We start from the raw sequence: 71,183 nt of genomic DNA on the forward strand, positions 1-71,183 counted from the left end.
TGCATCTGTGTTCTTCGCAGAGCAATCGGTAGTGCTTAGAGAAGGGGAAAAGCACCGTTTGGGAGTGTGAGGGGCTGTGGCAGTGATTGACGTGAGCAGAAGAGAGTCCTGGGTGTGAGTGCCGATTTTCAGGCGGCCACTCTTGGCAACAGACTTCCCTCCTTCCACACAAGGTCTTTTGTATCATTTGCAGCACTGAGTCCAGAAGGGGAAGAGAGAGTTCAGAGCTGGATCTTGCAGCTTTCTCTCTTTTTGATACCTCTAGGTTCTCATCTGCACCCACCCAACTCAGGCTGGCTCTCCATCACCCACTCCTCCCAGCCTTTCATCATTGGAGTTTTGATTTCCGTGTAGGTCTCAGTGCCTCTCACCCAACTTTCCCATCTGGTAGGTAAGAAATCAGACCCAGGGGCTTCCCTGGCCGTCTAGTGGTTAAGACTCCGTGCTCCCAATGCCGAGGGCATTCCCCCTGGTGGGGGAACTAAGATCCTGCAGGCTGCCTGGCGAGCCCCCTCAAAAAAGAAAAGAAATCAGACCCAAAGGGATGGCTCCAGAAATTCTGATAAGGAATGCATGCCCAAGAAGCAGGGCAAGTGGCCAGCCCTCCTCAAAAGTGACTTCCTGAAAACAGCCTTCACTGCCAGTCTAGCCCCTCAGGAATCACACCTTGAGAACACAGTTGTTCATCCTAAATACTCCTAACAAATGAGACACTTATTAATACACAAAGCTTTTAAAATTTTCTACACCCAGTTTCATGACTATTTATAAGTGCTGGGTTTAACATCATCTAAGAAGCTAAATTCATTAGCTTGGGACCTGACTTGTGCCACTTCCAGTGTGGAAGGCATTGTTGCCCGCTGCTGAGTGTGTGTCTGGCCTTTGGGGCCTCTTAGAGGGGACAGATGCAATACTCAGCCCTGATGCACCTATACTGAACTTTGGCAAAAGGGGGAGATGAGGTGGTGACTTACTGTTGTGTGCTTGCAGAAGCCACACACAGGTAGCTGGGCTCTCTCTCCCTGGTTCTGCCCTAGGCTCAACCTGTCCTCTATCTTGAGCCAGTGTCAATACCACCTGGCTCAGGTGAAGTTTTCTTTCTACCTGTCAAAGGTGAAATACCTCATGGTGATAGGGGTGGGAGTGGAGGACCCCTAAAGAGGGCAGAAGCTTCAGAATGGGGCAAAAGCGCTAGAACCTTCTGGAGAAGTGGATCTGAGGTCCTTTTCATACTTCCTGGAGACCTTCCAAAGCACCTGGGACTTAAAGGGTCCTCTTCCTCAAATGCCTGCTTTCTTGCTGCTTATTCCCCACTGGAGGAGTCTGGAAACTTGAGCTGATTCTCCATTCTGCTACCATGGCACAGTGTGACCTTAAGCAAGACCATTATCTTCTCTGGAGCACAGTTACCCCATGGGGGTCTCTCTAATGATGACCCCCTTTCTCTCATGCTGCAGATCTTACTGTGTGTATACCAGGGCCATTCGCAGCTACAAGAACAGCCCCTGTGAACTGAGCAGCATAATCAGATGTCATCATCACAACAAACATTCAAAGTCGGCTCAGTCATCGTTCCCACTTCATGGATGAGCAAATAGGCAGGAATAGGGTAAGTCAGTTGCTCAAGTGCACATAGCAAGTAACTAACAGAGCCTGGATTTGACTCCAAAGTATGTGCTATTAATGGTTCTTCTGACTCTCGAGGTTCACAAACTCTCCTCACACAGGGCCTGGAAAGCATTCATTCCACACATACAAATTGAGGGCTGGTCATGGGTTGGCCCCGTGCCACTGCAGCCCCTCTACCCCAAACCTCAAAGGTATGTCCTGTTGTTATTCCATTTTATTATTTTTTAAAATAAATAAATTTATTTATTTATTTTTGGCTGCATTGGGTCTTCGTTGCTGCGTGCGGGCTTTCTCTAGTTGCGGCGAGCGGGGGCTACTCTTTGCAGTGCGCGGGCTTCTCATCGCGGTGGCTGCTCTTGCTGCAGAGCACGGGCTCTAGGCGCGCAGGCTCACTAGCTGTGGCACAGAGGCTCAGTAGTTGTGGCTCACGGGCTCTAGAGCACAGGCTCAGTAGTTGTGGTGCACTGGCTTGCTCTGCGGCATGTGGGATCTTCCTGGACCAGGGCTCAAAACTGTGTCCCCTGCTTTGGCAGGCGGATTCTTAACCACTGCACCACCAGGGAAGTCCCGTTACTCCATTTTAGAGGAGAGGGAACTGAGGCTTATAATGAAGGAGCTGCCTGAGATCTCCCAGTGAGCAAGTGGCAAGCTGGGCTTCACATCCAGCTCTTTCTGGTCTGGGAGCCCTGGTCTTAAGCTCTGTGCAAGAACCGAATCTTGAAAATAGCAAGCACCATGGAAGGTTTTCGTGAGGAGGTGCAACATGTTTGCACTAGGAAGGCCCTCCGGCTTCCTACTCACCTGAATCCTCCCCACCCTGTCTTTCAGGGCTCTGTCCTGCCCTCTGACCCCCAGCACTGGGAGCTGCTGGTGGCTTCCTGTCCTCAGTGACTCAACAATTCAATCAAAATCTATTTATCAGTATTGGGAATAAGGGCGGCAACAGTCTTGCTTCAGTTGGTCACTGCGCAGTGGGAGAAGAGGGTGAAAAGAGAGGAATCAGGGAGGCGGGACAGCAGAATAGAGGGGCCCGTGGTCGTCCAGCGTCAAGGGCACAGGTCAAAGGCACATGGTGGGGTGAGGGACAGGAAGAGCTTGGCCAGCGGTGCACAAGGCAGGCGCGGGGGTCTGCCGAGGGAGGCGGCCCACTCTTCATCCCAGGCCGGTGGTCCTCCCCTCACCCCACCACCCCATCTCACACCCCTGCCCCCCCCCCCCGCCCCGGCAGCAGGCAGGAAGCGAGGACAGGGCGGGGGGCTTCTAACTACAGCTTCCGGTCCCCAGGGGCTAAGTGGTTGTCAGGATGTGGTCAGAGGGTGGGCGATCCTGTGGGGTGCCCATCAGCCCCAGATCTCCCCCCAATGAAACCCAGTCCAAGGAAAAGCCATGCGACGGCCAAGTGAATGGAGCCTCAAGGCCAGCCCCACCGCCTCGCTGACACGATGTTCCCGGAACGCCCGCCCCCCAGAAGTCCTGGAACCCGCACTTCTGGCCCAAGTACCCAGAAATATCTTGTCCCCTTCCACACATTTCTGGGCCCCTCGTTTAGGATCTAGGTGAGCTAAAGAAACTGAAAGCCCCCTTCTCACGAGACAGGTCTGAGGCCCATCCCTCCCTTCCCTCCGCTTAGCCTCTGAGAGGACCTGGGGCCCTCCCTCTGCTCAGGTGAGCCGTCTCCTTTAAGAGTGCACTGGGGAGAGGGAGCCGCAGGAATCTTAAGGAATCTGACCAGTTCCTTCGGCCCAAGAGTATTGTTGCCCTGGGCGGGGCTGCTGGGCTTAAAAAGCTGGAACCCACCTGGGCTGGACGCAGCTCCAGGAGCCTCCTCAGACCAGCTCTCTGCACTCAGCTCTCAGGTGAGCAAGTTTCCACCAGGACTTCGGGGCTCCTAGGAAAAGGGGTGGGGGCAGAGGGGGTATCAGTCTGAGGAAGGGGTGGTAGCTGCCTGAGTATTCTCAGTAACGTGTGTGTGTTTGGGGGATTGGAGGACTGGAGGCTGCCTGCTCTGTGCCCACTGTCATATGGAAGGAAGGTGGGGTGGAGGCTAGAGGAAACAGGAGCCAGTCTTTGGCCAAAGAATATGTAAAGTGGAGTTGTGACCCTCACGATCCAGGAATTCCAGGGTGGTGGAAGGGGCAGGGAGAGACAGATTGGCCAAAGGAGGGCCAGGTTTGGAAATTGCTCAGAGCCAACAGACCCCCATGTTCCCAAGGAGCGTGTTAATAGTTCCTCCTTCCTATGGCAAAAGGACCCGTGTACTTGTACATTTACTTATCGTAACACGTTTCAGTACTTAACTATGTGCTACGCGCTATTCTTAGGCTTAACATATAGTAACTCATGTAATTCAGTTACAACCTTATGAGGTTGCTATTATAATTATCCTCATTTTTACAGGGCACTGAAGCACAGAGAGGTTAAGTAACCCAGCTGACTCACACAGCTGTTAAGTGGCTGAGAGAGGAATTCTCTGGCACGTAATAACTGGGGTTGCAGTCTGGAACACTGACGACCCCTATGCCTGCCTGAGGCTAACAATAGGCAGAAAGCTGGTAGCGGTCTTATCTCAAGGACACAGCCACCCTAGGGACTAGTAAATGAAGATATGGATAGTTCCCACCCTAAGGAGAAAGAAGGAGCCATGTCCCACCCAACAGGCAGTTTCCTGCCAACAGCAGTTTGTACTCTGAGAGTGGAATTTGGGGCTACCTGGAGCAGGGCTTGGCCAGGGCTGAGGTGGGAGGCTCTTGCCTGTCCCTGGCACCTGTCCCTGGCACCTGCCCCCAATGCCTCTGCTTCCCCTGCCCAGCTGTTCACTCAGAGGAGTCCTGGGCATGTCCTAGGTGGAGGCTATCTTGGAATTCAGCCTGGTAGTGCCCCAGGCCCAGACCTTTGGATAGCCCGAGGCCTGACAACCTTAGCCCTTTGAGCCAGGGGTCAGGAAGGCAGGCACCAAAGCCTGAGTTAGAACAGCAGCCCTGCTCTCCTGATGGTGTGTCAGGCATCTGATTACCAGATTTTAACAAAACCTCATATGGCACTTACTATGCACAGGCACTGCTCTAAGCACTTAACTCCACAAGGCATTACTATTATCATCTCTAGACAAGGAAACAAATTAGTAACTTTTCCAAGTCGACCCCATAAGCAAGGACAGCCTTGAGATTTGTGCCACCAAGTGCCGTGAGCCTGGGGCCGGTCGGGGCTGTCTGACCCCAGCCTGCCCCCTTCCCCTGCAGCCTAGTCCTGCCGCTGTGTCATGGAGGGAGTGGTCCGGGGCCTTCTCCTCCTGCTGGCAGGTGAGTCCTCCCAGAGGTGACCCTGCTGTCACTCACCCACCCACCCACCAAGGCTGTGAAAACCAGGACAGCATCTCACAAAGGGGGCCTGATGTTGAATGAATGTGTTTTCATTTCAAATGTCAACTTAAAGAGAAACATAAAGGAAGTAACGGTACAGGTAGGAAGTAGCTATTGCAAAAGTTACCCGGGTTAATGGAACTTTGGGAGCTAACCATCTGTTGGCGTGAAGAGAACAGCATTCCCTACTTCTTTAGGAGGCAGAGCATTAGCCAGGACCTGTGTAGGAAGCTTTTCAGGAGAGGGTAAAAAGATACCAACACACCATCCCATTTTGAGTGTAAGAAAGAATAGCAGGAAGCCTGAGAAATTGCTGGAAGGGCTGGGGGAGGTGGGGACGGAGGGCGGGGGTGGGGGGCGGACACAAAGACCAGGAAGTAGGAGACAAAATCCCAGGTCTGTTTGGGGGTGCTGAAGGTGTGAGGAAAGGAACCGGTGACCTCAGGGCCCCTCCATCCCACCTCCCCAGAGTCCCAACGAAGCTGGCTGTCTTTGCGCCTCTAGGCTGGGGTCCTGGCTGCTGATTCATTTTGAGACCAGTGCCATGAATTAACAGCCAGTCCCTCTGCTTCTCTCACCCAGGCCTGCCCGTCCTGGAAGCCAATGACCTGGTTGGTGAGTAAGGCCCCAAACTGCCCTGCTGGCCCTGCCTTAGCTGGCCCTAAGACCCCACATCCTGCCTCCTGGCTCTGGTCCTTATTTTTTTTTTTTATATTTTCTTTCCTGCAGATAAAGACAGTCCCTTCTACTATGGTAAGAGCTGATATCCCTTGCCCCCCACCCCTACCCTTGCCTATCCTGGACCTCTTTGCTAGGGGTTGGTGAGGGGTGATGTGGAGCCCAGTGTAGACAGAGAGGGGCTTGAGGGAACAGGGAAGGAGGGGCAGAATGGGGCTGAGACTGGGGATTAAAGAACCAGAGTCGTCGTCATCATCGTCGTCGACTAAAAGAGTGACAGGCCGACTCATAACATGGTCTTTGGGAGAACTTCATTCCAGCAAGGAGGTAAGGTGCCCACAGGATGTTTAGGAAGACTTCCGGGGAAAGGGGCTAGAGGCACCTGGCTAATCTCCTTTCTTCAACTCACTCTCTCTTGCCTTCCCCAGGACCAGCTCCTTGCTGCCTGACAACGCCCCAAGCAGGTTTCCGCTCCCTCTGCCTGGCACTGTCCCCCAACACAGTCCTCATGTGCTCCAGGTCTCAGCTCAAATGCCACCTTTCAGAAAAGCCTTCCTGGATCATTCTTCAAAGCCCATTCTTTTTCTGTGCTCTTCTGCTTGTTTTTTCTTCCTGTCACTTGTTCCCGCCAGATATTAGATGATGTACTTACTGGCTTGTCTTTCTTGTTGCCTGGAATGTAAGTGCATCTGTACAAGCAGGTGGTCATAACTATCTGTTGAACGACTGGGCTGGAGCCAGGCTGGTGCCAGCTCACTCTCTATGCTCCTCTAGACTGGGAAGGCCTGCAGCTGGGCGGGGTGATCTGTGCGGCGCTCCTGTGCATCGCTGGAATCTTGTTCGCCCTGAGTGAGCAGTGGGACTGGTGGGGCCGGGGTGGGGGTGGGGAGCAGGTGGGAAGGGGGTGGCTCAGGCTCCCCAGGCTCTTTGAACTGGCTGTCTCTTCCTTCACAGGTGGCAAATGCAAATGCAAGCAAGATCATAAGCACAGGTGAGACAGGGCCCTGTTGTGTGCACCTTGAGCAGAGCAGAGCTATCTGGCGGTAAAGCCCTACAATTTGGAGAAAGAGGACAGCCCCCGGGCTGTCCCTGGGCTTGCAGTGGGATTTGTCATTCACAGATCATCAACCCTGAAGGACCCCAAATCAGGGAAAGCTCTGACCCTTCGTATTGTGTAAAGTGGCACCAGGAATCTTGGTGGGGGAAAAGGACAGAAGGCTTGAGGATGCTAATCTGACGTGTTCCTTTCTCAGCTCCTTACCCGAGAAAGCTGTTCCACTCATCACTCCAGGTGAGACAGGCTTCGAGAGGCTTCCAGGCACTCAGGCAGGATAGCCATATAATTTGAGAATTAATAAATTTTATGCTGTAAGGCAGACTGTCCTGAGCCAGCCTGCCTTGGGGTCACCTGAGGCTGAGGGGGGTGTCCGTGGAGTGACCCAGTTTGTGAAGACCTGACCTCCATTCTCTCCACAGGCTCTGCCAGTACCTGCTGAGCACAGGACCGGCTTCACGGCACTTCCTGCACCAGCTCCCATACTGTCCCCTCCCCCTTGGGGGGCTTTACCCTTCATGATGGCCTTTCTCTCTGAGGGTGGGCCCTTAGGCTCCCTTATGCTCAGGAGGCTGTCCAGAGCTTATTTCTAAATTAAACTTTTCTCCTCCCTCCTGTGGTCTTACGACCTTCTGTGGGTATGGTTAGGGACAGGCAGGCTGGAAAGGGACAAGGAAATCTTGCTCAGGAAAGTCCAGGCCCCTCAGCGGGAGGGGGGGGTGTCCCATAGATTGCTTATGCATCCTGTGGCCACATATCTGTCCTGAAGCCATTCCCAGCATGCCCCCCACTTTGAGGACCTCCTGATAATTGATCTCCTGCCTCACGCATGCATGATGCAAGACATCTCAATGTTCTATAAAAGAACCTTACAATTTCCACACCTTGCCTGGAGACCTTATAAGTCCCGATGACCCAGATACCCATGACATCCTGTAACCTAGAATGATCCCCAGTCGTTTGCCCTCTGCTAAGACCCCACCTCACTCAGTGAGTGCTCACACAGCCCAGGAAATGGAGCAATTTCTTCACTAACTCACCCCAGTAAAACCCTATGAAATTCTCAGACCAACCCATGGACCCTTCCCCCACTCTAGGTGATGTCCCGTGAGACCCCCACTATAAGCAACATCCCAGCAAGCCCTGCATAGTGCATTTTAGAAACAAAACCCATCCATGCCAATCTGGGTCTCAGTATGTCCAAAGTCCATTTCTAGAATACCTCACTTGAAAGGCCCCAGCATGCACGGGGTGGGGCTGGGGAAACAGCTCTCCCACCTGGGCAGCCTGTTCATCCTGCAGCCTCACCCCGTTTGCCAACCTCCATATCCTAAGGTGGGAGGAGCTGAGGCATACTGGCAGAGACCCTGGGGTGGAGACAGGCTGGGGCCGCAGACGTCTGCCCTGTCCCTGCCAGGCAGTGGCTCACAGTCTGGGTCTGGGCTGATGGGGCAGCCACCTGTCTTGGTGTTGCTTCAAGCCAGCTCTCTAATGGTACCCTGCTCCAAGCCTTCCACCCATTTCCCAGCGTGGTACTAGGTCCTCTGCAAAGTATAGTGGATCCAAGACTTGTTGGCTGTAGTCAGGAGGCCAGCACAAGGGATTCTAGAGGCTGAAGACCCCACTTCCTGGTCTGCAGCCCTCCCAGGCCCTGAGATCTAAAAACGAGGGTCACAGGAACTTCCCTGGTGGTCCAGTGGGTAAGACTCCGCACTCCCAATGCAGGGGGCCTGGGTTCAATCCCTGGTCGGGGAACTATATCCCACACGCATGCCGCAACAAAGATCTCGTGTGCTGCAACTAAGACCCAGTGTGGCCTAAATAAATAAATAAAAATGAGGATCACAGACCTGTTTAGGGCCCTTGAATAGGACACATAAGCAGGATGAGGGGACAGTTCCAAGGCTGGCCCAGAGCTAGAGCAGGAACTCCAAGAACCTGAGTGGGACTCAGGATACCTGGCTGAAATTGCAGCCACTCACGGTCCAAGGTAGGTGAGGGAAGTGTGGCAGGGAGCTACGGGGGGCCTCTTAGGCCTTTAAGATCCCAGCATTCTGAACCAGATACATGCTATGAAGAAAGTAAAACAAGCGTGCTGCAGCGGCTGGGTGCATGGGCAGCAGTGGGTGATGTGGTCAGGTCAAGAAGTGACATCTGAGCTGAATCCTCAAAGGTGAATGGTGGGAGGGGCCAGCTGCGCAAACTTCTTTCCTGGTAGAGGGAACAATGGTTTCTTGCCTTTTGAGGACCAGAGGAACGTCGGTGCGACTGGCACGTAGGTGATGAGATCAACGAGGAAGCAGGTGCGGCCACTGCAGGGAGAATTTTGCCCCATCCCGAGCTGGGAATCAATCGAGGGACCCGGATCTGCGCATGCGGCGGCAAGAAGAAGGCAGGAGCGCAGGCGCGCGGAGCCCAAGGAACGGCGTAGCCCGGACGCGCCGCAGCGTCATCCGCCCAAAGGCGGCCTCCGACCCCGCCTTTTCGTCCTGGGGAGTGGGGTGCATGTCCCTCTCCTCCTTGGACACAGGAGGATGCTGGTGTGAATGGGTTGCATTGGAGAATGTAAAAATGAGCTCCGCCTAAGAAAGCAAAGTCTGTGGCCTTACGTGGGGCTAGAGTGGCAGACGCGGAAGCGATATTGGCAGAACGCCCCCTTCTGAGTGACCGACAACTGCTTTCTTTTAGAAACTCGGGTTCCTACCATCACAAACGGTGAGATGCTCTGCTGTTTGAAATCCAATCAGTAAGAAGAAAACCCCATGCTGCCAGGGTAACCTAAATCACTTTGACGCGAGATTCAGCTTCAATTCCTACCCGGGCGTCCCGCCCCGTAAGAGGGGTTTCTGGCGCAATATTCCACATCCATCTTAACGTTTTGGTTTCCCAGCTCCGCTTTGCGGTGGAGACCAGCTACACACAGTCATGATCTGCTTTCAGCCTGCCAAACAGCCTGTCCAATTTCGCCTGAACAAACGCCAGTTTCCTTATGTCCCATAAGCAACCGAAGGCCCCACGACCCCCATACCCCCAACGTGTGCAGCTCCGTCATTGTCAAGTCAGTGAGCCTGGCTTTCTACAGTACAGGCTCCTGCCTGGTGGTTTAGGCTGATTCTACCTGTCCAACCAAGGCTGGGGCAAGGGGCTCATGGAGGGCATCTGGGAGCCTGGGTTAATCATGGTTGGGAAAAGTCACGGACTGTGATGGGAAGGTGGCAGGAGAGAGCCATGCAGGATGGAGTCGGTGTTAGCCTGTGAGGCTGGCGCATGGGCCCTGGAGTTGGGCTGCTGATTCCCAAGGGACATAAGCTCTCCTCTCTTCCTTCCCAGGAGTAGGAAGTGGGAAAGGTAGTCAGTCATAGGACGGGAGGAGCCTCTGCCCAGGCTTCACCGTGTGGAATTACTTGCTGTGCCTCAGAGACCCCTTCCTTGGGCCTGTTTTCCCTGGGGAACAGGGGGTTGGGGGTGTAGGGAGGCTGGCTTTGTCTCAATTCCCACCTCTTGTCATCTCCTAGATGAGGGGCTGACCAGGAAAGAACCAGAGAAAGCAAAGGGTAATTGAACACTTAGTACTTTATGGGCACTGTTACAAACACTTCACACATGTTGATTTTCCCAGCAGCCTATGTGACGTGGATTCATATTATGCCCACTGTGCATAAGAGACCTAGGTTCTCACAGGTCATCTTACTTCTGAGCCATTTCTGAACGACTAGGCTACACTGCCTTTTCTGGTATTTATCACTATCTGAGAGAGACCCGAAGGACTGTACCTTCTTGGGGACTATGTATCCCTCCCCACTTTTTATTTAAACAATCTTATGTTTTTCCGAATGCAAGCCTCTTTCATGCTTATTACAGAAAACTGGAACATTACAGAGATAGCTCACTTAGAAGATAAACCAAATTCTAACCCAGCACTCAGAAATAATCAAGGATAAAAGTCTGTTATACAATCAGAGTATTCTATAATTCTCTGGAGCTCCAGATTGTTACATGAACCAATAGTTCATTACTTTGTTTTGCTGAGTAGTAGTCCCAGGCAGTGTTGTATTAATGAACACAGCTTGGGCTGCAGCCTTACCTCAGGGCACTGCGCTTCCCTCCCTCTGCTGGACATTGTCCCAATTCCCCAGCATCCCTGCATCACCAATTCCCTTCCTCCTTTAGGCCCTGCCCTTTCAGGAGGCCTCCGGGCCGGGCCACTCTACAGCTGTACCACCAACATGCGACCTCTCATCACTGTTCACTGCTTCTTCTCTTTGTACTCGGCCCTAATTCACATACTACTTATATTTTACTGATTTATTTGATATGGTCTCCTACCTCTACAATAATGTAAATTCAAACTGGCACCTCAAGAATTTTCTGAGTTTGGGCTCACAGGTTTACTTGTTTTCAGATTGTTGTTTTATGATTCCCACCGAATGCATATTGGTCATTTTAGGCTTCTCATGTTCTCAGGGTAATTTTAAGAAATCTGGTTGCATTCCTTCCACCAATCCCCTCACAGATAATAACAACACATAGGTCTTATAGTCATCCTATGCCTACAACTTAAGTACACAATATCCGGTACCCTACCAAAAATATCCATGCATAAAAGACAAACTTAAGCCAGACAGACAACATAAACACAGAAATGTAGATGTTGGAACGATCAGACTTTACAAACTGTGAGTAATGTGTTCAAGGAATGAGCTATATGGAGATTTTCAGAAGAAAATTAAACCTGTGTTTTTGGTTAAATTGTGTCCTCCAAAAAGGTATGTTCAATTCCTAATCCCCAGTACTTGAGACTGTGACCTTATTTGGAAATAGAATCTTTGCAGATATAATCATTTTAAAAAGAGGTCATACTGGATTAGGATGGACCCTAATCCAATGACTGGTGTCCCCCTAAAAGGAGGACAATTTGGACACAGGGAGAAGGCCGTGTGCCACCCCAGGCAGAGAGGGAAGGATGCAACTGCAAGCTAAAGAACACCAAGACTGCCGGCAGGCACCGAGGCTAGAAGAGGCAAGGATTCTTCCTCAGGGACTTCAGAGGGAGAATGGCCTTGCCTGCACCTTAATTTTGGCTTCTTGCCACCAGAATTGTGAAAAAATTAATTTTTCTACATTATGTAAAAAAAAAAAAATTAAGAAAATTTTACAACTAAAAGTTCATCAGTTCTTAAACATAACGGATGTTTAACAACCAATTAGACTTAGCTGAAGAGAATGAGTGATTGGAAGATAGATAAAAGGAATAAAGACACACAAGAAGGAAAAAGTATTAAATAAAATCCAACATTTACTAGCGATTAAAAAATAAATTTATACTAAACCTTAAGTAAATGGAAATCTCCTAAATAAAGGGTATGCAACCAAAAACCAGTATTTTAATGGAGGAATGTTATTGAAAGCTTTCAATAAGATGCCCTCTGACCCCAAATGTGCAGCATCACATTTCCTAATGATAAAAAATAAACTTACCTTTCTTTGCAACAAGGCAAAGAAAAAAGTACATAAGGATTAGAAAGAAATTAATCAAAATGTCATTATTTGCAAATGGCACGACTTTGTAGAAAATCCAAAGAATCTACATTTAAATCAGCATAGGTAAAAGATTTTAGCAAGACCACAAAGGTCAATATAAAAATCCAGTTTTGTTTTGTTTTTTTAATCCTTGTATTTCTAGTCCCAGGAACAAACTCTCAGCAAGAGAAATTTAAAAGACACCATTTAAAATATAATAAAATACCTAGAAACAAGTCTAACAGAATGTACAAGAATTTTTACACAAAAACTAAAACCAAAACTGAGATACCATAGAAGAGCTTCAGGACTTGATGCAACTGCTAACACTCAGTGCAGGGTGAGCACAGTAGCTCCAGGAGCTGCTTTGAATAGTAAACGGCTCCCTGCTGCAGAGAACGTCGTGTTGATTCCTACCACTCAAGGGCTGAGCTGCCACTGTGTAGTGAGACATCAGAGACACCACACAAAACCATTTAGAACACAGATACCTGGATGATGGAGCCTACTCTGTCCTTTGTAGCAGATGGCAGGGCAGCTTGCAGAATCCAGGCAGCCTTCTAGTCACCTGGTAATTGGGTATGAGCACTATTTTCAAGTGTAAAATAAGGTTTCTCCAAATCCAAAAGGTCCTACCAACAGTTATGCCTCTTTCTTGGTGATGCAGTATCTTGACCTTTCCATTGGAGGAAATGTTCCAGTTCTGCCCAGGTCCAGAGGTCAGCAAACATTTCCTATAAAGGCTCAGAGAGTAAGTGTCTGCTAGGCTTTGTGGGCCACATGGTCTCTGATGAAACTACTCATCTATCTGCCGGTGTAGCTCAAGAGCAGGCTAGACAAAATAAATGAATGCACATGGCTGTGTACCAATAAAACATTATTTACAAAAACAGGCAGCAGGCCAGATTTGGCCCATGGACCCTAGTTAGCCAATCCGTGCCCAAGACCATTAGACCCTGAAAATGTCCCTGATATGGCAGAGCCCTGAATTCTTCCACCCCCTAGCACACAGGTAGGTGTCTTCCTAAGGCATCCCAACTACTCACTGCTTCCTCCTCACCAAGACCAATGAGCATGTCATCAATATAGTGGATCATGGCAAGGTGATCAATGTCTCTCCAGACTGTATTGTAACAGAGAACAGGAGTTACTATACACTTGGAAAAAGACAGGGAATGTGTTCTGATGTCCATGTTATAAGGTCATTTTAAAAAAATCTTTTGCTTGACTCTGTTTGAAAAGAACATATTCGCTAGGTCAGGGGCTTCCCAAGTCCCAGAGGCTTGTTGATCTATCCGGGCAAACACGCCACATTGAGCACTGAGCTGTGACTGGGGCAACTACACGGTTAAGTTCCTGGTCTTTCGCTATCATCTGCTGGAATCCATCTGCTCTTTCTGCGGAACAGGCAGGCAAATAAAAAGGGCTAGGCTTGCCTTTTTATTACGTGTTTCAGCATGGCCCTAACCCCAGACGTTGCACACACATCACAGAATCTTTGTTCACTGTCTTGGATGGGGAATGCCTTCTGAGAGGTTCCTCTTGGCCTTTCCTACCATGACGACTCTTCACAAGCCAGGGACCCAGTGTGGGGTATCTGTCAACTGCCTAGGGTACCCCTTCCCACTCACTCAGGGAGATAACCTAAGGGGTCTGCAAACCTGTTTAACCCACAATGAAATGAACATGTCACCTGGACTTCCTATGCTCCCAATCTTAACAGAAGGACCATGATCGCACTTTGGATCCCCTGGTATCAGTATCAACTCAGACCCCCTATCCAACAGCATATAAGAGACTCGGGTCATTTCCTACCCCTGGCCGCAGAGGGGAAGATGTATAGAATCTTTATTACATAGTTGTTGCAATGCTGTCAGGCCCTTCCTCCACTCCAGTTGATGGTCTCTGGGACTGAGACCTGGCTCTGTTCTGGAAATAAATATAACAGACCTCAGAGCTGTGCCTGTATGACCCCTGGACACACAGAGGTCTGACAGCCTTCACCACAGATCTGGCCGGGTCAAGGCTCCTCCTGCCTCTCGGGTTTTGGTACCCATCATGACAATTATGCTTACCTCACCATCTGATGATTGCCACCACCTGATCTCTGCTCTTCTGGAATCCTTTTACCCCTATTTTCTCCTACTGCCAACCCTGGCCAAGAGCTTCCATTAATGTCTCAAAATGCTGGTGCACCTCACCAGCACGTTATCGAATTTAGTGGAATGTCCTTGGATCCTTCCAGGAGAACATCTTTTAGCTGGGGTTTTTTCTGGCCTTAAATACTAATCTTCTCTAGCATGCCCACCTGAGTCCCCCAACCCCCTTTCTCAACACCCAGCATCTCTTCCTCCTATAGGCCATCATCTACAAGCTTCAAGGGTCAACTCTAGATTAGGATGGGCTCCAAGAATGCTTAGAATTTACATCCTGAGTCACAAGAGATGCCCCACATCAATCGTTTTATACTCAACCCTCTGGCCCAGCATCCTCAAGATCCCCTTGTGTGCTACGGCTCCTGTTCATACATACTAATCAGGCCCTGCAGTTTCCTTCTGTGCCACACTCAGTCCTGATACTAGTTTTCTGAAACAGGAGTCAGTCATTTCCTTTAAGGGGCTAGAAATAGTAAAAATTCTGCAGGCCAAGGGAAATTTGAAGTTTTCACAAAATTTTTTTGGATAAAACTAACACTAAGAGCAGTATTTTGAACTACAGGTCTGCTAATAAGAATGGTATTCTTTTGGGAGAGATTCTAATTAATCGGGGTTTCCTGCCACCAAATTGACTCAACTGGAAACCATTCTTAGCTCACGAGTTATACTATATACTAAACCATATGGCAGGCTGGATTTGGCTTACCAGCAGTTTGCCAGCTCATTCTTCCAGCAGACTTGGAGAGCAGATATTATCTGATCAACCACATACCTCAGGTGATGCCTCTGTATAAGTCTTTCTTCCAATTAAGAGGCACCAAAGCAACTGCTGCTGGCCCAGAAATTTGAGTCACTGTGGGATTTAAGGGTATCTAGCACATCCCCAATTTCCCACCCCAGGTTCTTGGAGCCCACTCCTTCTATATCTGAACCTCAAAATTAGCAAAGATCTACGGGGAATAAAACGTACTCCTTGAACCTTCACTGCCCTATTAAGCCTTGGTCTTTTTTTTTTTTTTTTTGCGGTACGCGGGCCTCTCACTGCTGTGGCCTCCCCCGTTGCGGAGCACACGCTCCGGACGCGCAGGTCCAGCGGCCACGGCCCACGGGCCCGTGGGATCTTCCCGGACCGAGGCACGAACCCGCAACCCCTGCTTCGGCAGGCGGACTCCCAACCACTGCACCACCAGGGAAGCCCAAGCCTTGGTCTTTTAATCACATCCTAGCCCTTGCCATCACAGGTTTCATGAACTCCCAGGTTTTCTGCCTGGGTTTCTCTGGGTCTTTCTCACAACCCAGATGGCCTTTGCCTCCCTACAGTGGACTGCCACTCATGAGATGAGCAGACTGTGAACACAGCCCAGAACAGATGCGTGGTCTCTGCACAACTCACCTGCTCCCCAATTATGCTATCCAGTCTTCTCAGTTGACCTTCCCAGTTCTGCCTCTGGCATTACTGGGTTATGCTGCTGCCCTATCTCCAGCCACCTGAGTCTGTAGAACACTAGTGGGAAGAATGGCAGGGTGGGGTTGTGAAGCCCAAAAAAGCCAAGAAAGGCCTAAGACTCTCCAATCTACCTATAAAACCATCAGAGGCTTGGCTAACACAGCAGCTTCTCTGTAAATGAGGCCAGTGCCTTAAAATGAAAATACCATACAAAGATCCTATTAATGCTGGTGAAACTTGGATAACTGGGCTACATTGTATAGTTATTAAAGTGGAAAAATAAAGCTGGGAAAGTTAATAGCTATCAAGCAAAGTTCTTTTTAATAAACTTCATTCACACTTTAAAGTCTTGATGGTTTTAGTGTGTTAAGTTTAAAATGATGGATCGCTGTGTGCAGAGCTACCTGAAATTTGGAACTTGTTTCCAACTGCCAGATAGACAATTTTTTTTTTTTTTTTTGCGGTACGCAGGCCTCTCACTCTTGTGGCCTCTCCCATTATGGAGCACAGGCTCTGGACGCGCAGGCTCAGAGGCCATGGCTCACGGGCCCAGCTGCTCTGCGGCATGTGGAATCTTCCTGGACCGGGGCACGAACCCACGTCCCCTGCATCGGCAGGCGGACTCTCAACCACTGTGCCACCAGGGAAGCCCTAGACAATTTTTTAATAACAATTTGGAAATAGGTTTCAAACTTGAGAGTATGTGTATCCTGCAATAACCAGTAACTGTAACCCAGCAGCGTGTGCTACAGAAATAATCCTAAGTATGGAACAAAGACTGTTTAAATCAGCACATCTTATATAAAAAAACAAACATAAAAATTGTGGCTAATGACTCAGTGTATGTAGCACACAAAACTAAAAATCTCTAGCTATGAACAGGTGCCACCCGGCATAAAGGAAGGGAACAGCAGGACATTACAAATGGCTGATGAACAGAACACAAGTCACAGGAAGATGGGACTGTAGGCTTCTACTCTCATACTTTGTAGTCACCATTTCCACTCATATATTTAATGTTTTTAAATCTGAATGTTTAATTTAGCCTCGTTTTAAGAATACAAGGGAAATCATAGTGCTAAATTTTAAAATTCACACTGAAATATAGTAAAATGAAAATTTCAACCACCCAGTCATTTTGCTATTTTTTGGTGAGTATATAGTCTGTGCCAGTCATTGTGAAAAAGTCTTTTTATTTTAAGAAAAAAATTTAGTCAACAAAAAAAATTTAACAAGTTTCACTTAGCAAAATACACCCAAAAGGAAATCACAGTACAAAGAAAGTTTTAAGTCAAGGCCTCACCAATTCCTACAGTATTAGTAATGTGTCTCAATTTTCAAAACTAACTTTTAAAAAGCTTAAACTTAACCTAAAAGATTTTAAATGAAAATAAACTAGAATGAACAAACATGAGAAATGTTCCTCTTTGAATTAGGGATCTAGCACCTTGAGTTTTCCAAAAAAGCACACCTCCCCAATGTGTTCACGATGATGTGGTGTAAAAGATCCACATTTAATGTACTTAAAACTACTTTAACTCAGATAACATCACTCCAGAAAGTACACTACCAAAATGTTGAGAAAAGCTGAAAATGGTTTTAGTTTACTCAATATAACATGCTAGAAGAAAGTTTGCATGAGAAAACACTGAAGAGGTAATTTTTTAATCCAGATTTTACAAACTCATGGTGCAAAATGGGTCCCACAGCTTCCTCTAGAGTAATAACTGCTTTTCACTGCTTGTTGGCTGCCTGTGAAAATCTGATGAAATAACTCAAAAGCTACTACAAAACTAGTCATATCCACTCATGCTATTCTGGCCACCATAGCTAGCCGCCGCCCCATAACAGCCACTCACGGATTGGCTCTCAAGGCCACTGTAAGTGGACGGGGTTGACACCCCTATGCCTTGCATCATCTGGCTGCTATATGCCCCGTTGCTGGACCCTGTCGTGGAATTCAAGAAAAGTTCTATGTATCTGTGCTGCATGTTAGCCCTGTCTTTGGACATGGCCGCCACAGCTTCTTCGTGAGTGGCAAATTCGACATCAGCTTCACCGGTCACTCTTCCATCAGGGCCAATCTCAATATGGACTCTCACTGGGTTGAGTGGAGAGAAGAAGTTGTAAATGTCGTTCTCCGTGGCTTTGTAGGGCAGCCCTCTCATGTGGACACAGTGTCCAGTGGTGCTCTGGACAGTGAACTCGCCATCTCCATACCTTTGGTCATACATCCCAGAGAGACAGTAACTGAGGTCTCTTCCAAACAGGTCGGTGGTGAAGCCGTAGCCATCGCTGAGGCCACTGTACTCCTCATAGCCCCCATAGCCTGCACTGTAGGCACCAGACCTCATCCTCTCCAGGCCTGCTTGCTTGACAATGCCGATATACCTCCTGGCTGTGCCAGGCCGGTCATAGGGCCCCGGCCGCTGCACTGACATGAACTTCAGAGGGGGATCCGAGTATGACCTAACTTCTTCCTGACTGCTCTTGAACACCTCAATATACCTGTGCCCTATTCTCTCCTTGTGCTTCCCTAGAGCCTTCTCAGCTAACTCCTGTGAGGCAAACTGCACAAAGGCTTCCCCTGTAATCTTGCCCTCGGGGTCCACAGGCAATGTGATCCCGTTTGGCACGATTTCCAACCCTGAGAAGAACTGAATGATTTCTTCCTTGGTGCATCCAAACGGGAGTCCTCGAAGTCGCACGAAACCATCATTGGCAGTGTCAGCACTGTTTGGACCACTGTGCTTCAACACCCAATCCATCTCGGTTCTGTGGGACTTGAACACCTCAATGTACCGATGTCCCATGCTTTCCCTGTCTTTTTTAAGGGCCATTTTTACATCATCTTCTGATTCAAGTTCAACAAAAGCCTCACCACTCTGCCTGCCTTCTCTAGTGTAGATAAAGTGAACGCCTGCGACCCCATCATGAATTGTGCAGTCGGAGAGGAAATTCTGCACATCCTCAACAGAGCAGGACCAGGGCAGGCCACGGAGCTTGACTACAAAGCCTTCACCTCCCTCGGGGCCCAACATCATGGACACTTGACAGAGCAGACGTCAAACAAACTTGGATGCGGCTTTTTGTGGCTGAAAAGAAAGCAAAAACTACTTTACATAAATTTTCATTTAATATGTATAACAAGAATATACAGTAAATAGTTTCCATTTTACAGATGAGGAAGGATGAGTGAAATTAAAGATGTTAAGATATATGAGCAGAGATTCAATCCTACGTCTCTCCAAAAATAGTTACATTACTCACAGATAGATTGAAAATAACAAATTAGGGGGTCTTAAAAAAAAGAAAAAAGTGAAACAATAGAGAGTAAAATTTGAAGAGCAAAATAGTGATCTGGAAGCTTCAATCAATAAGACAAAATCTACAAATTCTTATGATCAATTACTATGAGTTCTAGAAGGAAAGACAAGAGAATGAATTGAGGCAACATTCAGAAATACTAAGAACTTGTCAGAACTACAGGAAAACAGATGAGCTGTATTGTTGCATCGCTAAAGTAAAAGGCAAGGGAGGGTAGGTGTGACCTGGTACTTCGAACACAGAAGAATCTAAATATTGGGCAGGGCATTTTCTTGTTTTATTTAGTCCACGTTATCTGTTGTGATGAAATTTGGTGGTTCATTTAAAAACAGCTCCTGTGTGATTCTTCAACTACAAGCCCTACATTTAACCAATTTGCTTGTTTGTGGCAAGACACTACAGAAGCAAAAAGATGTGACAAACACAGGCTATTTTAAATCACAATACAGAATAACATTTCCTGTGACACTGGGGTGAACCAGAACCAGTGTTCTTATCAGCAACAATGATGCAAGGATACAAGACAGCAATGGCTTCCAGAGCCTAAGGAAGTATCATTATTCCTATTGTCAAACCTAAGTGTGAAGTCAAATTAAGACATATCCAAACAAGCAGATTAGTGCATCAGCAATATCAGTTAAGTGTGACGCAAATGTAAAAATCAAATTATATGCTTCTCAGTTTCATATATTAAAAAAGGATCAACTGGGAATTCTCTGGTGGTCCAGTGCTCAAGACTCGGCACTTTCACTGCCATGGCCTGGGTTCAATCCCTTGTTGGGGAACCAAGATCCCGTAAGCAGCACAGTGCGGCCAAAAAAGAAAAGAAAAGAAAAGAAAAGCGGGGTTGGGGGGAAGATCATAAAACACATTATGGGGACTTCCCTGGCTGTCCAGTGGTTAAGACTGCACCTCCCAGTGCAGGGGGTGAGGGTTCGATCCCTGGTCGGGGTACAAAGATCCCACATGCCTCGAGGCCCAAAAAACGTAAAACAGAAGCAATATTGTAACAAATTCAATAAAGGCTTTAAAAATGGTCCACATCAAAAAAAAAGGAAAAAATCTTAAAAAGAACACATCATGTTGATCAACATAACACACATACTTTGCTGTGTTTCACTGAGGGACTACAAAGGGAATGAACTCCTCAGTGTACAAGAGGCGTGACAGGTGCCCTTCCTGACAGGGAAGTGCAAGTGGCATCTGACACCCAAGAGTCCAAACTGAAAAAGAGTAAAGGTCAAATCCATGTAAAGGGCTGTATTGTGAAGAGTAGGAGTTGAGTCATCAGATAGCAATATACACATAACAGAGAGACAATAAAAATACAGATAGGACCCAAACTACATTCTTAGTGATCAATGCTCAAAACGGGCGCTACTACAAGGAAATTGTTTCATGAAATTGTCATTTCACATCAAGTGTAACAGATATAGCTGTTAAAGGTAAAAGCCACCTTTTGAAGAAATCTGGGCACGTTGGTCATTATGTAGAAAAATATAAAGCAGAATCCTACCTCAGATGAATCCCAAAACTATCCCAGATGGAATGGGGTATTTACACTATAAGAGCAAAACAGATTTCTAAAAACCCCACAATTTAAACAAATTAGAAAGCATGAATGGTTAAGAAAAAGAAAAGCAAACTGCTAATAGAGACACAGTGAAGCAAATTAGAACAAGATTTAGAAATTTATAAACAAGGAGTTGCTTCTCATAGCTGAGCTTGTTATCTGTGGCTCTGCTCCGTCAACTCCACCTGTCCCAAGAAATCCCCATCTTCACAAATGCTTCACAGAACACTATTTTCCTTATCAATTAAGGAGATTATCTCATTTCTAACCAACCCTGTAATATACCCCTTCCTTGATACCAAGTTTGTCTCCAGCTACTTGCTGATTTGCTTTCCCTTTCAGTAAAATCTCATCCTCAAAAGGCCTCTACCCACCCCCACCATAAAAAGAAGGGCATGATCTCACTCTGCCAAGGACCTCCACGGCAAGAAAGGAACATTTTTTTACCTCCATCTTTTCAGTTCCCACAGCAGGATTTAACCATTCTCTCTGGAAATCCTTTCTCCCCATGGCTCTTTGTTTTCCTGTTAATTCCTTAGGCACTCTGCCCCTCTGAGCTCTTCCTCAAGGCTCAACTGTATGCAATCACTGGCCCTTCTTTCTTTTATGCCCCCCACCCCCGCTTTGTAGGCAGCCTCACCTGATCCTTATATATGTCCAGTGCCAATTCTGGGCTCCAGAGCCCAAGTTCCCAGCTTCAGGCTCCCTGAGGCCAAGATTGGTATACACAAACTCTACTCCATAGTACCACCTATGTACCACAAATGAACACAGCCTTTTTTCTGTAACTCTTCTATAGCAGCACCCTGGTCAGCCTTACCTGTCATCCAGAAGCTCTAGAATGAAACTAAAGTAATCCTTGAACAACTCCCAAGCCCTTAAATCCAATGAGCTCATCATTTCTTTGGGGGTCATCCCATTCTCCACCCTAATCCTATTGCTAACCCATACCTAAATTCTATTCAGTAACTCTTGACTCCAACAAGCAATAAAGGTTTCTCACATCTCTTCTCAGTCCCTAGCACACTGTTTGGCATTATGATTTGAATTATCAAATCATCATCATCTTTGTGCACTTCCCTCATATCCCTTTCCACTTCCTCTTTCTTTCTAATCGCAGTACCAATAGCCCTTCCCAGGACACATTCACATCTGATCCTTAAAACTTTTCCTACCCTTACTGCAACCTAATCTGTAGCTCTTTTAAAGTGACTTTATGTCACTCTCCTGTTCTAAGACCTCAGTGGCTTCCCACTGCCTGGAACACAAACCACGGGGCTAAGGGGGCGCTCAGGCCTTGCAGCTCTGACCTGCAACACACGCTCACATCACTTGCATTAAAAAAATATACATCCTCTTATTCCTATATTTCTCTGTGCCTGGAGTGTGCCAGGCTCTCTGCTGCCTTGGGTGTGACACATGTGGTAATTATCTCTCCAAATATACTCCACCCAACCTTCTGTCTAGCTAAATCCCACTAATCCTTAAGGTCTCAGCTCAAATATACCACCTTTCCCATAAAATCTTCCCCTTCCACAAATTAAGTCTTACAGTTCTATGATCCCACAGCATTCTAGGGAAACAAATTCATGATTTGTTTAAAACCCTTCAAAAATGCAAGAGAGCCTAGCAAGGACAGGCTGATCTGTTCCGGAGGTCACTGTGGTCTCACCCCCAGCACAGCAGGCCCAAGATTAGCAAGAGATTAACTGATGGTCAGGTGGGGTGAACACCACTCTCTAGAATATGGCAGCCTGGTTAGGTTAAAAAAGACAAGCAGGGGGAAAAAATAAAAAAAGACAAGCAGGAAACATAAAAGAACACAGACATTTCATGTAAGGACTACTTAAAACGCCCAATATAAAACAATTATAAACGTTTTTTGTTTCAGAAAATAGTGTTTCAAAAATAAAGTGACTTCTCCTCTGAAGGCAATGTGAGGAGAGCACTCTTCCAAAACACTTATCTATACTTCTAATGTACGTAATGCAATATCCTCATCTTTGCCCTCAGAATCCTCTACATTTGGACTCTTTGCAGACTTACAGTACTTAGAACATTAACTAACACTTGAGAAAGTTAAGAAAGCTGGAGTTCTGCTCAACATTAGATTTACAGCTAGTGAAAAAAAAATTTACTTCACACTCAAGAAAGTGTTCTGTGTCAATAAAGTAAATCAATCATAAACTGAGAAATTACTTTTCTTAAAATAGCTCACCTTAAAGAACAGCGGGGGATGCCCACAGTCGAAGACACTCCAGGCAGGTAACGAACTGTCCTAAAAAAGAGCGATAAGGCCGTCTTGCCGCAGTGCCCCAGCACTCCCAGAGTGAGCAGAGCCAGCGGTTCCCCGGCTGGGCTGGGATGGGCTCCGGGCTCCCTTCCTCCGGAAAAGCCAAAGCCCGGGCTGTGGGAGGCCGTTTACAAAACCGCGGGGCTGCCTTCAAGAAAGTGCATGCCCGCCAGCCCCCACAGCTTTGAAACGCTTTACCTCTTTCCTAAGGCAACGCCGAGAGTACCAGCCTGAAACCCTCCCACTTGCCCTGAGAAATGTACTCAAAACGCGAGTTCTATACGCGAATACCTGAGCGCGCTAAGGCAATTTAAATATCGAGGGCAGGAGGGGCACTACCGGGATGGAGAGGGGGCAATGTCAGCGCGGTTCCGGGAAGCCGCGGGCGGGCGGGGGGCGAGGAGCTGCGGCGCCGACTCGCACGGGAGGCCAGAGGCGTGGCCAGATTTTCACAGGGATGGGCTCCAGAGAAAGGTGGTTTGCTAGAGACTGTTCCAACAGTATTTACAATTTACAAGCATCCCTGGAGGACTGGCTGGAGATACTCAAGACTTTCTTTCCCAGTTTTATGTGATAGCTTCACTTCTTGAGACCTAATGTATTTGATCTAACATTAATCTTTTAAATGAGGAAGAGGGGAGGAAATGTTGAAATATGCTTTTCAATAGGAAAAACATCAGTACCATCAACCACAGCCACAGGACAAAGCTGTCCCCAAAATACTTACGGTCCAGCGAATTAGTTTGAGAATTAAAGCACATTCTTAGTTTTAGAAACGTAAAACTGAGAAAGTCAAGTTAATTTCTGAGCCTGCTGTCTTAGAGGTAATATCTGCCTTGCCTTATTAACGTCCTGTAATTATTACACGAGATACTATTTTTGGGGAAAGACCTATATAAATGTGAAGTATTACAATTTAAGAAGTAACAGTTTCAAATTCTCTATAAGAGGGTTTTCAAGAGGCTTCATCAACCGTCCCTCTCCTCTGCCCCCAGAAAAGAGTGAAATCTAAAGGGTAGAACCCAGTCATCCTAACGGGCAGAACCCCTTCTGCCTAGGTTTATCCCTGCTCCTGGCTCATTCCAGTGTGGTCCGCACACCAACGGTTGAGGCGCCTCCTCGGGCTCGCACACTCGGGGGCGGCCAGAAGCAAGGAAGCCGATTCTCACGAGACAGAACCGCGTCGCACACAGAGTTGAAGCGCTGCGGGGGAACACTGGTCGCCCGCCCTCCTCCCCGGCAGCACCCTGCAATCGCTGCTGGCGGCGGCTAACAAAATACTGCTCTCGGGTGCTGCAACTGGAGACCGACTGAACTGAACGTACCGAACGGGGGGGACAACCAAGGATCTTACGCGCGCGCCACACACCCGCACACACACACACACCCGCAACTGGACTATGACGTAAGTGCGCACACGGACCACCCGAGGATCTTGTTAAAATTCAGATCCTAAAACAATAGATCTGGGCCGGGGTCGAGACTAAGCATTTCTAACAGGCTCCCAGGACTCCTGGGACGGTCTCCAGAACGTGCTCTTCCTCACTCTAATATACAGGTTAGGCAGGATTTAGTTCGGATCCAGGTGGACCAATCAAGATAAACAGGGTGCGCCTGAACGCACGGCTGATTAGGTTTCTCTAGGGAGCATACAGGGCGCTTTAAACTGCACCCGCACCGTCTCTCTTCGGCGGGTTCCCAGCTTCACCCCCTTTATTTGTGTCCCAGTGAGGCGTGAAGAGCATTTCGTCCTCATTTGTAAATGAATTTTAACCTACAGCTGGCAGCACTCAAGACTGTTCTGGCTGTCTTAATCACTCAGAAAGTTCTACCTCTTAAACCACAGTCCGCGTGAGACCCGGCCTCAGGATTACGCGGTTGACTCTTTGGCCCTAAGACTTACCGCTGAAAGGAGCAGGACCGATTTCTATCTTCATGAAGCAAGCGCGGTTCACAGCCAAAGGACCCCCAATTCCACCCGACGCTTAAAAACGCAGAGGATTCCGGGGAAAGGCCAGGTGCATCTCCTTTTGTTATTAACCTGAAACTGAAACTCAACTGGCTGTGGGGAAACGCTTCAAACGAGGCTTGAAAGTGCGCTCTCAAAATCGCGGGCCGGCAGGGGCGCGTCTGAGCGATTTCGGCGGGAAGCGCGGTATGGGTCCCAGACACCAGGTTCCTGGCGGAGGCACCGGTACAAGGTGAAGGGGTTCGCTCGGCCTCCACCGGGCGATCCGACAGTCTCCGGTCGGCCAAGCCCTACAGGAACGCGCGACAACAGGGCGCCCCATCCCCGGGCCTGGGCGGGGTCAGCGGGAGCTTCCGGGGCGGGGCGAGCTACGGGTGGGGGTAGGGAGGAGAGGCTTCCCGGGCTGCGCGAGTTGGGGGGAGGGGAAGGAGGTCACGAGCCTAAGGCTCCCCGAGCCCGGAGATGGAGGGGAGCTCCCGGGGCAGAGGGACTCACTGGAGCAGGAAGAGGTTTTAGACCGGAGAGGGAGGCGGGAAGTATTGGCGCCGAGGTGGGGAAGAGTTCTCCGGCCGGGCTTCCTGGAACCGCGGGGGGGGGGGGGGGAGGGGGGGGGGGGGGCCCCCGAGTCAGGGGGGCTTCTAGGGGCGGCGAGGAAGAGTTCGCGGGACCCGAGGTCGGCGGACGCCTCCCCGGGCTGGGGGCGGAGCTCCCGGGTCGGGTCGGGGGGACTTCCTGAGGCCGTGGGGTTGGGGGGGGAGGGGAATTCCCGGGGCAGCGAGGGGGAAGAGTTCCGGGGGGAGAGGGGGCGGCTGTGCGGAAAGAGGTGGGGAAGAGTTCCCGAGACCCATGGGGGTTGGGGGGAGTGTGGGCGGGGGTCGTCCGCTCGCGGCGGCTCACCACGACGGGTCCGGGGCCTGGAGTCCGGAAGGCCGGCGCGCGGGGCTGCGTCCCGGAGGCAGAGGCCGCGTGACTGGGAGGGCGGCGAGCCGGACGTGGGTCACGGGGTGTAAAGGAGGAAGTGCCACCGACGGGCCCGCCAAGATGTCACCAATGGAAACGCGTCCTGCAGGTGCGGCCCGCGCGGTCGGCCAAGGCAGGAAGTGGGAGGAGGGAAGGAAAGCAACGAGGAAGACCGTTCTGAGTGAGCTCTCAGGAGAGGTGCCAGGGTGGAGCAAAGTCCAGAGTACGGGCTGAGGGGAGGGGTGACCGGCACCAAGCATGTGGAAGGAGAAACCATACAATTTAAATTTAAATTTTAAAAAAGAATCATCTCTGAAGGCAGGAAAGGATTCAGAATGGAAACTAATGAACAAAAGGTAGAACGTCTTTGTGTATACAGTACCATGTTTTGTAGATTTGAGCCTAGTCATGTAAATTTTTTTGCACAATTTTAAAAAGATTAATTTTAAACACGCAATTTTTAAACTTCATAACCTAACAAGCAGTTACATTTTATTAACTTTTGACTCAATTCAAATGAACTGGAAAACAATTATAAGGCAATTGCAGTAATCTTAGCAGTGACTGCTTTACAACATTAAGAAATGATAAAATTTTAGTTGTAGCTATGCTGCTGTGATTTTTTTTTTAAAGTCATTAGATATACATCTGATGCCTAGAATCTGTTTCTAAATAATCTGCAGCGAGTCGGAGTATGGATGAAACATGGGCCATGATTTAGTAATTATTGAAGCTGGGGGAGATAGGTACATGGAGTTTCATACTTTTGTCTCTACTTTTGTGTATGTTTAATACTTTTAGTAATAAAATTAAGAGGAAAAAGTCTTAATCTATTTACTAGAAATAACGAACAAACTACAGAATTTACAGGGAAAAGGAATGGTTCTAGGTGAGAATATGATAAATGCAGCCTACAAAGCCAGACTGTGGGTACTCAACAAGGACAACAGCCAGCCATTCAACAAAATATCTCCAAGGGAGCACTTACTGAATAAAAGAAATTTAAGAGAATTATCAAGGATTCACAATGCATGGGACATATTTGGATCCTGATTCAAACAAGTTGGTCAACATTTATAAGACAATTTAGGAGATACCTGAACACTGATTTTACTTATGTCAGATATGATAGAATTGCAGTTATGTTAAAAATAAAGAAATTTTTAGAGTTATTTTAAATACTTGTTTGTAGGTGAAATGGTGTGATGGCTGGGATCTGCTTCAAAATTATCTAATTCAAAATCCAGCCATCCCACAGAAAGTGAGAAAGACACTAAAAACTCATACATTCAAAAGAAATAAAACAATATTCTGAAGAAAAATTAAGCCACAAAATTGGCTTGTTTTTGGAAAGAGTATCTCTATGGAAATGAGTATCTTGACTGCTTCACGAGCACTTATTTCACTTTTAGAATCCTCTTCAAAATACATTCTTGGTAATTTAAACGACTGGCATCCATTTTCTCACTTATTTTATTTGCATGTATTCAGTTAAGTAGCGTTACATGTTCTTCCTTGGCTTAACTGGTTGGTGACACTGGCTAACTGGCTAGTCGAGTGTTAATAATTGATCAGTCATGATACGGTTCCTGCCGGGTGAAGGAACAACATGTACAGAAGACACAGGGGAAAGTTAATGCTGAGACAGAAAGCACCTCAAAACACCTGCAGCCAGCGGGGAGATCCACGAAAGGGGGAAGCAGAGTAAGATCCTCCAAAGCCCTGAAGGCCTGATTCGGTATTTTGGACTTTATTTATTACTCTAAGGGAAGATACTTAACTATTTCAAAATGGAATGTAGTATAGAGTTTTGTTTTTCAACAGTCTAGCTGCTCTCTGGAAAATGAATGATGGGAACAGATGCATGGAGACGAGATGGGAAGAAGTGAGACAAGTTTAGGAAGAACTGATGGTACGTACCCTGCAACAAAAACATTGTGGTGGAAACTGAAGCATGTGAAAGGATTTGAGTGATGTGCAGTAGATAAAATTTACCCAATTTCAAGTCATTCATTAACCCAGAAATATTGTGCACTTACAAGATGCAGGTACTGTGCTAAGTCCACAGAACAGTGGACTAGGAAATCAATAAAGAAACAAACAAATGTATGACAAATTCTGAAAACTCAAATTAAGAAAACAGGGATTAACTCACATTGGAGTTCTGAGGAAGTGACATTTAAACAGATCAGAAGCATGAAGAGGGGTGGAAATGTTAAACTTTCTCCCCCTGGTAAAAAGCTAAGGTTTAAAAAGTAGAAATTAGAAGACCATATTATTCTATTTTTCCTTTGTACATTACCTACTTATTTCCCCCAGATACTTGTTCAAATTATTTACGTTTTTAAAATGCAGCCGCTTATCGGGATATGTTTTGGTGTTGGTTGCTTTGTAAAAATATTTTTATTTTGTGGTGAATCCTTTTAATCTTTGTATTCAGTTCTTACTAAATTCAAAAAAGAGAATTTTAGATATCGTTTCTGCTACTGTCTTTTTTCCACTTGAGAAGCACACATGGGGTCTGGGGAAGAAGCAATTCCCAGTCATGGGACAGTATATGAGCAGAGCCCAGATTCCTACTTGTTATGGATGTTTTCCTGTTCTATTGGAAACTGCATTAGAAACCTCAAGACTCTTCCAACCCGGCAATTTTATAAAGTCCCAATTCAGTGGTTCTTAAACATTTTTTGTTGTCAGGGACTCCACCTGAGAATATGATGTAGGTCTGGATCAACTTTTTTTAAAAGTATACCCACACACACACACACACACAACTGTACCTAAATTTTCAAGCAGCTCATGCCTCTCAAGTGTGAGAACTCTGACCTAATTTGTACAACATACCAAGTTCAACACATGAAACTACCTAAAGGCTATTAAAGAGAAGCTTTAAGATACAAAGTACTATATATAAAATAAACAAACAAGGTCCTACTGTATAGCACAGGGAACTATATTCAATATCCTGTAATAAACCATAAATGGAAAGGAATATGAAAAAAAAATATATGCATAAATGAATCACTTTGCTGTACACCAGAAACTAACACAACATTGTAAATCAACTTCAATTAAAAAAAAAGAGAAGCTATAGGTGGGGTGATTAAAATAAATGACATTTTAAATGTTCGTTGCTATTACTACATTTTTATCCATCAAAGAAAATATAATTTGTAAGCAACAGGAAAGCTGTTTTCCATTATCTTTTAGCTATTAGGCTCTTTAGCTTACTGTAGCTAAGTCTGGGGTAATATTACACTATTTTCCTCAGTGTTCATTTCTCAAAAGGTGTGTTAACTAAAAAGCAAAAATAGTGTAATGTTAGGTAAATTATGTCTATAATGCTTGTACTGAAATTAACACAAGGGACAAATTATTAGCCACCATAGAACAAGCAATCATTGCTCTGTATTATTGATTGCATTAGTGACTCAAGAATCAAGATCTAAAGTTACAACAGAAAAAAAAGTATCAGGTGGGGTGTTCATAAAAAGCAACCTCCAGGGACTTCCCTGGTGGTTCAGTGGGTAGGACTCTGCACATCCAAGTGCAGGGGGCCGGGGTTCGATCCCTGGTCGGAGAACTAGATCCCACATGCATGCCGCAACTAAGTCTGCATGCCGCAACTAAAAATCCTGCATGCTGCAACTAAGGCCTGGTGCAGCCAAAATAAATGAATAAAATAATTAATTTTTAAGAAAAAAGAAAGAAAAAGAAACCTCCAGTGTTAAAGATAAAAATCTGTTCTCCCCAGCTGAGGGAAATATTTCGTCATCTGTATTAATGAATGCCCACAGCCCCTTCAGGAGGCCTAGAGCTTCCACTTGGGTCTTAGTGGAGAGCTGACATCTTGTCAGGTCCCCTGCAGCTGCCATAGGAGTGGAGGCAGCTGTAGCTCCTTGTGCTCCATATTTGCTGCTCAGGGGACCGTAGCACACTGCCCCGGGGAGGTTGGGGGGGGGGCGGGGCGGGTAGAGAACAGAGCCAAGAGGAGGAAAGGAACATGACAATGTACTTGAGAGGGGTTCCAGCACCAGAATACCACAAATCGGACAACGGCTTAGAACAGCAGACAGTTTTCTGGGAACAAGAAGTACTGTACAAAACTGTAAATATTTTAACGGAAAAAATAACAAGCACTCTCAGATACTTGATTACAGAATAAAAAACTTTCCAGTGCTAAAAATTCAGTTTTGAATTTATAAAGTTAGTAATGAATTGAAAGAAAGGGTAGAATGAATTGAAAGAAAGGGTAGTGGCTTGGAAAACCAAGTGGAAGAAATAGCTCAAAACAAAGAAAAAAACCCAGAAACAACGAGGGGAAAAAGATGAAATTCAAAGGAGTAAGAGATAACATGAGACAGGAGAAACAACATGTGAATGATAGGAATTCCAGAAGGAGAAAAAGACAAAATGGAGGCGAGAACAGATAAAGAATGGAAGGAAACTTTCCTGGCTTAAGATAAACTCAGTGGTGTAGTTCCCAACAGATACTTTAAAAACACACAACCCAGGCATACGATGGTAAAAAAAAATTTAAAGTACAGAGAAAAACTGCTTTGGAAAAAGAACAAGTTAGGTACAAAGGATAAAAATGTGGTACCAATAGCCACACACTGCTACTGAGCACTTAAAATGTGCCAAGTACAAACTGAGATGTGCCCTAAGTGATAAAGTTTAGTACATATAAAGTGAATTGCAGGGGATTCCCTGGCAGTCCAGTGGTTAGAACTCTGCGCTCTCACTGCCAAGGGCATGGGTTCGATCCCTGGTGGGGGAACTAACATCCCACAAGCCTCTTGGAGCAGCCAAAAAAATATTAATAATAATAATTAAATTTAATTTAAATTTTAAAAATTAAAATGAATTGCGAACATCAAAAACAAGAACCTAAAACCTCAACTTCAAAATACTGATTACATATTGAAGTGATACTTTGGATGTGTTGAACCAATCAAAATATATATTAAAATATACTTTATTAAAATATTTTCCAACGCATTCTATATACAAGGCCAGTATTAATTACCCCCTGTTATGGGCTGAATATTGTGTCCCCAAAATTCACATGTTAAAGTCCTAATCCCCAGTACCTCAGAATGTGACCAGGTTTGGATATAGTCTTTACAGAGGTAATTAAGTTAAAAATGACATAATTAAGATGGGCTGTATTCCAACACAAAGAAGGGGAAATTTGGACACAGATAAGCAGAGGGAAGACAGCCATCTATAAACCAGAGAGAGAGGTCTGGAACATATCCTCTTCCTCAAGCTTCTTAGAGGGAACCAAACCTGCTGACACCTTGATGTAGGACTTCTGGCCTCCAGAACTATGAAACAATAAATGGTTTAAGTAATCAAGTCTGTAGGACTTTGTTATGGTATCCCTAGCAAACTAATACACTTGTAGATATCAAAACCAGACAGACATTGCAAGATAACCCCTTATGAGTACAGACACAAAATCCCAACAAAATACTAACAAACTGAATCCAGCAACCTGTAAAAAGGATTATACACCGTGACCAAGTGGGATTTATCCTAGGAATGCTTAAGGGTGTTACAACATAAGAAAAGGTACTGGGCCATCTGCAGCCACATGGATAGACCTAGATATTATCTCACTAAGTGAAGTAAGCCAGACAAGAAAGACAAATATGATATCCCTTATATGTGGAATCTAAAAACAAAACAAAAACAAATAACTTATTTACAAAGCAGAAAGAGACTCACAGACATAGAAAACAAACTTATGGTTACCAAAGGGGGGGGTGTAAATTAGCAAGTTGGAATTAACATATACACACTCCTATATATAAAATAGATAACCAACAGGGACCTACTGTATAGCACAGGGAACTATACTCAATATTTTGTAATATCCTCTAAGGGAAAAGAATCTGAGAAAGAATACGCATACGTATAACCGAGTCACTGTGCTGTACACCTGAAACTAATACATATTGTAAATCAACTATACTTCAATTTAACTAATTAAAGAAAATATACTGAAATTAAATAGTGGGGATGGTTTTTACAACTTTTTTACAAAAAAAAAAAAAAAAAAAAGCACCTCTGAACTGTACCCTTTAAAAAGGTGAACTGTATGGTATGTGAATTACATCATTTAAAAATTTTAAAAATCATTCACATCATAATTCTGTTGGACAGCACTATTTTTTTTAAACTGGGTGATCAAATGTTTATTTTAATTCTTACAAAATACTATAGAAATGAACCCAAACTAAACAGGTATGTACATGTACATATGTACAAAATTTTAAACTTCTGAAAAAGAATCTATAAAAGTAGATGGTTAAAATGGAAAACAAACAAACTTAAAAAAGATTTAAAACCAGTACTATGAAGCTGATTTTCTCAAAGCAAAGTAATTATAATTTTAAATTGCGGGCTGTGGCCGGTCTTCTAGGCTTATTGTGGACAGCACTATTCTAACCAAATATTCATGTAAAGCAGAAGAGACCTCAATTAGGGGAAGATGAAGAATGGAGATGTCAATGATGGACCATCTTTGCATGTAGATAAACTTAAAAGGAGAGAGTGTGGTAGGAATTTGTAAAATATTTATACTATATGAGGATTTTTGTAAAAGGCATACTGTAAGGGAAACATAATAGTTTAGAATTTTCTTCATTCTTGTCATTTTTTCCCCTTAAATGATTATCGCTTTTTGTGTCCTGTTTAAGAGACCTTTTTCCTAGCCCAAGGCCATATCGATATTTTTTTTAAACTTAAAGCTCTGTTGTTTCCATCGATGTTTTTTTTAACATTTTGATCTACAATAAACTTGGAATTGATTTTCCAAGAGTTTTAGAATTAGTTTATCAAGTTTCACAGGCTAATTTCATTCATGAACTCACATGAAAAATTCCTAAATAAACATTAGCCAACCAAATCCAGCAATACACAAAGCTATTTAATACAACATGACCAAGTTGGATTTATTCCAGGAATGCAACTTTAATTCATCATTTCAAAGTCAATCACTGATACTGTCACATTAACGTATTGATGAAGGTAAAATATGGGTTAACTAAGAATTTTTCATGTTTCTAAGAAATACCCTAAATAACAAGAAAAATAGACGTGGATAAATTGTCTTTACACTGGCAGTAGGGAAAACTTTCCTGACCATGACTCAAACCCCATAATATAGAAAAATACACAAATACACACACATAAACAAAACAACCTAAACTTCTTATGCATGGCTAAAAATACCATAAGCTAAGCAAAATACCAATGATAAAATGGGAAAGACATTTGCAATTTATTTCCCAAAAGTGTTAATACCCTTAAGGTACAGAGAGAGCTTCTAAAGAGAGAAGCAAAAAGTCCAACAATCCAAAAAAGAAAATGGGCTAGAGGTATGGACACTTGACGGAAAAAGAAATGCCTTTAAACACGAAAAGATGCTCAACATCACCATGTAAGATAAATTAGAATTTTAAGTGAAACAACATTTGAAATACCTATCACACTGGCAAAAATACAAAAGTTTGACAAACCTGCTTGGAGAGGCTGTAGATCAGCAGACACTCTCAGATACTGTTTGTGGAAATATTAAATGGTTCAACCCCTATGACCAAGAAAGTGAAAAGACGCCTGCAGAGGCTACCATTGCAGCACAACCCAATTGCCCATCACTAGAGATCCAGTTGAATAAACTTTGACAGATCCACCTAATGAAGTATTACGCCTTAAACCAAGGAAGCCAAAGACCACTGAAATTGTGTCAAGAAAGGAACCAATCTGAAAGGCTCCCATTGGCCAAAAATTGAATAATTGGAGCATCAAAGAGAATAAAAGCTACAGTGGATTAAAGCACATCCTATATGTTAAAATCCATGACTTCATAATGATACCAGAAAAATTAGTGTCTAAGGATTCAATTCATTATGCTGGATATGGATACTAAATATAAAAAAGGAATCAAAAACTTAACCTGCCTTTTATAAGGTACATCTTAGAGTAATCAAATGATTAACAAAGAAAATTTCCTCTCTACAGAAGTACACCTGCTAATAACTGAGAAGGAATATTGAATTAAAATATCACTGATCTGGAAACAATCAACAAAACAATGCATTCAGAGAACGAACATCAACAGCTGCTAACATCACAAAGAAGGAACACCAACCAATACGTGCCTCTGGCAGGAGTACACAGCACCTCCCATGCAGTATTTCAAAATAAAATCTCAACGGAATCAGGATAGCCTGTAGAGGATAACTACCATTTTACAGGAAATGCAGAGGACAGAGATTCAAACACCACCATGGGAATGCAGTCAGAAAAACCCAGAGTGTGGGGAAGGAAACCTACGTGACACACAACCTGGTTTGTTCAAAGAAAAAACTTTTAAGAATAAAGAACCTTTAGATCGTCACTGTCTAATAAGGTAGCCTCTTGTCATACTTGACATGTGGCTGGTACAAGTTGAGATGTGCTATAAAATAAGCATACACTGGATTTTGAAAGCTTTGTTCAAAAAAAAGCATGAAAAATATAAAAATTTACGGGAGAAAAAAAAATTTATTGGGGGACTGCCCTGGTGGCGGGCACAGTGGTTAAGAATCTGCCTGCCAATGCAGGGGACACGGGTTCGAGCCCTGGTCCGGGAAGATCCCACATGCCACAGAGCAACTAAGCCTGTGCGCCGCAACTACTGAGCCCGCGCTCCTCAACAAGAGAAGCCACCAAGATGAGAAGCCCGAGCACCACAACAAAGAGTAGCCCCCACTCACCACAACTAGAGAAAGCCTGCACACAGCAACGAAGACCCAACACAGCCAAAAATTTAAAAAAATAATAAATTACAAAAACTTATTACATGATGAAGTGATTATTTTGGGTCTATTTTAGATATATAACATGTTAAACTAAATTACTAAAGTGAACTTTGTTTCTTTTTATCAGAAAATGTAAAATTATGTGGCTTGCATTATATTTCTTTTGGACAGTGCTGCTCTGTCTTAAAACATAACTTAAGAGATATATATCTACTAAACATATAATGACCTTGTTCGGATCCCAAATCAAACCAACCAGCTATATAAAAATATTTACTACACAATCGGGTACATTTGAACACTGGGTATTTGATGATATCAAGGAATTATTATTTCTTTAGTTGTGATAATGGTATTGTGGTTATATTTTAAAAGTCCTTAGAAATACAAACAAATAGTGAAAATAAGCCAGGCTGGTCTTAGATGAACCTGGTTCTCCCTTTGCCCAGTCTTTTGTCTTCCACAAGAATCTTTGCTCAGGGCAACTAATTGGGGCAGCGGCCCGGCAGAGAGGACTGTCCCTGTCAGATAGATCTGAGTTCCAGTCCCAACTGTGTTCCGAGGACACATCTGCATGATGAGAATACAGTAATACCTCCTTGTACACTGGTCTCGAGCACGTGATTAGAAAATGTGGTCAAGCACCTAGCTCTGTGTGTGGATCCAGTACGGGTCAATTAATGTGTTTCTACAAAGAGCCTGAGAGCCAGAGCTCAGACTGGAGAGGGCAGGTTGGTGGGAAAGTCACCTCTGTGGAAGGAGGCCCCCTCCCACTTCTGTACCCCCTTCAGGCACCTACTCCAAAGGACACGCACCACGTGTCTCCACTCTCCCTCAGTTTGGGCCATATTCAAGAACTAACTCTCCTCCTAATCAATTCTTTCCCTTAAATCAATTCACATTTTTATTCGAGTTATTTTATGTTTAAAGGAGCCTTGTAGCAATACTCAAGTGAAAACCAGCCACCTGCCAGTTAAAACAAAAACAAAAAGCAAATACTACAAAAAGAATGTTACTAAAAGACAAAACTAAAAATAAAAAGGAGACCATAATATGGAAATCATAAACCTAATTAATTTACAGAAATGCATATAAGAAGATGAGATCCCCAAGGGAAAGGCTGGACCTGCTTAACACCAGTTATAAAGCAGTCTCTCTCAATGTTCATTAAGAGCAGAAATAAAAAAAAAAAAAGCAGAAATTTACTCACTTGAAAATGACGAAATCCTGTCTAAAAATTAGCACTGAAAACATTACTTTTCACTGATAGACCCTGACATTTTTGTCTAACCAGAGAACTCGAGATATTTTCATTCTTACTAGAAATTCAGGAACAAATAGTTAACTTTTAAAAACGTGACTAAAAGTAAGAGTGAGAATTACATTAAGATCGATAGTTTCGATTATGTCCTTCACTAAAAAATTATTTGCAGCCTTCCACTCTCCGGGTTCCACGAGGGTCAGACCAGCCGAGGCCCGCCCCTAACGTCTGCCGCCCGGGGCCCCTCCCCCACCTCCACCGCCGCCCGACCCAGGCGGTTCCGGGAAGCGGCCGCTCGTGGGCCCCCCGGAACCTCGAGAACACTTGTGAAGCATGCTGGCTCGTCAAGGCCTCGGGGAAAAAAACTGCCGGAAGGGCGTCCCGCGGAACGCGCGGGGCTCGCCGGTGGCCGGGGAAGGGGTCGGGGGGGGGGGGCTCGCCTGGGGTTGTCTGGCGGGAACCTGTGGGGGTCCTCCGAGAGACCCTTTAAGGTACAGATTAACGGGGAGGGGCTGCAACCCCCAAGCGATTCCGTAAAAGACCGGGGCCCAGGGCCGGTCGGGTCCCCGAGACTCGCGCAGCCTCCCGTAGGCCGCCCGGCACCGCCTTCCGTGAGCCACGCGGGGACAGGGCGGCGGAGGCGCGGCGCGAGCGCCGGCAGCGTCCAGAAGTTTCTTGGGCGCAGTCAAGAATCAGCAAAAGTACATTCAAAGATAAAAGCAGCACAGGACAAGGAAAAAGAAACGGCCGAATTAAGTTCGCTTAGCAGAAGTGTGGTCATCAGGCAAAGACAACGAGAACCAAAGAGTTTCAGCCAAAATACAGACACGATACCTCTGAGAGCAGGAGACAAATGCAGACAAGGACTCAGGGCACACACGCCGCACGGAGAGAAAGAAAAGGCCGCAAAGCTCCAAAGTGGAGGCTCGGCGAGCGGGAACGTGGGAGGGGGGAGGAGTCAGGTACCCAACCAGTCTTGTGCAACTCGCGGACGCGTTCAGCCACGTGCAAGTACCGCTTTCATTTTAAAATGAACCCCCTCGCACGGTCGCCTGGTTTTCTCACCCTACTCCTGGCAGGGGCGCTCGGCTCTGCTCCCTCAGGAGTCCGCACGAGGCTCTTCTTCCCTTCGTCGCTTCGGACTCTGCCTCCCCGACCCCAAATCTCAGCCCCGCGGTCCAGTCCCCGAACGTAAGGCCCTCGACCTCAGACCCACCTCCCCTAAGCCCAAAGCTTAGCCCCGCGGTCCCCCCCCTCAGTGGGCCGGGTCCCCGCGTTCAGTACTCAGTCGGTCCCCGGGTGTATGGCCCCTGACCTCAGATCCCACCTCCTCCGACCCCAAATCTCAGCCCCGCAGTCCCCAACCCCCAGTAGGCCCAGTCCCTAATCGGTCCCGGGTGTGCGGGCCTTCACCTCCGATCCCGCCTCCCCTGACACCCAAATCTCAACCCCTCGGTCCTCCATGGTAGGGGCCCCATTCCCCGGCCGCTCCCCGGTATGCGGGCCTCGGACACGCCGCCCGTCCCACCCCTCACCTCGGGCTCCAAGTCTCCACGCCCCCGCTTTTCTTCACATCCGGCACCTCGGTCGTCCCTCTGAGCACCTATAGGAGGGTGGAACGCGGGGGACTTGGCAGTTGTAGCTGAGGCAGTTGAAGCTTGTTTACCATCACTATGGAAACCCCTGGCAGCGCGCCCCGGGAGAGGGCCCCCCGGAGAGGTTGGGTCAGGCGCGCGGCTGGCCCGAGGCCACAACTCCCGTCCGTCGTGCGCACGCGGCGCTTCCGGAAGACCTTCGGCTCTCGGAGTGCCCTGCCCTCCCTCGGCCCTGCGCCCAAGCACCCGGGAATAGCAGCCCCAGGAACCCGCGCCCTCGGCCCGCTCCCGGCTGCCAGCGTAACCGCGTGCCGGTTTCCCTGCAGAACCCTACCTTTTTCTTCAGGAAGACGCGGCGTAGTCGCACTTCCAAGACGGAGCCGGAAAGACGCAAAGACCACGGCGGGGCGGGGGCTCTGAGGCGGTCGTCTGTGGGCGGGGCCGAGAGGGCGCATTGTGACGCTCCCGGAGCGGAGCCAGGGATTGGCCGGCCAGGAGTAGGGCGGGGCCAGGGCCTGAGGACCGGAAGCGCTGCGGGAAGGGGAGGGGTGGGACGTGGGCGAGCCCTGGTCGGGGGAGGGGTGGAATTGTGGGGCACGGCTGAACCTCTAAGGATACTGACTGGGAGAGTCCCCCAAACAGTGAGCCCAAAGGACGCCCGGATTGAAGACCAGGGTGACAGAAGAAAATGAGAGTCATTTCCGGACGAGAGTGAAGAAAGAGGGAACTGAGAACATCGGAGACCGATAAAGGCGGCTCCGAGGGCAGGGTTTAGGGAGGGATTAGCAGGTTGACTGAGGTTGCTTACGTGACTATCACTTAGGCTGAGAAGCCCCAAGGCTTCTGAAGGTGACCCTCAAGACGCCGAGGCAATGCACAGTGTTCAGTCAGAGCCCCTGAGCCGACTGGCTGGATGGTAGCTGAAATGGCTACCCTGCCTGAGGCAGTGGAACAGATTCTTTAATGTGTTCTGGGATTAATAATTCTTACCATTTTGTTTTTGGAGTCTCCATAAAGAGGAAGATATAAATGCACTCATTACTGGTGAAGCAGAAGATTATTTTTAAAATCACCAGTTAAATTAAGGGGATGCTTGGAATAGGGCCAGATTATGAATGGGCGACCATAGTAAAGGAAGGAGCAGTTTGTCAAAAGAAGCAGATTCCAGGAAGAAAAAAATGGGAAGAGTAAAAGGAGGAGGTGAAAATGTACTAGAAAACTGATGAGGCATAATTTCAGAGAACAGGTCCTACAAAAATCAAATAGGTATTCATAAGAAACCCAATGACTCCATCACAACTCAGGCTGTAGAAAAGTCTGTTTCTGGAGAGAAAATGCAAGTAGCTAATCTGAGGCAAATATTCAAATTATACCCCCCCCCAAAAAAAAAGACTTCAGAATTTAGGGACTGAAACCAGGTCCAAGAAGACATGTTCATGCAATCCACTAAGAGGGCCTCTGAGCCATGGGGGCTTTTTTTTTTTTTTTCTCGGTACGCGGGCCTCTTACTGTTGTGGCATGGAGGCTTTTTGATCCCCTCAGCAAGTCTGACAGTTCTCCAGCATTCATAAATGATGCAATAATCTTTGAGGCCTTCTTTAATGAAAGAATAGGGCTTTGGCCTGATGATGAGCCTTCCCCTGCTCCTAGGGAGTCCACTACAGTATCTTTTGCAGGTGAGCACCAGCACAGTCACGTGTTGGCCCTCGTCCACGGTAAGGGTTGGGATAGCTCAGACTGGTGTCACAGATCCCAGACCTTTTCCACAGATAGCCATCTCACCTCACCAACTGGAGGATGCTTGCGCACACCTGGTCCACTTGGACTACCTCCTCAGCCGTGGGGCTTTAGAGGCCTCCACCTTTTCTTTTCACCTCTGTGTCCGCAAAAGTGTCTCACCTAAGCTCTGAAATCGAAAAAGACACATTTGTTCGATTCTTACGAGTACCTGCACCGAGGTGCACCTCTACTGTCTGGTTTAAAAACAATTGAGGGACTTCCTTGGTGGTCCAATGGCTAAGACTCTAACCTCCCAATGCAGGAGGCCCGGGTTCAATTCCTGGTCAGGGAACTAGATCCCACATGCTGCAACAACAACAACAACAAAAATCCCTAAGGGGGCTTCCCTGGTGGCGCAGTGGTTGAGAGTCCGCCTGCCGATGCAGGGGACACGGCTTGGTGCCCCGGTCCGGGAAGATCCCACATGCTGCGTAGCAGCTGGGCCCGTGAGCCATGGCCGCTGAGCCTGCGCATCCGGAGCCTGTGCTCCGCAACGGGAGAGGCCACAACAGTGGGAGGCCCGCGTACCGTAAAAAAAAAAAAAAAAAATCCCGTATGCAGGAACGAAGACCCCGCGTGCCTCAACTAAGACCTGACGCAGCCAAATAAATAAATAAATATTTTAAAAATAAAGTGAAGTAAAAACAATTGAATTCAGCACAAATGAAAATCACCTTAAGATGTATCCTCTTACAGATTGACCTGCCTGCTTATTTCCTGTTGTTAATATAAATAGATTATTATCACAGATTTAATACCTTTTAATAAGTATTTTAAATTTTAAAAAATAAGCTCGTCTCTGGAAACCACTTGTCCACAACAAATGGTACAGAGGTTTGTATTGTCTAGAATTTTACAACTGGTATCCCTTGAAAGAACAATTTGCCCTTTAAGCTTTGATACCCCCCTCCCCTTCTTTCCCAGGAGTGCGCCTGGATAGGCAGGATCACCAAGGCTCAGAGGAGGCTCTTACTCAAAATCCCGTTATCTGTCAAATAGCAGTGGCAGTAACAATAGTGAATATGTATTGCACCTTCACTGTGGTTTGCACTATTAGGAGTACTTAATCTCATTTAAGCATCATAGCAACCCACCAGTAGATGTTACTATTATCATCACCACTTAGTAGAAGAATACAGAGGTATAGAGTTGTTAAGGTAACTTTCCTAAGGTTACTCAGCTTGTGGATAACAGGTCTGACCATTGGGCTAAGGCACTCTATTTCCAGGGTCTTGCACTCGTTAAAATGCTGCACTCTCAAGTGCAGTGAGAGATAGGTCTTTCAGGCTGGCTCCCAAGCCCCTTCTCTGCCTCCCTTTCCCATCTGAAAGAAGGAAAGAATGAAGTGAGAAAACAATTGAACTGCCCAGCCACAGTATAGGTCCAGTCCAAATGTAATGATTCTCCTTTGGTGCTGTAGTAGCCAAGGATGAAGGATAAGACAACCTAGGTGAGATGCCAGCAGGCTCAGCGGTCACAGCCTTGTGTGATCAATTTTCTTGACCAATATAGAAAAATGTACCTTTGAAGCAGCACCAATGCTTATTCAAGAAATAAGTCACAATAGCCAGGACATGGAAGCAACCTAAGTGTCCATCAACAGACGAATGGATAAAGAAGATGTGGCACATATATACAGTGGAATATTAGCCATAAAAAGAAACGAGATTGAGTTATTTGTAGTGAGGTGGATGGACCTAGAGTCTGTCATACAGAGTGAAGTAAGTCAGAAAGAGAAAAATACCATATGCTAACACATATATATGGAATCTAAGAAAAAAAAAAAAGTCATGAAGAACCTAGGGGCAAGATGGGAATAAAGACACAGACCTACTAGAGAATGGACTTGAGGATATGGGGAGGGGGAAGGGTAAGCTGTGACAAAGTGAGAGAGTGGCATGGACATATATACACTAACAAAAGTAGAATAGATAGCTAGTGGGAAGCAGCCGCATAGCACAGGGAGATCAGCTAGGTGGTTTGTGACCACCTAGAGGGGTGGGATAGGGAGGGTGGGAGGGAGGGAGATGCAAGAGGGAAGAGATATGGGAACATATGTATATGTATAACTGATTCACTTTGTTATAAAGCAGAAACTAACACACCACTGTAAAGCAATTATACTCCAATAAAGATGTTAAAAAAAAAAAAGAAAAGAAAAAGAAATAAGTCACAATAGCCAGGACATGCAAGCAATCTAAGTGTCCATCAACAGAGGAATGGACAAAGAAGATGTGGCACATATATACCATGGAATATTGCTCAGCCATAAAAAGAAATGAGATTGAGTTATTTGTGGTGAGGTGGATGGACCTAGAATCTGTCATACAGAGTGAAGTAAGTCAGAAAGAGAAAAACAAATACTGTACGCTAACACATATATATGGAATCTAAAAAAAAAAATTGTTCTGATGAACCTAGGGGCAGGACAGGAATAAAGACACAGATGTAGAGAATGGACTTGAGGACACGGGGAGGGGAAGGGTAAGCTGGGATGAAGTGAGAGAGACATATATACACTACCAGATGTAAAGTAGATAGGTAGTTGGAAGCAGCTGTATAGCACAGGGAGATCAGCTCCGTGCTTTGTGACCACCTACAGGGGTGGGATAGGGAGGGTGGGAGGGAGATGCAAGAGGGAGGGGATATGGGGATATAGGTATGCATATAGCTGATTCACTTTGTTATACAGCAGAAACTAACACAACATTGTAAAGCAATTATACTCCAATAAAGATGTTAAAAAAAAAGTCACCACCACAGAAGTCTGGACCCCTGGGTTATTTGCAGTTCTTTTAAGATACTTTTCAGTTCTTTCAAACAGCACTTTGTGTTAAACAGTAAAAGAGGGGTTATGGCACCTAATGAGTTTGATGGTTACTTGCTTGAATTGGTTTCTTTGCCTCACCAAAGACTGCAGGGGGACTGGGTGGTACTGGGCAGTGTTGTGTGGCTGCCCTTACTTTGACCATTTCCACAGCAGGCCTGGCCAGCAACAAGGCCTGACTTAAGCTATGTCTAGCTCTGTCACCATGCTGAGTTGTCCCCCTTTAGCTTGATAATGGGCTTTCCCCACCAGAAATATGTACAGTTAGGCTCCTTCACTTCTGTGGGGGCCTCAGGAGAGGCAGAAAACTTCATTTGCATAAAGATGTGCTATTATGTGTCAATTATATCTCAATAAAACTAGAAAAAAAAAGATGTGCTGGGTGCAGGTCAGCTTGCAGCTTTTCTCTTTCTCATTAACCTCCATTTTATAGAGATTATGGAATATTTAAAACATACAGAAAATTACAGATATTGTAAAAATCTAAGAGATAATGCCATTTGATATATTGACTACTTCCTTTCATTGTTTTTGGACCAAAAATTACGGATAAACCAGTGTCTGAGATGCTTTTCAACCCTTCAACTCTTTAAAAAGCAGTGACTTGAATTCCCTGGTGGTCCAGTGGTTAAGACTCTGCACTTCCACTGCAGGGGGGCACAAGTTCAATCCCTGGTGGGGGAAACTAAGATCCCACATGCCCCGCGGTGCAGCCAAAAAAAAAGCAATTAGTATAATACAATTTTTTTTTTAAATTTTTGGCTGTGTTGGGTCTTGCTGCACGCAGGCTTTCTCTAGTTGCAGCGAGCAGGGGCTACTCTTCGTTGTGGTGGCTTCTCTTGTTGGCTCTAGGCATGTGGACTTCAGTAGTTGCAGCATGCAGGCTCAGTAGTTGTGGCACGCGAGCTTAGTTGCTCTGCGACATGTGGGATCTTCCCAGACCAGGGATCAAACTGGTGTCTCCTGCATTGGCAGGCAGATTCTTAACCACTGCGCCACCAGGGAAGTCCTATAATACAATTTTTGAATGATGAAATATTTCAAAATTTGAGAAAAATTTTGAAGATAATATGTACATACAGTGTGGAGTAATGAAGTCTTGAGAGCAGAAAAGTAACAAAATGTGTAGTCCATTTACATATTTTTTTAAAGAATATTGCTTCCTGTAGTATAGTTTGTATGGGTAGGTGTGTGCTATCTTGATCCAGTTTTGAGGCCCTAGCTAGAAGCTGGTCAGTTCCTCTTCTTGAACAGCCCATTAAGTCCATACCACCAAACACCACCCTATTGGGCTCTCACATTCTGGGGCCATCATATGCTCACCCTAATTGCCCCAGGACTAAATATCAGACAAGCAGGGACAGCCCCTGTGCCCCAGAACCTTCTGAAATTATTCAAATTAGCCGGTCCTACATCTGTTTGCTCTCTTTCCTTCCAGCAAAACCACAGTAAAGATGCTTGCCCATAGTTCCCCCTTGCTCTGCTGTGAGACTGACCTGGTACTTCCCTTGAGTGGTCATGGGTGGCGTACTGTGTCCTCCCCTGAGAGCTGTGAGTACAAAACACTGTAAAACTCTTTCCATTTTTTTCTCTTGATCTGCATCTGACAGAGCCATGCCTCATCCGAGGTAATATGGTTAAAACAGCTCCTTCCCACTGTGCCTTCTAGTTCAAAACCATCATGGCTGTGTAGGTGGGAGGGAGTCTGTCACTAAATTCCACGCATCTGTCCTCCAGTGCCCCTGAATACTAGCACCTTCTGGGGAGCAGCCCCTCCTGCCTCTGGTTTTTCACAGCAGAGTTTGTGCTCCCCAAGGGCCAATGGGCAAGGAGACCAGGGATGGCAAATGATTTTTTTTTTTTTAAATAAATGTATTTATTTATTTATTTATTTTTGGCTGCATTGGGTCTTTTTTTTTTTTTTTTTAACTACGCAATGTTTTTATTCAACTATAAGCAAATAGCAGAATTAACACAACATTCAGCAACTCCAGACCGGCTTTTCTTACAGCGAAGAGTGATCAATTTAACAGGCACAGACTTTCGGATTTCTGATGACCTCTCACTCAGCCCTGCAGCTCATCTAGATGGCCAAGCTTTAACAGCAACTCTCTCCCTATTACTTTTTTCAGTATTGCTCTTTAAAGGAGCCAGAGCAGGACACTGACACCCACTAACCAGCCTGAGATGTATCACATGGTGGGCTAGCGGATGTGCCGGCCCCTGGTTGTCTTCGTGAGAGACAGGGCCGTGAAAACACATGCCAGAAGATGCCGTCACAGACAATCCTGGGCTCCGGCTCACAAAGGCAGAGGCAATCAACCCTCTCTTTTTTTCTACCTCCCTTGAAGATTCTTTGATGCTCTGCTCTAATACTGCAGACCTGGTCTTTTTACCAGAATTTTTTTCTTCTTTAACGTCTGGGTTGTTATATTAACATTTTGATGACCCCATCCTAGTACCAAAATATCCCCCACCAAAACGGAGTTCAAATTTGATCAAAACGTAAACCGCCTAGAATTACAGAGGACAGGCAGAAGGAAAAGTCACCCTAAATCTAAATCTGACCGCTCAGGGGTCAGGCAGGGGGAAGGGGAGAAATCTGCATGCATCACTAAACTGAAACACTGCTTGGGAACTCTGGGACCGTGTCCATCTCCTGGCTTTCCTCTACTTCCCAGACAGCTGCTCGTTCAGTTTGGGCACATAGTCATCCCACTCGGCCTGGTAACACGTGCCGGCCACCGGAGCCCCGAGCTCGTACTTTTTGCGGAAATTTGCCACCTTGAATTTGCCACGGTGGTCTCCAGATCGGTTGCTGAGAATGGGCTCATCACACTTCAGTGGCCTGTCCTGCTCGTAAACCAGCCAGGTGTAGCGGTGAAGGCCTGTGCCCTTGGGAGGCCCAGAGCCCACATAATCGGAGAGGACCGTGCCACTGCTGATGTCGTTGCTGTTCATGTTGACCACCAGGAAATGGTGCCATTCCCTGTATTTGGGGTCCTTCCTGCTGGGAGCATCGGGGTTTGTCAAGACCAAGGTATACAGTTTACCTGGATCAAGGCCATCCCATGCAATGCTGGTGGGCCGGTTCTTAACCTGGGTGGGTGTCAGCACTTTGCCCAGCTCGTCAACCTCCGCCCCACCGTATTTGACCTGCAGCGGGTGCTGCGGCCTCTTGTCCACTTCCTGCAGGCTCAAAGGCCCGGACCACGTGCTGAGGTCCACCGGCATCGCGAAGCCGAGAGGATCGGACAGCAGGGAAAGCTGCAGGAGGACTCACGCAGGGTAGCAGCCCAGACTCCCAGCAGTCTGCAAGCTGTACAGAGGCAACTCTGGGTCTTTTTTTTTTAATTCATAAAAGAAGATATTTATTCAATATTAAGCACAATGGTATTTCGTACAAGTGAATGCTGGTACAAACTTTTTTTTTTTAGTCTTGATATTTCAGATTATCTTTTTTTTTTCACATCTGTATTGGAGTATAATTGCTTTACAATGGTGTGCTAGTTTCCGTTGTATAACAAAGTGAATCAGCTATACGTATACATATATCTCCATATCTCCTCCCTCTTGCGTCTCCCCCCCCCCCATCCCACCCCTCTAGGTGGTCACAAAGCACCGAGCTGATCTTGCGTTGGGTCTTCGTTGCTGCGTGTGGGTTTTCTCTAGTTGCGGCTAGTGGGGGCTACTCTTTGTGGCAGTACGCAGACCTCTCATTGCAGTGGCTTCTCTTTATTGCGGAGCACGGGCTCTAGGTGTGTGCGGGCTTCAGTAGTTGTGGCACCTGGGCTCAGTAGTTGTGGCTCGTGGGCTGTAGAGCACAGGCTCAGCTGTTGTGGCGCACGGGCTTAGTTGCTCCGCGGCATGCGGGATCTTCCCAGACCAGGGCTCAAACCTGTGTCCCCTGCATTGACAGGTGGATTCTTAACCACTGCGCCACCAGGGAAGTCCATTGGCCAGTGATTCTTGAGCCTCACTCCGTGTGGGAAAGATGTTAGGAAAGGACAGAAGTGTGGGCCCAGGCCATGTGGGTTGCAATCCTCCTTCTGAGAGCTCACTAAATGCTAACGATTTTCATTACCTATGTTTTTGTTGGAAGTTCGCTTTTCTATCACTTGGGATTTCTTAAGCAGCAATGTGTCCTAACATTTTCATTTTGACAACTTTATTTATGAAAAGATAAACCCCAAGTTTTATTGTGGAAAAATGGAACAAATTTGAGATCTTTATCCTCATAATAGGAGTGCTCAATAATGTTGACTTTGAAAGTTTCTGACCTACAACAGATGAAAAAGGGGGATTGGGGTTTGTAAGTTAACAGTCAGTTGACTAAAGTGGTTTGATGTGTGGGTGGTAATGAGAGAGACAGAGGAAAAAAAGAGAGAGAGAGAGAGAAGGAAAGGATAGGACTTATTCCTCTTCTGTATAGTGAAAGAGAAACCACAACTTTTCCTGCATCACAGACAGCCTCATATCAGGAATCATTAAAACTACCTAAACTCTTGCTCTTGTCAGGGTATCCCAAGAGGCAGGCCACATCGGGCGCTATAAAGAAACCAGGGGTGGGCTTCTCTGGTGGCGCAGTGGTTGAGAGTCCGCCTGCCGATGCAGGGGACACGAGTTCGTGCCCTGGTCCGGGAAGATCCCACATGCCGCGGAGCGGCTAGGCGCATGAGCCATGGCCGCTGAGCCTGCGCGTCCGGAGCCTGTGCTCTGCAACGGGAGAGGCCACAGCAGTGAGAAGCCCGCCTACCATTAAAAAAAAAAGAAACCAGGGGGACTTCCCTGGTGGCGCAGTGGTTAAGAATCCGCCTGCCAATGCAGGGGACACAGGTTCGAGCCCTGGTCCGGGAAGATTCCCACATGCCGCGGAGCTACTAAGCCCGTGCGCCACAACAGCTGAGCCTGCGCTCTAGAGCCCGTGAGCCACAACCACTGAGCCCGCGAGCCACAACTATTGAAGCCCGCGCACCTAGAGCCTGTACTCCGCGAGAAGGCACCGCAATGAGAAGACCGCGCACCGCAACGAAGAGTAACCTCCACTCTCTACAACTAGAGGAAAGCCCCCATGCAGCAACCAAGACCCAACACAGCCAAAAATAAATAAATAAAATAATTTAATTAAAAAACAAAACTATGGTCCCTCCTCATGCACATTCTTAACTAAATGGGTCAACTTAACCACAGATAATTTAGCACTCCAATGGCCATTAAGAGAAACTTCCGACCTCCCCAAACTTGTTTTTCTCAGAATGAAATTAGAAGACTGTGGCTCTAAAATTAAACCGATTGAATGGGATGCATATTTTCATTGGTACCTGGAGGCTTCCAAATGTATCCAAGATTCTAAAATTGCCTCTTTACAAAATACCATTTCTAAATTAACCAAGGTGAAAAAACAATTGAAAGAGGACCATAAAAATCTTCTGAGGCCTCTTTTCCCCCTTCCCCCATCCTCTTTGTCTCTGGAGCCAGCTTCCTCTTTCCCTTCTGTACTGTCCCCGACTCCTCTATACACTCCACTTCCTTATTGTAATCCCCTTACTGAACTTTCCTTTTTCTCTGAACCTTTCCATGTCTCCTCCTCTCCTGAACCTATTAAAATCTGCGCCTCTTAAATCAGACCCTCTGAGGATCCAAATGCTAAGCCTTGACTAACACAACATTGTAAAGCAACCATACTCCAATAAAAATGAATTTAAAAAATGTTTTAATTAAAAAAATGCTAAGTCTCTAATTTCTTATGTTCACTGTACTAAAGCTGAACTATGAGCCATAGTCAAAGATTTTCCCGAAGTAACTGAGGATCCCCAGAGATTTGCTGAGGAATTTAATATAGTCATTCAAACTTATCAACTGGGCTTCTCTGAGTTATATCAACTAATTCATATCCTTGTCAGTAAAGGCCAGGCCCACACTGAATGAAAACTGCCAATTGAGATGATCCTGAGAAATCTTTAGAATTACAACCTGGGGACAAAGAAACCCCTGTCGCCTTATTATCAGGCTCATGGAATCACCGAGTGACACCATTTGGCAATTCTTAGGACTTTCTCAAAACCAGTTGATCAGAATAAGATTCAAGCTTGTATCCACAAGCCCAATGAGCTCATGCATGATTATTATTCAGCCAGCTCCAAATCGTCTTTAAAGAAAATTCTGGTCTTCCTTTGGGTGCTGAATCTACTTGAGTTGCCTTTAAATCTATGTTAATTAACAGGCTGAACTGAGATCTTTCTCTTCTAGTTAAAAGGACCAGGATATAATGGGAAATTATGTCCACTATAGATTTAGTTAGTTTAGAAACCCAACTCACCCAAACCCTAGATGATTCAACTTAAAGGAAGACCACTAAAATCTTTAATCTTCAATTCCAGAATTGGAGGCCTCTAAACAAAACCAAAACCCTTCTGGTGTCCATCATAATTTCTAAAAGCTAGGACACTGGAAGAATTACTGCTACAAGTTTCAGTACTCCAAGCACCTTCAATCCTCTAACCAGCCTTACCAATGTCCTCAACCCCAAGGACGCTGAGGAACTACAGGGGATTTCCCCACTTCTTTCTCTTAACTGACTTGAAGAAGCTACTCTATAGATTGGGGACAAATCTCTTTCTGTCCTTTTTGCACCAGAGCTACACTCTTGGTGCTCAGCCCCACTACCATTAAAAAGCCCCTGCCTCAGAGTACTAAAATGCTTCAAATAGTGGGGGTCTCTAATAAACCTCAATAGGTTTTTAATCTCTAAAACTATCCCCTTTTGCTTAGGCCCTCTAAGAGGTACTCACTGTTTTTGCCTTTGTTCCTCCACCTCTATTTACTTATTGACCCAAGATATCTTAGAAAAATAACATGCTGGAATTTCTTTCTCCCAAAAGGGAGAAACAATTCTAGAATTTGAGAGCAGAAACCAAAATAGCCAATTAGGTGAATCAAATGGCCCTTCAACAGCTTTTTCTTTTCTCCATCTCTGACACTGGAGCTAATTCCAAGAACACTAATAATTGGTCCCTATTCGGTCAGCTACCACTCTCCTTATGGGCAAAATCCTCAACTGATATTTGCAGTACCCACATGCACCTCCTATTAAGATCCAAATAGGTCCCTCAAAACTTCTCCACAAGATTAATCAATACCCCAAAATAAAGAGGCCCTTCAAGGCATTAAGCCAATAACATAAGGCCCAGGGCCTCATTACCCCCTGCACCAGTCAGTGCAACACTCTCATTTTACCTGTAAAGAAACCAAATAGTTGTGGACGGAGGCTTGTCTAGGACCTGCAAGCCATAAACAGTGTTGTCATCCCTCAACACCCTGTTGCCCCAATCCCTACGCTTCACTAGCCTCCATCCCTACTGAGAGCAAATTTTTTGGTTTGATTTAATTTCTGTAGTGCTTTTTTAAAGTATCCCAGTAGATAAGTCAATATAGTATCTTTCTGTCTTTACTTGGGAAGGCCAGCAATATACCTTTACAGGAATGCCCCAGGGTTTCACTAAAAGCCCTTCTTATTTCTCACAAACTTCATTTATTTATTTATTTTTTGCCACACCAGGCAGCTTGCAGGATCTTAGTTCCCCCACCAGGGATGGAACCCGTGCCCCCTGCAGTGGAAGCATAGAGTCCTAACCACTGGACCACCAGGGAAGTCCCCTCACAAAATTTAAAGGCTGATCTGGGACTTCCCTGGTGGCACAGTGGTTAAGAATCCGCCTGCCAATGCAGGGGACACGGGTTCGAGCCCTGGTCCAGAAACATCCCACATGCTGCGGAGCAACAAAGCCCGTGTGCCACAACTATTGAGACTGCGCTCTAGAGCCCGCGAGCCACAACTGCTGAAGCCCCCACACCTAGAGCCCATGTTCCACAGCAAGAGAAGCCACTGCAAGGAGAAGCCTGCCTACCGCAACGAAGAGTAGCCCCTGCTCATCGCAACTAGAGAAAGCCCACACACCGCAATGAAGACCCAACACAGCCAAACAAAAAAACAAACAAAAAAAGGCTGATCTAGATGATATCAAGTTCTCTGGAGGCTCCACTTTAATAGAATGTGTGGATGACTTAGTTCTCTGCTCCCCATCTTAAGCCTCCTCACAAGAAGAAAACATCCGTTTGCTGAAACTCCTAGCCAAAAAGGGGCGTAAAGTCTCTAAGGAAAAAATTACAATTTGTTCAAATTCAAGTTTGATATTTAGGACATCTATTCTCAGAACAAGGACTGCATCTAGATCCAGACAGACTTCATGGAATCTTGAACTTCCCAAAGCCCCAAATCAAATGCATACTGCAATGTTTTCTTGGATTGGCAGGCTATTTTCTCAGCTGGATTCCCCCAAATTTCCCTTACAGCCCAACCTTTATATCCCTTGTTAAAAACTACTAAACCTGACTCTTGTCACCTGGGAAGATTCAGGTGACAGGGCTTTCCAAATATTAAAGGAAAATTTAATACCTTCCCCTGTCCTTGGACACCCCAATTATCAACTTCTTCTCTTCCTTTTTGTGTATGAAAAAAGAAGGGAATGCCCTTAGGGTACTCACCCAAAAGTATGGGATCACCACTGACCCATAGGGTATTACAGCCAACAACTAGAACCTGGAACCTGGGGATACGTCCTAACCCCCACCTCAGAGCTGTACCTGCTACTGCCCTCTTTGTAAAGACTGAAGAAATAGTCATGGGATTCTCTTTAACCTTCTTTGCGCCACATGCTGTTGAAGCTCTTAACCCTCATCATAATCAACAATTTTCAGTAAGCCATCTCACTTCCTATGAAATTCTCCTGTTAACTGTCCCTTAAATCACTTTTCCTACTTTAATAACCTTAACCCTGCTACTCTTCTCCCCTCTTTTACAGATGACACACACACACCCCACTCCCACCCCGTGACCACTTAAAGGAAATGCCCTTAGATAATGTTGACCTCTCATGGTTTACTGATGGTTCTTATTTAAAAGATGAACATGGTAACTATCGTGCTGGATATGCAATGTCAACTCTTCTTTAAGTAACTGAAGTGGCACCTTTGCCTTTGACTATTTTGGCCCAATAAGCCAAACTATGTGCACTCACATGGGCCTGTATCTTAGTCAAGGGCAAAACTGCCAACATTTACACTGACAGTAGCTATGCCTTTGGCGTGGCTCACAATTTGGGAACTTTATAGAAACAGCATGGCTTCCTTACTTTCAGCAGAGATCAAATTAAAAACAGCCTTTATGTTCAGGAATTATTAGAAACCATATTCTTACCTGCTGCTTTGTCTATTGTTAAGGTTCTGAGGCATGCTACGCTTGACTCTTTAGAAGCTAAAGGAAATCACCTTGTTAATATTTCCGCAAAAAAAAACCCTGCCCTTTTGGGACTTCCCCGGCGGTTCAGTAGTTAAGGCTCTGCGCTTCCAATGCAGGGGGCTCGGGTTCGATTCCTGGTTGGGGAACTAAGATCCTGAATGCTGCACAGCATGGCCAAAAAAAAAAAACAATGCTGCCCTCAAAGGGTTATGGTCCAAAGGAATTTGGACCCTTCTGAATGTTGGATCTGTCATCAGAAAACCCAATCTGTCCATGACAGCCATGACCCTTTAGTCTTCATCTCCACTGTGACAGCTAACTATAGCCACACCCCTTTGGATATTTTTCATCAAGTCAGAACTTCTACAACCAGATTTTCCTGTACTTTGCTTTGACCTCTTCCATGTCATAGCTCTCAATGCAGCTAACCATACCAATTCCACCTGTACAGTTCTCAACACTAGGTTAGGTCTGCTTGCCATGGCAAAACAACTCCCTTCTGTATGGCCTTTGAGAACAAAGTCCACAGAACATGATGGTTTCTCCCTAACTGTTCACCAAACACCACTGACCCACTGAAAGGGCTAATAGAATAATCCCAATTAATTGCACTATTAATAATCAAACCCTAGCAGTAGTCTTACATGCACCACCTGATCTTATCTTTGTAACAAACAGGCCTCCTGATGGGCTAATGAATGTTTAGACAGTTGGCAGATTGGAGGCCAATGCTAGTTACTAGTATTTTTAACTGTCCCCTTGGACATTCATAATAAATCTGAAGTCTCCCATTGGTCCTGTCATTCATCTTCCCCATTAAACCTTCATTGCCACCTTAAATGGGAATTCCCAGAAGGTATACATGACTCTAGATTTGCTTTCATTGGGAGGGCACTTATTCATGCCAGTGAACAAATGAATAGAAATCTCTCTGGAGGAACTTCCCTGGCAGTTCCGTGGTTAAGGGAACTAAGACCCCACATGCTGCACAGCGTAGCCAAAAAAAAAAAAAAAAAAGAAAGAAAGAAAGAAAAAAGAAGTCTCTCTGGAATTGGGAAAACTTGCTGATTCTACCAATAAGGCAATAGCAACCCAACAACAATTACTTGACTCATAGGCCAGAGTAGTTTTGGATAATTGCTTAAATCTTAATTACCCAGCATTTGTGTGATTGCAAACATCACCTACTGTGCATGGATAAATTCTTCTGGAGAAGTAGAAACCCCATAGGCATACCTTAGATATATTTTGGGTTTGGTTCTAGACCACCGTAAGAATATGAATATTGCAATAAAACAAGTTACATAAATTTTGATTTCCCAGTGCAAATAAAAGTTATGTTTAGGGCTTCCCTGGTGGCACAGTGGTTGAGAGTCTGCCTGCCGATGCAGCGGACATGGGTTCGTGCCCCGGTCCGGGAAGATCCCACATGCTGCGGAGCGGCTGGGCCCGTGAGCCATGGCCACTGAGCCTGCACGTCCGGAGCCTGTGCTCTGCAAAGGGAGAGGCCACAGCAGTGAGAGGCCCGTGTACCGCAAAAAAAAAAAAGTTATGTTTACACTATACTGTAGTATGTTCGGTGTACAATGGCATTATGTCTAAAAAACAATGTACATACCTTAATTAAAAAACACTTTATTGTAAAAGAATGTTAACTGTCATCTGAGCCTTCAGCGAGTCATAATCTTTTTGCTGGTGGAAGGTTTGAAATATTGTGAGAATTACCGAAATGTGACATAGAGACACAAAATGAGCACATGCTGTCAGAAAAATGGTGCCAATAGACTTGGTCAATGCAGAGTTGCCATAAACCTTCAAGTTGTAAAAAAAAAACCCTCTATATCTACGAAGCACAATAAAGTGAAGTGCAGTAAAATGAAGTATGCCTGTACATAAAGTTAGGGAACAAGCATATTGGCTACAACAAATTTCACTGATAATCCATGGTCCTTTGATTTGCTTTTGGCTTAAAATCCCAACTTTTAGTGGTCTTTTATTGATATAGAAATATTCAGTAATTTACACAATATTTTAAAAATTATTTTTATCAGTTTCTAAGTTACTGTGTAAGATTTAACTTAATGTACCAGTTAATGGTCTATCAGAAGATTATATTCTTCTGCCTGGAAGTCTTCATTAAGAAAAAGGAGATTTTTGGGGGGGAACTTCCCTGGTGTGCAGTGGTTAAGACTCTGCACTCCCAATGCAGGGGATCCAGGTTCGATCCCCGGTCAGGGAACTAGATCTCACATGCATGCTGTAACTAAGAACTTGCATGCCACAATTCTAAGGAGCCCATATGCCGCAACTAAGGAGGCTGCCTGCTGCAACAAAGACCCAGCGCAACCAAAATAAATATTTTTTAAAAAGGAAAGGGGCTTCCCTGGTGGTGCAGTGGTTAAGAATCTGCCTGCCAGTGTAAGGGACATGGGTTCGAGCCCTGGTCCGGGAAGATCCCACATGCCACGGAGCAACTAAGTCTGTGTGCCACAACTACTGAGCTCTGCGCTCTACAGCCCGTAAGCCACAACTACTGAGCCCATGTGCCACAACTACTGAAGCCCACGCATCTAGAGCCTGTGCTCTGCAACAAGAGAAGCCACCACAATGAGAAGCCCGCGCACCGCAACGAAGAGTAGCCCTTGCTCACTGCAACTAGAGAAAGCCTGTGTGCAGCAACAAAGACCCAACACAGCCAAAATTAAATAAATAAAATAAATTGATTTTAAAAAAGGATATTTTTTGATGTTTTATAATACAATAATATCAAAACAAAACTCATTTAAAAAAAACTTGTTTTATTATGGAAATTTTCAAAACTACAGAAAAATAAAGAGAATAGTATAATTTAAAAAAAAGAGAGAGAACTGACCAACAAAGATGAAAATGCAGCAAATAAATGAAAAGTGATAATGCTGGGAGTGAAACTGGAATTGAGTATAAATGGAGTTACAGAAGAACTAGCTAAATGGGGGAATGTTGACACTGCCGCTGTTCAGGAGACTAGATCTGCAACCAGAGGAACTTGTTGAAGGGGAACTGATCAACAGAAATGAGGAAAGACCCAACACAGACAAAAATAAATAATAAATAAATAAATAAATTTTTTAAAAAATGGAAAGGATACAATGTTGCAAGCTGATCCAAATTTATAAAGGAGTATGACAGTTCACCAAGGCATTGAAAAGATACTCGCTCTACTATTGTAAATTATACAATGAAAAGAAGAAGCAAGCATTCTTCAGACTACTCTTGGGAAGTTTTTACAAATAAAATACTTTAGGGAATTCCTTGGCGGTCCAGTGGTTAGGACTCTGAGCTTCCACTGCAGGGGGCACGGTTTGATTCCTGGTCGTGGAATTAAGATCCCGCATGCCACACGGAGTGCCCAAAAAAAAAAAAAAAAAAAAAAAAGTAAAAAAAAAACCCACTTTAACGCAGACGTAGAGAATGGACTTGAGGACATGGGGAGGGGGAAGGGTAAGCTGGGACGAAGTGAGAGAGGAGTGGCATGGACATATATACACTACCAAATGTAAAGTAGAGAGGTAGTTGGAAGCAGCTGCATAGCACAGGGAGATCAGCTCGGTGCTTTGTGACCACCTAGAGGGGTGGGATAGGGAGGGTGGGAGGGAGACGTAAGAGGGAGGGGATATGGGGATATATGTATACATATAGCTGATTCACTTTGTTATACAGCAGAAACTAACACAACATTGTAAAGCTACAATAAAGACGTTAAAAAAAAAGCCCCACGTTAATCCTGAAGTTTTCTAATAAGCTATAGAATACAAAATAAATATCATTTTTCGTATTGTTTTAATTTCCCAATACACTTTTTTTTTTGGTGTGGGGAGAATTAGCTCACCTTTTAATTGAGAGTGTGAGAAGGAAAGAGTAAACATGTTAACTTTAGCAGCAAGAATGCTGCTCTAAGGATTATGAAAGGCAAGTTGGCTTTTATCCCATTTGATGCCAATATATGTGTATACAAGTCATAATCCACAAGGAGTGTTTAAGGGCAAAAATGTAGCTTCTTAGTATACAAAAGCTAATGAGCATTTGAAAAATATTTGCACTTGGAAATTAAATAAAACCTTAGTAACAGGGCTGTGTGCGAGTCTGGTGATATCTGCTCAAGAACGGCCCTATGCTGGCACCAGAGGAACATTGCTTGTCTAGGTGTTTTTATACTGCAGAGCTGGTTGGAAGACAGGTTACAACTGGAAAAGCCAAAGAAAAGCTTCCATTAACTTCATCTTATTTTAGGGTTCTGGTTCTTGGAACTCTTCAGCTTCCATCTAAGAATGTTGGTCTGTGTCTTCCAAACGGAGAATATTTTTCTCGGTTGAGCTTTTCTTTTTCTTTTGATTTTATCTCCACCACTTTATGAGCTCTTTCAGCCCACCACTTTTTCCAGAAATCCTGGAAGAGGACCACCACAATTACTATTCTGACCATCAGTGCACAAGCTGAGCCGATGGCCAGAGCAAGGAAGTGGATCTCAGAGACACGTACAGTGTGCACGATGCTGAGCCAGATCTCCCCTATCAGCACATCAACATCACGTGGGTTCTTCACCTGGCAGGTTTATGTCCCACTGTCATCAAACTGCAGCTTACAGAGGATGATGGAGACATCATACCGGCTCGGGGTTCCCATCCCAGACCACCCGGTCCTTGAAACGCCCACTCATGGGTTTGAAGGGATCCACATGGTAGTCGAAAAGAAACTGCTCAGACACCCCCACCTCCAGGTCACTGTTAGTGCATCAGCCATAGGGGCAAAGCTGGAGAAAGTGCACAGAAGATAAAGAGAATTAAATTGTCCTATTCTTGCGTTTAGAGAGTGTACCATAAAGCTCAGGGAATTTTATTCTCTTTTTTTTTGTGTGTGCGGTACGCGGGCCTCTCACTGTTGTCGCCTCTCCCGTTGCGGAGCACAGGCTCCGGACGCGCAGGCTCAGCGGCCATGGCTCACGGGCCCAGCCGCTCCGCGGCATGTGGGATCTTCCCGGACCGGGTCACGAACACGTGTCCCCTGCATCGGCAGGCGGACTCTCAACCACTGCGCCACCAGGGAAGCCCAGGGATTTTTATTCTTAAGAATAAAAATTCTCGGGAGTTCCCTGGCAGTCCAGTGGTTAGGACTCCATGCTTTCACTGCCGAGGGCCTGGGTTCGATCCCTGGTCTGTGAACTAAGATCCCACAAGCTGTGTGGTGCAGCCAAGGAAAAGAAAACGAATAAAGATTCTCAGGAGTCACATGTAACTAAAGACTCTGAGAATAGAAAATTTGATTAAATCACGTAGTAATCAAATACAAAGATTACTACAAAAACAATACAGCTCCAGTCAATCCTTGTCTAAAATATATTATCAAGCACCTGTGAGCAACCCTAAATTGTACTGAAAACCACAGTACACTTAGGCCCTAGAGGGAAAGTCAGAAGCAAACCTTGATAATGCTTCCTGTCACTCCTTCACCCTAAGATTTTGAATGTCTGTGCTCTTCACAAATGAGACTTTATAAAAGCTGCTTTTAAATTTCAGACGTTGGATCACAGTAAATTCAGTGTGAAATAATCCACTGTGGGATAAAAGTTCACAGGGGTGACAAATGGAGTTAAGGAAGTCTCTGGTGCCTTCCTTCTGAGAAATACTACACCCACAGAGTTACAGTGGATGGCTAGCACCTCAGAAGGCTACACTTCTTCTGTATACAAGTGAAACTGCCTCAAGGAAACAGAAGCTTTTTTTCTGAAGTGATTAGTATGAGTACCACATCTAAGACTTAAATAACAGGTTCTAACCCCTCCAGGTGGAGTGAAGAAAGGCAGTGGCTTAGAGCAGAGACAGAGCCCCAGGGCACCCTTTCAGAGTGGTAGCTGAAGATAGTAGGATTTCTGGTTCTCTTTTCCCTTCATCTAAAGCTGCACTGTGTGATAACGGGGCCATTTAGCCACATAGGCTTGTTGAACACTGGAAATGTGGCTAGTATGACTGAGGACCTGACTTTTTACTTTGTCAAGTACACAACATAACATTTAACATCTTAAACATTTCTAAGTTCAGTAGTGTTAAGTACATTTGGTATTGTGCAACCAATCTCCATAGTTCATTTTTATCTTGAAAACCTGAAACTCTCTGCTTATTAACAACTTCCCATTTCCTGCCTCCCCCCAGTGTCTGGCAGCATCACCATTCTAATTTCTGGCTCTATGAATCTGACTACTTTTGATACTTCATGTAAGTGGAATCATACAATACTTGTCTTTTGTGACTGGCTTATTTCACGTAGCATAAGGTCCTCAAATTCATGTTCCAGAATTTCCTCCCTTTGTAAAAAGGCTGAGTAATATTCCCTTGTCTGTATACACCACATTTTGTTTATTCATTCATCTGGCAATGGACACTTGGGTTGCTTCCAACTTTTGACTATTGTAAATAATGCTGCTATGAACATTGGTGTACAACTGTCTCTTGAGACTGTGCCTTCAATTCTTTCAGTTACATACCCAGAAAACAGAACTGCTGGATCATACGGTAATTCTTTTTAAATTTTTGAGGAGTTATCATACTGTTTTCCACAGCAGCTGCAACATTTTACATTCCTATCAGCAACACACAGAGTTCCAATTTCTTCACATCCCTGCCTTAATGTGAATTTAAAACTCATAATTCAGTTATGGAAAAACTTTTAAGTATGTTTGGAACAACATGGATATAGGAATCTGCTTTTTCAACTCTAAATTTTATGAAATCTAAATATACATTAAGTATTCCTAATAAAAATTAAAATTCCTGACTTAAAAAAATATATGGAGATGTGCTGTAAGTGGAAGACACACACCAAGCTTCAAAGAATAAAAAAAGAACATAAAATGTCTCATTGATAATGTTATATATTGACTACATATGAGATGATATTTTGGATATGTTGATCCAAATAAAACTATTAAAATTAATATTACCTGTGCTTTTACTTTTGTAAATGTGGCTACTAGAAAAAATTTAAATTACATTTGCAGCTCACATTATATTTCTATTGGACAGCACTGCTATAGAGGTAGCTACTACCACTCGTACCACATAATGAAAGGCATCAGATTCTGGAAGACAAGCTCCTTCTGCAGTCCAAATTGTTGTAAGTCAAGCAAGCCCTTTTTTTCTTTTTTTTAAAAAATAAATTTATTTATTTACTTTTGGCTGCACTGGGTTTTCGTTGCTGCGCGCGGTCTTTCCTTAGTTGCGGCGAGTGGGGGCTACTCTTCGTTGCGCTGTGAGGGTTTCTCATTGCAGTGGCTTCTCTTCTTGTAGCGCATGTGCTTCAGTAGTTGTGGCACACGGGCTCAGTAGTTGTGGCTTGCAGGCTCTAGAGCTCAGGCTCAGTAGTCGTGTCACACAGTCTTAGTTGCTCCGCCCGCACCAGGGTTCGAACCCGTGTCCCCTGCATTGGTAGATGGATATCTTAACCACTGCGCCACCAGGGAAGTCGCCAAGCAAGCCTTTTTCAACCTCTCTTCTGCCTTTGACATCTATATGTATCTTTCTTTTACTGCAGGAGGATTACCTGAATGAAAATTTCTATCCACTGTTACTGTGAAAAGCTGGGCTATTATACTTAGTCCCTCAGTGACTATCTGGGGTCCAGGCTTGAGTATCCTATATTCTCTGTTTTGTTGGTGTATCATAGCCTGATGCCTTCCATTACAGTATCAATTAACTCCTGTGCCTGCGTCATGGCTGGGGGCTGTGTGACAACACCACACCACAGAAAGCTCAGGAGATGTGTCCATGTGTTTGCAGAGTCGAAAGAGGCATTTTCATTTCTTCTTCTTCGACTTGACAGTGCTTCCTTGACACAACTTCCCCTCCTGTATCTTTGCGATTCTTACCCACTTACAGCTTACTTCCACTCTGAAAGCAGTCAGGAATCTTTTGTCTACGTGATGACAAAATAGTGAGGCAGGACCTAGACCAGGTGTGGTCACTTTCAGTGACTGTGGCTACAGTCCCAGAGGGATTGAGGGGAGGGGAGGGGGGCTATGGGGAGGGGCCCAGGAAGGAACCCTGAAATGTCAGGTAGGGAAGATCCAGAAGCTGGAATTGAGGCAGAAGAGCTGTTGTGACTAGAGCTGTTGCTCTTGACTACACCTCTTCTTATTTCTGTTGCTCATACTGGGGTCACTCTAGATATAATAACCATCACCCCAGTTCAAAGCAAAAATAATCCTTCTCCCTAAAGGGTATATTGGGCATAAGCTTTTTTTTTTAATGTTTTTTAAAAAATTTATTTATTTGGCTATATCAGGTCTTAGTTGTGGCACATGGGCTCTTCGTTGTGGCGTGAAGTCTTCCAGAGTACACAGGCTTAGCTGCCTCACAGCTTGTGAGATCTTAGTTCCCCGACCAGGGATCAAACTTGTGTCCCCTGTATTGGAAGGTGGATTCTTAACCACTGGACCACCAGGGAAGTCCCTGGGCATAAGCTTTTTTTAAATAAAATTTTTATTTTGGAATAATTTTAAGTCTACAGATAAGTTGCAAAGATAGTACAGGGAGCTCCTGTATACCCTTTACTTTTTTTTCCTGTATTTAATGTCTATATAACCATGGCACATTTGTCAACACTAAGAAATTCACATTGGTATAATACTCTTAATTAAACTACAGACTTTAGTCTGATTTTACCGTTTATGTCCTTCTACCGTTCTAGAATCCAAACCACAACCCCACATGGCATTTAGCATACAAGCCTTTCATATACCAAGATCTTGCCCCATTTTATCATTCACATTAACGTTTGTTTTGATTTCCCGTTAGAGTATAGGCTCTAAAGTTTTGTATGGTTATGTATAATTCATAAATGTAAGTTTATTCATACTGGTGATGCCCACCAAAGACTACCGAAACATAGTTATGGTCAAACAATGAAGGGTTAACTGCTATAGTGAGGGAGACCTGACACTATGGGCAACCATGCATCCCAGAAAATGGGTGTTAAAGAGGGCTTATTATAGTGCTTGGGCTTGTGTTAGGTGATTTGGGGGCAGGCCCAAGGAAACAGGGGTCTGCTCTGGTGCTGTCAGAAAGCGGGGCAATTCAGTGATTCGCTTAATAGTTTTTATCTGGAAAGCAAGAAAAATGGATCATTAGTGAAGCAATAGTCACTCATGTTAGCTAGGGAAGGGATGTTTGGTCATCTTTTTGTGGTTGCAGTGTCCATCTGTTTAGGCACGATTAGTCTTATTTTCTTCACCTTCCATCTCGTCAGAGACCTCATCTGACATCAAAATTCCATGACGTCGCTTATGTATATCAGGGCATTCAGGCCAGCTACCAACGGTGGCTCTGGGGGCTCCTTTACTTCTTAGAGCTGAACCTGATCATAATTAAGATGAAAAGCAAAAGGAGATTGCTTAGCAGTTTTTGCTACAGGATATGACAACTGTTGGTCCCTGACACTGCTAATTCGACACTGTACATGTGCTTAACAAATAACTCGTCGCCAAGGGCTGGAAAGTTCGATCTGTCTTTTTCAGAGCAGAAACACGGCTGGTTTGGATGTAGCAGGAACTCAAATGACACTGAACTGGCGTACGTGTTTCTTCCAGAAGTGAAGGTCTTAGTGGTGACATCCTCTGCCCCAGCACTTTGTCTCTGAGGACGAGGCCTGAACCGAAAGCCCTGCGGACCTGAAACAGGAGTCACCAACCCCCTGGGGCCGCTACCAGTCCCTAGCCTGTTAGGAACCCGGCCACACAGCAGGAGGTGAGCGGCAGGCAACGAAACTTCATCTGCTGCTCCCCATCGCTCACATTACCGCCTGAACCATCGCTGGAATTACTGCCGGAACCATCCCCGCCACCACTCGCATTACCGCCTGAAACTCCACCCCCCCAAAATTGTCTTAAACAGTCCCTGGTGCCAAAAAGGCTGGGGACCACGGGTCTGAAGGAACAAGCCGAGGAAGCCAGGCGAGGTCCCGTGACCCTGCGGAGCAGCGACCCAAGACCTGACAGCACAGCCTGCGGCCGCCCCTCAAGTTCTGCCTCTAGAGCCGCCATTATCGGTCTCCGCTGTTCCCGGTTCCCTCCTTCCTTCTCAGCAGGAAATGACTCTCATTTCCTTCTACCACGCTGGTCTTCAATCCAGGCGTCGTCTGGGCTCACTGTTTGGGGGACTCTCCCAGTCAGTAACTTTAGAAGTTCAGACGTGCCTCTCAAGCCCTTCCCTACCCCCGACGACGGAACACGTAGATCCCTCGCCTCCCTTCCCAGCAGCGCCCATCTCTACAAGCCCCGGCCCCGCCCTGCGCCTGGCCGACCAATCCCCGGCTCCGCTCCGGACGCGTCACAATGGCGCCCTCGTGGCCCCGACCCCGGACGCCCTCCTCGGAGACCCCGCCCCGGCGCGGTCTTTGCGTCCTTCCGGCTCGCTTTCGGAAGTAGGATTGCGCCGCGTCTTCCTGGAGAAGAAGGTGGGGTTTGGCGAGAACCCGGAAGCGGGGCGGGGGCGCGGGTTCCTGGGGCTGTAGTTCCCTGATGCTTGGGCACAGGACCGACAGGGGGCAGAACACGCCGAGAGCCGAAGGGCTTTCGGAGGCAATGCATGCGCACGACGTGCGGGAGTTGTAGACTCCGGCCCGCCGAGTTCCTGACCACGCCCCTCGGAAGCCTCGCCCAGGGGTTTCCATGGTAATGTTAAACCAGCCTCAACTGCGACTGCAGAATTCCCCGCGTTTCATCCTCCTCTAGGTTCGCAGAGGGATAGGGACGACCGAGGTGCCGGATGTGGAGAAGAGCGGGAGCATGGAGACTCGGAACCCTAAGTGAAGGGTGGGACGGGGGCGGGACAGAGGACGAGTTTGGGGAAAATCCCTGTTTTAGGGCAGGGATGTCTGGTAGTCCTGGACGGGTCCGCATCCTAGGACCCGGGGGTATGAGAGGTCTGCGCCAACATGTAGGGACACCTTTAAGGTTGTCCTTCCACCTTTAAGGTTGGAAGAAAGCTCTTTTTACTTTAGTTTGTTTTATTTCTTAAGGCAGTACATTCGCATAAAGACTCATAAACTTGCAGAAGGCTTTATTACTCAGAAAGTTTTCTCCTACCCATTTCCTGTACCCTGAGGAAATGTTTTCAAACCTTTGAATTTTTCTTCTCCAGAAGTTTTATTTCTTCCTTTTGTATCTGCATCTCTTCTCTGTATTTTTCCCTCATCAGCTTCACTAAATTTGAATACTTCAATCTGAAATATTTCCTGATTGATTTCCTTTGCCTCCTGGTCACACTTTGCTGCAGCATGTGTGTAGTCAGCCATTTGCTCTTCTCTTTTTCTAGTCATACCCTTGACTACATTTTGCACTGGTTCCTTTTTGACATCTCATTTTGGAATGAGCCTGAATTCAGCAGGTTGTGGGAGTGGGTCCAGGTCTTTGTCTCACATTTTTCTTTATTATAAAGATTTGATTGTAGTTATGTTTTCCCACTTTAAAAATATGACATATACGAGATATATTGTAAAACGTATCTCGAAGGTGTAAAGAATACAACTCAATCCGGGATCTGTGTATCCACCACTAATCTTAAGAAGTCGTACTCTACCCGGTCCCCTTTCCCATTAGATCTGAACACTGCTCTTAGTGGTCATAAAGGGAGGAATAGTAGGAATGAAGCTGTCCTCACAGTGCTTGTAGTCTGCTATATAGCATGTGGGCTAGTTTCAAACAAGGTGTAATTCAATTAGAACTTGTTTCCTCCTCCCCTGTAAAATGGCATAATCTTAGGCTTAAAGGGAGGCTGTATGTGAAGCTTGGGCAGTTGGTACAGTGATTGCTGACTGGTATTTCTGTATTTGGGAGGGATTTATCAATGGCTTTCTTGACTCTTGATTGAAAGTGTTCCTTTTTCCTAAGATCTGTTACCAGTAAAGCTGCATTCATCTGTGACTGTGGATCTATAGAGTTGGGAGGGAAACTTTATGGGAAGACACAAGCTAAGAGATAATAGGCTCTTTTATGTGGAAACCTTGACCTTTTGTGGGGTTTTTTGTTGTTGTTGTTAATGTTGGTACCTGGCATATAAGTGAACCAATAAAAGACTCCTGGATGTAAAAAAGAAAGAAAGAAATAGAACTCCACCTTTTTTCTTATGACCCTTTGTGTGATCCCGATCATCACAGCTCCCCTCATCACTGTCTTGAATTTTATGTTTGTCAATTACTTGCTTTTCTTTATAATTTGACTAAAATTGTATCCCACAGAAAAATGTATTGAATAGTTTTGCATGTCTTTGGATTCTGTATATGTTGTTTTCATACTTTATGTTTTCTTCTGTGCCTTTCTTTAGTTAAGACCTTGTCTTAACCTTGCCTTAAGACCTTGTCTTAACCTTGTCTGTTGTCTTAACAGGAGTATTCCAAGACCAAGCGTAAAGCTATAGTAATTTTTGCTGTTTTATTTATTTATTTATATAAATAAATAAATTTATTTATTTTCAGCTGCGTTGGGTCTTCGTTGGTGCGCGCGGGCTTTCTCTAGTTGCGGCGAGCAGGGGCTACTCACCGTTGTGGTGCGCAGGTTTCCTGGACTAGGGCTCGAACCCATGTCCCCTGCATTGGCAGGTGGATGCTTAACCACTGCGCCACCAGGGAAGTCCCAAGTTTTGCTGTTTTATAGTATTCCATTTAGTAAGTGGTCAACAACTTATTTCTCCAGTATTCTGTTAAGGGACTTATATGTAGGTTGTTTCCAGTTTTTGGTATTATAAACAGTGGTGCTTTGAGTCAGCACATATCTTCTGGGGCACATGTGCCAGACTTAGTTTTGGGTTCTATACATGTAATGCAATGTCATGTCATTGCATGAGGGATATTGCTCTACTGTTCTTTTTTTATGTTTTTGGGTTTGGTATAAGGGTGTACCTGACCTCATTAAATGAGTTGGGGCAGTGTTTCCTCCTCTTCCACTTTCTGAAAGATATTGTTTAAAGTTGGTTTTAATTCTTCTCTAAATATTTGGCATAACTTTTCAGCAAAACCATCTGGCCTAGAGATTTTGGGGAGAGTTTTTAAATTCAATTTTTAATTTATTATTTATTTATTAAAAAAATCTAAGTACAGTCACTATTATATGTTTACAGCTCATTTTTAAATGAATTTATTTATTTGTTTTTGGCTGTTCTGGGTCTTTGTTGCTGCATGCGGGCTTTCTCTGGTTGCAGCAAGCGGGGGCTACTCTTCGTTGTGGTGGGTGGGCTTCTCATTGTGGTGGCTTATTTTGTTGCAGAGCACGGGCTCTAGGCGCGTGGCTTCAGTAGTTGTGGCACACAGGCTTCAGTGGTTGTGGTGCACAGGCTTAGTTGCTCCGTGGCATGTGGGATCTTCCCGGACCAGGGCTTGAACCAATGTCCCCTGCATTGGCAGGCAGATTCTTAACCACCGTGCCTCCAGGGAAGTCTGCAAATTCAATTATTTAATAGTTATAGGGCTGTTCAAATTATCTATTTCATATTGGGGGAGCTGTGGTAGTAGCTTTTTGAGGAGTTGGTACATTTCATCTAAGTTGCCAAATTTATGTGAGTAGAGTTCTTTATAGTTTTCCCATATTACCCTTTGAGGTTGTTTTGTCAAAATTGGAATATTTTCGGTCATTATTTGTTTGGATACTTTCCAGGCCCACACTCTTTTTTTTTCCCTCCTGGGATCCCATGATGTGAACATTAGCTCTTTTGTTATAGTCCCACAGGTTCTGGAGGCATTGTTCACTTTTGATGCTCTATTTTCTCTCTCATTCAGATTGGATAATTTCTATTGTTCTTTATTCAAGTTCTCTGACATTCCCCCCTCTGTTGGCTCCATTCTGCTTTTGAGCCCATCTAGTGAGTTTTTAATTTTGGTAATTACATTTTTCAGTTCTAGAATTTTTACTTGGTTCTTTAAATCTTCTGTTTCTTTGATGAGTTGTACCTTTTCACTTGTTTCAAACATGTTCATAATTGCTCATTGAAGCATTTTTGTGATGGCTGCTTTAAACTCCTTGTCAGATATTCCAAATATTGGTGTTCATGTCTTCTGGTTTCCTTTTTTTTTTTGCCACGCCACGTGGCTTGTGGTATCTAGTTCCCTGATCAGGGATCAAACCCAGGCCCCCTGCATTGGGAGTGTGGAGTCTTATCCACTGCACCACCAGGGAAGTCCCTGATGATATTTTTTGATGCTGGACACTTTCAGCATTTTCATGAGACTCTGGCTCTTACCCAAATCTGCTCTTTTTAGCAGGTTTTCTCTGACACCACACTGGCAAAGGAAAGGGAGATGCTACCTCATTACTGCCAGGTAGGGTGGAAGTTCAGGTTCTCCATTCGGCTTCTGTTGACTGTCTGGGGATGGGCAATGGGAGAGGTGCCTCATTCTAGGGAACTGGGGCGACTGTCAGGTTCTCTACTGGACCTTCAATGACAGCAGCTTGGCTGGGAGGGTGAGATGTGTGTGTTGCAGCCTGGTGAGGGGAAGTCTAGGCTTCCTGTTGGGCCTTGGCTGACATGGGTGAGGGTGGCATCACACTTTTTTTCTGTGGAGCTTGGCTGGAGTAGGGTGGCTATTGTCTAAAAGTTTTGTCTTACAAGGCTGCCCCTTTCCTCATCCTTTGGCTCAGAAGAGCAGGCTTCTCTTAGCACCCATTGATGTTTTCAGACTGCTGCCTTCTCAAACACCCAGTGTAGAATACATGAGGCAAAAAGAAAACCCAGGAGCCCAATGTCATGTCATTTCTTGGGCCCCAAGATCCCTTCTTAGTCTGCTGTTTTCTCTCCACCTTGTTATGTTTATTTATATAATATTCAGGATGTTTAGCTGTATTTAATGGGAGGAATATGAAGCGCACCTTCTTTATCTTGTCCTGAACTGGAAGCTTTGCCTTCGGTTTTGAAAGGTATTTTTGCTGTCTCTGAAATTAGAGTCTGACAGTTTTTTCTTTCAGGACTTTAAAGATGTCATTCCACAGTCTTCTCTGTTGTATTGTTTCCGGTGAGAAATTTGATGTCATCCTTATGTATGTTCTTTATTTAACATGTCTGTTTTTCTGGCTAAGATTTTTTTTAAATCACTTGTTTTGAGCAATTTGATTCTGATGTTATTTGGTGTCTTTTTTGTGTGTTTCTTTAGGTTAGGGTTCATTGAGCTTCTTGGAACTGTAGGTTTATAGGTTTTTTTAAGTGTGGAAAGTTTTAGGCCATCATTTTGTTACCGAACAGAGTTCGTGTGCCTGATGCACAGTGAGGCCAAACAAATCAAAATGTTGGAGTTTGGAGCAGGGAAAGGTTTATTGCAGGACCAAGCAAGGAGAACGGGTGGCTAATGCTCAAAAGCCCTGAACTTCCCTATGGTTTTAGGGGAGAAGTTTTTATAGGCAAAATTTGGGTGAGGGCTGCAGGGTGTGTGACTTTTTTGATTGGTTGGTGGTGAGGTAGCATAGCTGAAATTCAGTGTTTGTGCGCTGGTACCGAATTGAATCTTGGAGACAGAGTTTTGGGCAAAGTACAAAAGAATAGCTTTATTGCTTTGCCAGGCAAATGGGGCCACAGCAGGCTAATGCTCTCAAAACTGTGTGTCCAACCCAGAGGTGGTAGTGAGGAGTTTTATAGTAATGGTTCACAGAGGAGGGCGTGATCAGCTTGTGGACGTTCTTCTCATTGGTTGGTGGTGAGGTAATTGGGAGTCAGCATCATCAAACTTCTGGTTCCAACCGGTCTGGGGTCTACCGTGCTTGTGGGCAGCATACCATTAACTTCTTCCACCTGGTGGGGGTTTTGGTATCTGCAAAACAGCTCAAAGATATTGTTACGTGTATCCCTTGATGGGGAACCAGGACCCTGCCCCAAGGCTGCACTATTGTTTCTTGACTGCTCCTCCCTTGTCTGAATCCCCTCCCTTCCCTGATTAGCAGTTGTTTGAACCTGCCCTTTGGAACTCAGGGAAGGTCATGGAGGCTGAATGAAGCCTATTTCCTACAAATAAGAAATGGGGGACACAGAAAGACTTTTGTGCCTGGGAACCCACAGAGTCCTGCTCAGTTACAAAACCAGAACCAAGAGTTTAGAGTAAAGAACATCATCCACCTGGAGTCTGAAGTTCATCCCCTGCCCCCCCAGCTGCGCCACGTGGCTTGTGGGATCTTAGTTTCCCAATCAGGGATTGAATCCATGCCCCCTGCAGTGGAAGCAAGGAGTCCTAACCACTGGACCGCCAGGGAACTCCCCCAGAACCTGTCTTCAGCAAATTAAAATAAGAATCATCTGCAAAACACGTAAAATGCAAATTCCTGGGTGTCTCAGCAGGTCAACAAGAAGCTCAAATGAAATATTGATTGTAATTTGAGAAATACCAATGAGACTATCAGAAAGACCAATTTAATGAAGAATCAGCAGGCTCCTAGGAGATATATTCTCTCGTTTTAGGACGGATTTTTTTTTTTTTTTTGGTGTGGACCATTTTTAAAGTCTTTATTGAATTTGTTACAATATTGCTTCTGTTTTTTGTTCTGTTTTTTTTGGCCCCAAGGCATGTGGGATACTAGCTCCCTGACCAGAGATTGAACCTGCACTCCCTATGTTGGAAGTCGAAGTCTTCTACTGGACAGCCAAGGAAGTCCCTAGGACAGATCTTAATATATGAATGGAGATTGGGGTTATCTACCAGGAGTAGAGCCATACCAGATAGATCTTTAGCTAGTCCTATCTGAAAAAGTGGTTGTTGATCTGGTATAGTTGAGAGGGAAGGCTGGCAATTTTCCCCTTAGAACATTTGGCTTTTGTAGACACTTTGATTGTCATGACTACGGGCAGTACTATTGGTATTCAGTGGATAGAGCACAAGGTTGCTGCTACACATACATTGTGCAGGATAGTCCCCCAAACAAAAAAATTATCTGGTCCCAAGTGTCAATTTTGCTGCTGTTGAGAAAGCCTACTCTAAATCCTGTGTTACCTGAAAACTGGGTTCTCCTCTTGGTGGGTGTTGAGCCAAAAGACACAACCAAGCCAAAGATTGGGAGAAGGAAGGATTTATTACTTGCAGCAAGTGAGGAGAACACCGGGGATCTTTCCCAAAGCAGTGTCCCCCTAAACAGCAAAACTGGGAAAGTTTTAAGCTAAGGGTACATGCATATCCTTGAAGGGACTTGAACAGGTGAATTCGGCATAGAGTTGGGAAACAGGGTGAGAAAGTCCAAACTTTAGTTAATTGAAGTTGTGAAGGTCAGAAAAGGTCAACATCATCATCCCTTAGGTTCCAGTTGATCTGGTGGTTGAGCTCTCAAGCAGGGTTTAAATTCAGCAAAGCAGTTCAAGAAAGTGCCTCAAGCTAATCTTTGTCATTGAAACAGAACTGGGAGTCTTTGCAACTGATTTACTATCTTTGCTATTGTTATCTCTCTTGCCTGATAACAGGTTGTTCTTTTGTTCCCTTAAATCATTACTGAGACCTGTTCAAGGGCAAGCATTGTGGCCAGGCTTAGATTCCAAAATGGCTTAGGCCAAAAATGGCTTCTCTTATGACAAGAAAGCCATGCCTAGTTCTTTTTCTCCTGGGATCCCCTACCCAATCTTCTTACACCTGGACTAAGAAAAGATCTTGGAATAAAGAGAAGAGTAATTGCTGGCAAGATTTAAGAGACATGGCTAAAGTAGTTCTAACTCATTTTCTTTGGGAGTTGCTACCATTGGCAACACCCACACCACCACCAAAAGAAATACTAAGCTTTGTGGCAAGAGAAGGATTAAGGGAAGAGTATACAATGGCCCAGGAAAGCCCCAGGAGCTCCCCTTACATCCGTTCTGTGAAGACTGATCCATGTTGATGACTATTTGCATGGTCTTGGAGGTCCTTGTAGAACACGACCAGCAAGGAGAGCTTGTATGTGTAAAGCACTTAGGTTTATGAAGCACTTATACATTCCTTAGCTTCTTTTCCTTGGGAGGTAACCAGAGTATATCAGTTTCTTGTGGCTGATGTAACAAATTACCACAGTTGACAATTGAAAACGATAGAAATTTATTCTCTAATAGCACTGGGGGCTAGAAGTCTGAAATCAAGGGTTTGGTGGGGCTGCAATCCCTCTGAAATCTTTAGGGGAGAATCTGTTCCTTGCTTCTTCCAGCTTCCGGTGGCTGTCAGCATTTTTTGGCATGTAGTAGCAGTATCTCTCTCTGCTCTATCTTCTTATCAACTTTCTTATGTGTATGTTTCAAAACTCCCTCTACCTTTCTCTCACCGGCAAACATGTGATTGCATTTATGGTCTACTCAGATAATTCAGGATAAGGTTCTCCTCTCCCGATCCTTAACTTAATCAAGTCTCTTGTCATGTAAGGTAATATTCATGGGCCCCAGGGATTAGGATGTGAACTTTTCCTTCAGAAGAGTACAATTCAGTCCACTACACAGGGCAACAGCGACCCCCATTTTACATTATTTTACTAGGTCACATGGCTAATTAATTGTGGAATTTGGCTTTAAGCCCAAATCTTAGTCCCATCTTTTATGACTATACTGTAAATCATAACAAGAAACAAGAGTGAGAAAAATAATAGCTAAGGCACAAAAGGAGAACAGAGGAGAAATAGAGAAGTAGAAAATAAAATTAAATTGCAGACTTGAGATTTTGGACACTAAGACAAAAGAAATACTGCTGTGAAAAAAGGCCAGTAGATGAGCCCAGGGGCAGTTGCCATTAATGAATAATTACTGCCCTCTGGGGGTTTTCTTTGTCACCACACCTGTGGGTTAATGTTTCAGGCCGGGAACTATCTACAGTGGAGATAATACTACCATTTACTTAGAACAGTGGCTCAGTGCCTTGCAAATAATAGCATTTCATCCTTGGAAAGCACCATAGGTACCAGCCATGGTTATCAGTTAACATTTTTGTGCTTAAGTTCCATAAGGACTGTTGATTTGATATTTTTATAAACCTTGAAAATAGTTATTTGCCAGATGACTAATACCCTCAAACAGTAAACTGTGTAGCTCTTATTTTTTCTACTCCTTGTGTACTGAGAGAGAATACTATTTTCATACTAGCTGTTATCAACTTTGGGTGCACTTTAGAATCACCTGGGGAACTTTAAAAACCATGATGTTCCTGCCCACCCCAAATCAATGAAAGAGCAACCTTTAGGAACAGGACCAAGAGAAGAGGTACTCAGATTTTTTCTACTATTTTTTAATTTTCACATTCACATTTTAAAATTGATACCTAAAATTTTATAAGTTTAAAGAGTTGTAAAATATTAAATTTCTGGCATATTGTAAATATTGACTTCAAAAGATAAAAGTCACGTTACTTCTTTAAATGTAAATAATAGGTTGTAATTACCATGGTGCAACATGTAATAAACTTCTTACCACTGGGAAATTTCCCATCATTCTTTTCCATTCCATTCCCTCCATAGAATTTTATCCTACTAATATAATATATTTTCATGCTTTAGTGTCTTTTATGACCCTCTCATAATTCTCTGGAGCAAAAATATGTATATAAGTTTGGATTGAACTTTTAAGATTTCCTGTGTCCACAGGCTTTAAGTACTTAACGGTTCTGGATTGTGGGATCATTATAATACCTATTAAAACATAATTAATAAAAG

At 45.1% G+C, this 71,183-nt stretch overlaps 2 protein-coding genes, 1 non-coding gene and 2 pseudogenes across 7 annotated transcripts; 2 read left to right on the plus strand and 3 right to left on the minus strand.

The window, feature by feature from the left end:
• Positions 1-3,379: 3,379 nt before the first annotated feature.
• On the plus strand, positions 3,380-7,533 carry FXYD4 (FXYD domain containing ion transport regulator 4). Its single transcript, XM_029245768.1, has 8 exons — positions 3,380-3,485; positions 4,869-4,928; positions 5,571-5,603; positions 5,718-5,741; positions 6,441-6,515; positions 6,621-6,657; positions 6,920-6,957; positions 7,143-7,533. Exons 2-8 carry the CDS (start codon positions 4,889-4,891, stop codon positions 7,160-7,162), a joined length of 267 nt encoding a protein of 88 aa, XP_029101601.1. The 5' UTR covers positions 3,380-3,485; positions 4,869-4,888; the 3' UTR covers positions 7,163-7,533.
• A 9,090-nt stretch (positions 7,534-16,623) lies between these two features.
• HNRNPF (heterogeneous nuclear ribonucleoprotein F) lies at positions 16,624-38,055 on the minus strand. 5 transcript variants are annotated; one of them, XM_029244957.1, is made up of 4 exons: positions 37,969-38,030; positions 37,575-37,642; positions 22,962-23,021; positions 16,624-18,938 (listed from the first exon to the last, which is right to left on the minus strand). In XM_029244957.1, exon 4 carries the CDS (start codon positions 18,885-18,887, stop codon positions 17,637-17,639), a length of 1,251 nt encoding a protein of 416 aa, XP_029100790.1. In that variant the 5' UTR covers positions 18,888-18,938; positions 22,962-23,021; positions 37,575-37,642; positions 37,969-38,030; the 3' UTR covers positions 16,624-17,636. The 5 variants fall into 5 exon arrangements, with proteins under 5 accessions (XP_029100790.1, XP_029100789.1, XP_029100788.1 ...); XM_029244956.1 differs by lacking the exons at positions 37,575-37,642; positions 37,969-38,030 and adding exons at positions 24,940-25,077; positions 25,903-28,919; XM_029244955.1 differs by lacking the exons at positions 37,575-37,642; positions 37,969-38,030 and adding exons at positions 24,940-25,083; positions 25,903-28,919.
• A 6,842-nt stretch (positions 38,056-44,897) lies between these two features.
• Positions 44,898-45,474, minus strand: LOC114883366 (annotated as a pseudogene).
• A 10,365-nt stretch (positions 45,475-55,839) lies between these two features.
• On the minus strand, positions 55,840-56,395 carry LOC114883262 (annotated as a pseudogene).
• A 6,742-nt stretch (positions 56,396-63,137) lies between these two features.
• On the plus strand, positions 63,138-63,272 carry LOC114883522. Its single transcript, XR_003790615.1, has one exon. It is a non-coding gene; the product is annotated as a small nucleolar RNA SNORA61 (small nucleolar RNA).
• The last annotated feature ends 7,911 nt before the right edge of the window (positions 63,273-71,183 follow it).

The sequence above is a fragment of the Monodon monoceros genome, unplaced genomic scaffold (genome assembly GCF_005190385.1).
Source record: "Monodon monoceros isolate NGI ecotype Baffin Bay Population unplaced genomic scaffold, NGI_Narwhal_1 Super_Scaffold_4, whole genome shotgun sequence".
Classification (NCBI taxonomy): Eukaryota; Metazoa; Chordata; class Mammalia; order Artiodactyla; family Monodontidae; genus Monodon; species Monodon monoceros.

Bases quoted from the DNA above. Each gene is read 5' to 3' on its own strand.
- FXYD4 (XM_029245768.1), top strand. From the start codon at position 4,889: ATGGAGGGAGTGGTCCGGGGCCTTCTCCTCCTGCTGGCAG. The intron at 4,929-5,570 runs GTGAGTCCTCCC...TCTCTCACCCAG, and splicing joins CCTTCTCCTCCTGCTGGCAG to GCCTGCCCGTCCTGGAAGCC. The intron at 6,516-6,620 runs GTGAGCAGTGGG...CTTCCTTCACAG, and splicing joins TGGAATCTTGTTCGCCCTGA to GTGGCAAATGCAAATGCAAG.
- HNRNPF (XM_029244959.1), bottom strand. From the start codon at position 18,887: ATGATGTTGGGCCCCGAGGGAGGTGAAGGCTTTGTAGTCAAGCTCCGT.